The following is a 71,278-nucleotide window of genomic DNA, read 5'->3' on the forward strand; positions in this document are numbered from 1 at the left end:
GCTAATTTAATTGGCTTTTATGAGGAAGTCAGTAGACGGGCTGTTGATGTAATACTTCTTGATTTGCTAATGCTTTTGACACGGTGCCTCAAAAAAGGTTATTAATGAAACTAGGTCATTTAGGGTTAGGAGATTACATTTGTAATTTGATTAACTGGTTGCACAATTGGGGACAGAGAGTGGTGGAATGGCATACATTCCAGCTGGGGTAAGATCCAAAGTGAAGTCCCGCAAGGTTCAATATTGTGACCCACCTTGTTTAATATATTCATTAATGATATTAAAAGTGAAAGTGAGTAAAATTGCAATATTTGTGGATAACATGAAATTCAGGAGAGGATTTGAAAACAATAAAGTGACAAACTGGAAAGGTGGAAAATGCAGTTTAACATTGAAAATTTTTAAGTTATTAATTATGAAAAAAAAAAAAAAAAAAAAAAAAAATGAAGCTACTTATAGGCTAAATTGAGTTAGAATTCTGCTGTAGAGAAGGACTTGGGGGGGGGGGGGTCATCATAGAGGAAAAATTGGGTAATAGTGCTCACCGCTGAAGTGCAGCAGCAAGAGCAAACAGGACACTGGCATGCATTAGAAGGGTTATGGATTCAAGGGATGCCAATGTGATAGTGCCTCTTGACAAGGCATTGGTGAGACCACACTTGGAATATTGTGTTAAATTCTGGACACCGCACCTTAAAAAAGACAAATGAATTGGAACAGGTACAGAGAAGGGCGACTAAACTAGTAAAAAGGTGTTGAATCATTAGAATACAAAGATATGTTAACCAGCCTGAATATGTTGTCACTGGAGAAATGGGTGCCAGTTGGGATCCCGACAGGCATTTACCTGACGTCAGGATCCAGACTGTCAATACACAGACAGCCGGGTTCCCAACAGCCGTCGGCTATTTTCCCTCGTAGGGGTCCACGACCCCCATAGAGGGAGACTAGAATAGATGGCTCGTGTAGCGAGCCCGCAAGGGGCCTAGTTGCGCTCACCATGCTGTCTGGGTCCGGCCAGTCGGGTTTCCGACTGTCGGACCCCTGTACCACACGCGGAGAAAGAGAGGTTGAAAGGTGATATGATTAGTATGTTCAAATACAGGATTGAAAATCATATGAACTGGAAGATTTGTTCACTAACAGTCTTACACTTAGGACACATGAGGCTTGAGGAAAAGAAAATTCCGTACTGAATTAAGAGGATTCTTCACCATTCGAACAGTAACATTCTGGAACCAATTGCCGGTGGGGGTTGATTACAGCAACTACTGTTAATGAATTTAAATCAAAACTCTATACATTTTTGGCTACTAAGGGAATCCTATAGATAGGACTTACTCACGTCAGTAGTTACAAGTTAGATAGGTTGGACTCGACGGACGTCTTCTTTCAGCCTTAGTTACTATGACCCCAGCAGCAATTGGAGACATCTGCTGTGGTCATACTAAGTATTTGCAGTTACCCCCCTAAAAGCTGGGATTAAGACATAAATATGTAATGATAAATGGGCCCTAATGGCCAGGTTCACAGTAGCCTTATTCCTGGTGCAAATCATGGATTAGGTTCCAAGGAGAAAGAATAACTCTGGGCAAGTTTAAAAATAAAAATCTATATAGTTTATTTTAAAATACAAGGACGACAGAATTTAAAAGGCACACAATAAAGGCAAGTCAATATGGATTTCTTCAAATGAAGGCGTGAAGCTCTCAAAGGAATCTGGAAAAGGAAACAAGTACAATATTCTTGATTAAGCTGAAAAAACCCCACAGTCACCAGGTCAATGCAGCATATAATGTGGTAAAGCAGCTGTGTCATCATTGCGGATCACCAATTCAGCCATTTCAAGTCACAAGATTTGTCATTTGTCACACATTACCTCTTACACCTTTATATCTTATGTACGCATGTCATTTGGTAGCAATGCATTTTGGGTATATTTTGAGAAACTGCAATATTGGCATGGTCACGTTATAGGCCTTTGTTATACTGAACCCAACCCTTTTGTAAAGGAACTTTGTGTGCGCAAATGTTTTTGTTTCGCCACTGCTTCTATGGCCCAGTTCCCAATAAAAAGACAGTCATCAAGTCTTATGGAGCTCAATGGTGTCTTAAGCTGGCCATGCATCAGATTTATTGTCCAATTTGGCTGGTTGGAATCAAAAATCCTCGTAATGGATGAGTGGCAAATGACAGTTTACCATGTGCTTTGAAATTTGCCAAAAGCTGTCACTCAGATATTACCAGTGGCAGTTCCAACCAGATCTGACAATCAATCTGCAGATGTATGGCCAGCTTTACAGAGAAGGATTGTTGCAACAACATTATAGAGAACTAGTCTTTGCCATCTGTTAAGGTCAAATTCAGCCATACAGAATGCAAATTCAAATTGAGGACAACTGGAGCATCGCATTAGCATACTGGTTTCCAAGACATCTTAAACCACGACATCCTATAGTATCCATGCACTCCCAAAACACATACACCCTATGCCAGAAGTTTAGGACCTCCATAAAGAATTGGGCTTGTCCATCCCCAGTAGGTTCAGGTATGTGATGGACAGGCTCTCACTTCTATTTAAAGACATTTTACTAGTATGCCAGCGATACCTGGGAAGCTACGGGAACAGGTTGCGTTTTACAAGACATCGGTGAACACTGCAGACAACTCACCATAGGTGATGGGTTCATTTTCCATTGGTGCGAGAAGTGGATTTGTAAGTGCCTGAAACCTCTTTGCATAGTCCACTGAAACAAAGAGCGGCACACCAGCAAGGCAGCGGTCACTTAGCCTGTGTTCCTCAGGAACGTCAAACTTCTCATAGTCTGTTCCCCAAAAAAAATATAAAAAAAGATTAAAAAAAAAAAAAAAAAAAAAAAAAAAAAAAAAAAAAAATATAGGGCCAATTTATATGCAGGAACTGCTATTTCCCTTATACCAGGCAACAAGCCGGCCAGGATCTCCAGTACCCCATTTCAACAATTCAAAATACCAGGTTATTGCATGGGAGTGAGCGAAGCCTGGGATTATGCGCCGTGTAAGCCACCTCAGTCCTGGGTTCCCAACCCTGCTAATGACCAGGATCATGGAGCCAAGACCCAGGAATTGGCCCACTTGACAGAACCAATATATTCCTGGGTTGCTGTGAGATTAGTATTTGTTTTATCCTCATGACTGACCAGATATTGCATCAGTATCCATTACTAGGGCCCCGGGTCTCCACTATGCAGTGCAAGCAGCCTGTTGTCATATGACCAAGAAACTCAAAGTCCCTAATCCCCACTGAAGAGGGATTAGTGGTAGAAGACAAAGCAATTCGGAGCGGTGTTACAGAACCTTGTAAGAACTGGCATTAGACAAAGTAATGGTCGCCTAGATAGCGGGGTCCCAGTCAGTGTCATAACTAGATATTTGTATGCACCATGGCAAGAGTTTATAAATGCCTACTATGTGCCACCAGATTGCGAAAGATGTATATAGCATATGTTATATTGACAGATAAGTGGGGCCCTTTTAGCTCTGGGCCCCATAGCAGCCGCACCCCTGGTCCTAGTCACTTCCATTAGATAATAATAATGAGTTATACAGAAAGTTGTTCCTCTAAAGAAAAAAAAAAAAAGAGAACTTGCCATGAGTAATTGAAATACACATTAGGGGGATAGGTGGATATGCCAAATACACTTGTTATTGGGTTATTAAACTGAAGGGGGAACTATGAATCTATAGGTGTGTCTGCATACTCTACATGTTTGCTGCAGTTGTGCCAAATAGTCTCATGGGACCTAGTGTACCAAGAGGAGATGCTAGCGTGGGGCATAGTTCTGAAAACCCATCTAAGGCTGGGTACACTGCCATAGAGATCTCTGGATCGGGTGACATGTTACACTGCTCTGTGGGACTGGGCAGGCACATTTGCATGCACCCGCCCATTGAGCTGTCAGTCACCGTTACATAACAAGTCGCCTCCTGTTGGGTCCTAGTCATAGTGCAACCATTGCATTTCCACCAATGGAGATCCATGGAACCCATTAGCTCACTCACTGTCTTTACTGTTACGTGTAGGACACAACTATACATCGATAACATGCATTACCTAGAGGATTATATGGTACGAAGGTCTCAATGTCAGGATACGTCTCACGTTGCACCGGGTGGTCTGCTTTTTGCACTTGTACCTAGACAAGAACACACAAGGGTTATGACGAGGTCTTCCGTAAACAACCCCCCCCCCATTAATGGACATCAAGAAACTACAAACTCTGTTTTATTGATAGGTTCTCATTTCCACCCTGAACCAAATTCTGGAGCCTCGGGTAAATATTGCCTGTGATTGGCTGGCAGGGTGCCTGGACAGACAGCAAGCCATTGGAAGCAGACAATAATCAACCTCTCTAGGGCTATACAGAGGCTTTGTAGGACCATGTATATACATATAGAATCAGATCATTTACAGGAGCGCAGGTGCAGTAATGAAGACTGCCAGACGCCACCAGGGAATAGCCTGATACTTTTAGTCCATTTAAAATTTGTCACCAGAAATAGAACCTATATACAGTGACAGTGGTTAATCCTAATTCAGACCCGATCACAGTGTTCTCAAAGTGGGCATAAAAATGCTGCATTGCAGGTGGGGCAGATGTATCAGGTGCAGAGCAAGTTTAGATTTGGGAGAGTTATTTTGTTTCTGTGCAGGCTGCTTTATTCTTAAATTGCAATTTAGATTTCAGTTTCAACACACTTCACACAAAGCCAACTATCTCTGCACCTGTAACATCTGCCCCACCTGCAGTGCAGCATGTTTTTGCCCATTTTAAGAACAAATTTGCCCTGGAATCCGGCCCATAGTGTGGGGCCAGTGTTTTGGGATAAAGCAAGGTAACAAGCCAGATTTCCATTGGAAGCTTACCGTATGAGAGTATAGGCAACAGCCTAGTTCAGCGAGGGCTAAGCTTGACACTCCAGATGTTGTTGAACTACACATCCCAGCATGCCTTGCTACAGTTTTTGCCATTATGTCCACGCTAAAACTGATGCATGGCATGCTGGGATGTGTAGTCCAACAGCTGGAGTGTCAAGGTTAGCCAATTACTAGCCTAGTTGGTCAGCCTCACCTTTTCTGGAGCCGGCTTCCTGAAGGACACCGCTATATTCACATTTCCCAGCGCTTTTCTAAGTGCTTGTGGTTTGGGCACAGTGAAGCTTTTAGATTTTCTTGTGTGCTTTGATGCTTTGGTGAGCAGGGAAGCTGCAAAATAAAGAGATGTTAAGGGAAGAAGTCTACAGGACATAAAGCCAGGATTTCTACCCACATAATTAAATATTGTGCATTAAGGGGGATACAGTAATTGTAGAAACTGCAACATGTTGTATTCTGTGTGATGACAGCTGCATTTAGTGTCACATCACAGCCTACAGTGGACAGTTCTTTGAACAGAGCCTAATGCTGGGTACACACCAGGGCGACAAGAGTCCGATCCCATCAATCTAGATCCAATTCCGACCGATTGGATGTAGATTGTGTGGTGATTGGGTGCTTTTCTGTCCTGGTGTGGACCGATACGATGCGCGGTCCCGTCGTTGTTCAGATCCTACCTGCAGCAGGTAGGATCTGAAGAATGACCATACTCCCGGGTGCGGGTCATCCTGGTGTGTACACCGCATTAATTACAAGCTGGGTAATATTAAACTATTGCATACCAACGCCAACCATTCATGGTTACTCCCCAGTGAATGATTTTTCCTCTGTCCACAACTAGAAGTAACTGAAGCTGAACCATCTGTGTGCAGTCTGTACAATATTATACCATCGCTTCTGCAAAGCCAGCTCAGATATTCCAATGTGCAGCCAACTTTACTGTCGGAGCACCAACAAAACGATGTTTCTGATCTAAAACTTCTAAGACATTTTACAGGATCAATTTGTACTTACAGGTGCCAGGATTTGCCTTGGATTGGAGGAGTCCGAGACCACCGTTTTCCTTCTCCAAATGGAAGAAAGTTTCCATTGCTCCTTTTCACGCTAGTTCTGAAAAAGCCAAAAGAAAAAACAGGTCTGGTCCTCTCCAAGTGGTGACTAGAACAGGACACCTACTGAACTACACCACTTCAGCCAGTCACTCGCTACATTTATTATCAGTTATTTATACAGCGCACACATATTCTGCAGCACTCTACAGAGAACATTTACATCCGTCCCTACCCCACTGGAGGAGACTGGGGAACATGAGCCACAATCTGGTACCATACATTCCCATAACCCAAGCCATAACTTCAGTCCCAACCTTACCTATCCTTCCACTTGCTCAGCAGAACCAAAAACTCACTACAAGGAAGTAGCCACCTCTGACCTTTTTATGTTGAAATGTCAGCTGCTCGTTAACCTCTCTCATTAATTAAGACCATTGTAATCACAGATTGCTCAACTTAACCCCTTCATTAGTGATTGTAAATGATCATTTTATCAGACTACCTTTAAAACCCTTTCAGGTCCAACGTCTAGTCAGGCTCAACAGCCCTAGCGCTAGCAGCAGATCCAGTGGTGAGCCACTTTAAAATAAGAACATTACCATCGTTCAACCTTCAATGTAGACCATTCAGAATAATAATTAAAAAAAATGACAATTCATTGAAACATTTAAACCAGACTGTTTCAATTGCAAAAAAAAAAAATTTGGACTGCAAAGGGTTAAGTGGTAACCAACACATATGCCACCATATAACCATCACATAAGCCTAGGATCCCTGCAAAGTTCTGCATGAGACACATTTGGTCGCTCATATCGAGAATCATCAATGAAGGGGTTAAATTGAGCAATCTGTGGTTATAATGGTCTTAATTAATGAGAGATCTTAACGAGCAGCTGACATTTCAACATAAAAAGGTCAGAGGTGGCTACTTCCTTGTAGTGAGTATTTGGTTCTGCTGAGCAAGTGGAGGGATAAGGGTAAGTCTGGGGCTGAAGTGATGGAGTGGGTTATGGGAATGTATAGTATGAGATTGGGGGTCATGTTCCCCAGTCTCCACCCTACTCTTGTGATGTAAGTGGCGCATGTGGTTTTTCCATTATAATCCCTTTAAACCGGGATGCTGATAAATTATGCAGGTTCTGTGGCTGTCTGACTTGAGGCCTGTGTAATATCTGGTTCTAATCAGCCACAGAACCTGTAAAGTCTGAGTGTCCTGGTGTAAAGGGGTGGTAGGGCTTTGTATGGTGTGTATTCCTGTCTTCAAACCTTTCAGCTACCTCCTTGGCATGGCGATGTGTGCTGCCAGCTGCCTGGCACTAAATACTATCTTGGATGTGGCATTTGTGGGTAGAATTATAGGTGCACTAGTGGTGCTTCTGCACAGTCCCAAATTCAAATAGGAGGGCTGCACCAACTACCACTTCAAACGCAGCTGTATGGGTCTCACTGGCAGTTGGTGTGGCTCTCCTATTTGAATTGTGCTGCAAGCTACCCTAACAGTCAGTAGTGTTCATTCTAGCACCTGCCATCTGTGAAAACCCATGCAGTTCCTGTTCGCTGCCTGGGGTGTCGCTGTCTGCTGCGCTGTTTCTAGCACAGTGTGGTCTGTATATCAGTGCTGATATACAAACCACACTGTTCTAGAAGCACTACAGCAGACAGCGACACCCTAGGCAGGGAAAAGGAGATGATTGGGTTTTCAAAGATGGTGGGTGCTAGAATGAACACTGTCAGTCTTAAAGCCTATCTACTGCTTGCTTGAGCACATGTGATTTCATTAGTATCTTGGTAATTTTTATGTAGTAACTAAGATCAAGCATGGCTGCACTTTAACATGGGACTGTTGTGTTTTGAGGGCTAAGTGCGTGAAAGCCTAGTTCTAGGGGTGATCCCTGTAGATGGTGGGAGGCATGGACTTGCTTTTGAGAAGCAAGCGTTATAGTCCAGGTGTCTCTGTGGTTAAAGCATTTAGCACAGCACTGGGTTTTATTCCCTGTGATACGGTCACTGGGTCACCAGCAAGTTGTTAGACAGTCATTAGTCAACCCCCCCCCCCCTCGACCTAATGACTGTCTTGTTTGTGACAAACTTGTCCACACCCTATTATTCCTCCCCCATTCAAAAACCTAGATTAATTGGCTCCCAACAACAACCAATGAACCCTTGAATGCCGGTGTATATGTGGGGGGGGGGGGGGATATAGATTGTAAGCTCCCCTGGGGCAGGGATGGATGTAGATATACTCTGTAAAGTGTTGCGGAATATGTGTGCGCTGTATAAATAACTGGTAATAAATGTAGCGAGTTACTGGCTGAAGTGGTGTGGTTCAGTAGGTCTCCTGTTCTAGTCACCACTTGAAGAGGACCAGACCTGTGTTTTTGGCTTTTTCAGAACTAGTGTGAAAAGGAGCAATGGAAACTTTCTTTCATTTGGAGAAGGAAAACGGTGGTCTCGGACTCCTCCGATCCAAGGCAGATCCTGGCACCTGTAAGTACAAATTAATCCTATAAAGTGTCTTAGAAGTTTTAGATCAGAAATATATAATTTTGTTGGTGTTCCGACCAGGGCTGGATTTGTGCCTAGGCCCGTGAGGCACCTCAGGGCGGCACCAATTAAGGGCGGCAGACAGGCTGACATTCAGTTAAATAGCAGCATGGCACAGCGGGAGGGCAGCGGCGAGTGACGAGCGCCACCACCGCAGACATGAATTATCATATGTCGGCGGCAGCGCCTCTTGTCACTCACCACTGCCCACCCACTCTGCCATGCACATTACATCACCGCTTAGTGGCTGAGTCCGACGGTCCCCCTGCGCTTCCAGAAATGGCTCAGGCTCACTGCTGCCGGCTCCTACCCATTGGCTACTCTACACACACACACAGTCTATTGGCTGCTGTGTATCCAACAGCTGAGCTGAGTGGCACGCAGATCCCCCCTGCGCTCAGTTGTTAGTCACAGTGTGTGAGCCGGAGAGAGACTGACGGAGACACTGTACTAATAAGTGCCTCCCTCCCTCCGGGTCCTCCGTACAGTGAGCAGTCCAGAGTGCTTAAAAAAATATTAAGGTGGGCTACAGTTAAATTTTAATGAAATATATAAATAACAATGTATGATTACATCAAAATGGGGGGGGGGGGGGGGCACAAAAATGTTGTGCCTAGGGGCGGCCTGACCTCTAAATTCGCCCCTGGTTCCGACAGTAAAGTTGGATGCACACTAGAATACCTGTAAGCTGGTGTAACTAAGGCTCTGTACAAAGAACAGTCCACTGTAGGCAGTGATGTGCTATACATACTAAGGCCCTTATTCTGGTTCACTCACAAAGGCAAATTCCTTCTCAAATGGATGAAACCATGTGCACTTCAAGGGGGGGGGGGGGATTGGGCAGATGTAACATATGCAGAGAGTTAGATTTGGGTGGGGTGTGTACTTCAAAGTGAGATCTATATTGCAGTGTACAAATAAAGCACAGAAACAAAGTAACTCGTCCAAATCTAATTCTCTCTGCACATGGTTATGTCAGTGTTGCCGACCCTCCCGGAATTACCGGGAGGATCCCGAAAATCGGGTCCTCCTCCCGGTCCCCCGGAAAGGTGGGCAACCCTCCCGGATTCCGGGGGACCCCCACGCCACCCCCCGATTGCGTCATTTTCCCCATACTTTTGGATTGACATCCGTCAATCCGCAGGTCTCAGGAGGGGGCGGGGCTAAAATCGCGTCATTTTAGCCCCGCCCCCTCCACGAAGATCCGTGAATTAGGGGGTTTTACCATCCTGGGGGCGGGGCTTGATGTAAAGCTCAAGCCCCGCCCCCCGAACTGCAGCTGCAAGTCTCCTCTCCGGGCTTCTCCCGGAGAGGAGACAGAAAAAGTCGGCAACCCTGGGTTATGTCCATTTTGAGAATGACTTTGCCTGTGCCAGTGAACCAGAATAAGGGTCTAAATGCAGCTGTCGTCATACAGAACAAGACCTGTTGCAGTTTCTACCTTTACTGCAGGGATGGGGAACCTTCGACCCTCCAGCTGTTGCTGAACTACTCATCCCAGCATGCACTGCTACAGTGTTACTATTTTGCCATGCTAAAACTGTAGCAAAGCATTCTGGGATGTGAATCTGGAGGGCCAAAGCCCAAAGGTTCCCTATCCCTGCTTTACTGGATACCCCTTCCCCCTAAATGCACAATACTTATGTAGTTACAATCCTGGCTTGATGTTATGTAGACTTCTCCCTTTAACATAGAGCTTATTTATATGTTGCAGCTGCCCTGTTCTCTAAAGGTTCAAAGCACACAAGAAAAACTAAAAGCTTCACTGTGCCCAAACCGCAAGCACTTAGAAAAGTGCTGGGAAATGTGAATATAGCGGTGTCCTTCAGGAAGCCGGCTCCAGAAAAGGTGAGGCTGACCAATTGGCTGTTACCTACAGTATACACTCAAACTGTGAGCTTCCAATGGAAACACTGGCCCCACTCTATTGGCTGGATTTCAGGGCAAATTTGTTCTTAAAATGGGCAGAACAATGCTGCACTGCAGGTGGGGCAGATGTAACAGGTGCAGAGATAGTTGGCTTTGTGTGAAGTGTGTTGAAACTGAAATCTACACTGCAATTTAAGAATAAAGCAGCCATTATTTACCCTGCATAGAAACCACTCGGCCAAATCTAAACTTGCTCTGCACCGGTTACATCTGGAACACCTGCAGTGCAGCATGGTTTTGCCTGCTTTGAGAACAAATTTATCCTGTGATCGGGTCTGAATTAGTATTAACCACTGTCACTGTTTATAGGTCCTATTTCTGGTGCCACCTTTTTAAATGAATTTAACATGTATAGGGTTATTCCCTGGGGGGCCTCTGCCAGTCTTCATTACTGCCCCTGTAACTGATCTGATTCTATATGTACAGTATATGCATGGTGCTACAAAGCCACTGATGCCCCTTTCAGACCGCACTTTGTAAACGGTATATTGCCGTTTTTTTACCGTTTTAAAACGTTAATCTGTGCGGTCTGAAAGGTGCAGGACCACTTAACCGGTTAGAAAATACCGTTTTTTGTCTAACCGGTTAAAATGCAGGGTCCTACCCGTTTCAGAACCAGTATTTTAGACTCAAAATTGGGTTCTGAAACGGTATTTAGGACCCAGCCAATGAGCTGGGTCCTAAATTCAGCACAGTGAATATTTAATGAGCGCTCATTAAATATTCACAGCACTGGAGCCGCCCGGGGGGGGGGGGGGGGGGGGCGTCGACACGCGGGGGGGAGGGGGAAGCTGGAGGGGAGGGGAGGGCTGAAGGCTGCACTGGCTTTGACCCTGTATTTGGAAAGTTTCCAAAAAAACGGGTCTGCCAGTGTCAAAAAATCGGCACTTAAACGGTAATATACTGTTTAAGAGCTGCGGTGTGAAAGGGGTTTTATCTGGCAGACCCGTTTTTGGAAACGTTTTCAAATACAGGGTCAAAGCCAGTTATGCGGTCTGAAGGCAGCATGAGTAGCCATAGAGGTTGTTTGCTTCCAATGGCTTGCTGTCTGCCAATCACCGGGAATACTTACCTGAGGCTCCCAGATTTGGTTCTGGGTGGAAATGAAAACCTACTAATAAAACAGAGGTTGGAGCTTCTACGTGGATGGGTGTAAGTAGTGCACATAGCAATTAACTTTATGTTGTAATACAAAATGCCTAAATATCTCCCTTGTAACAGCTGTGACAAGTCTGTGCTTTGTCTTGAATTGTAACCCTGGCAGATGTAGAAGGTGGCTGCCGTGTCTGGAACTAAGTAAAATATACCTGCAGTGGTCATACTGTGTTAGTGACATCTTTACTTCTATACTGAATTTCCAGCATAAAGTCTGAGACCTGACACAGAATTGTTTACAGAAGATCTTGGCGTAACCCTTGTGTGTTCTTGTCTAGGTACAAGTGCGAAAACGAGACAACCCAGTGCCAACTGAGACGTATCCTGACATTGAGACCTTCGTACCATATAATCCTCTAGGTAATGCATGTACAGTTGTGTCCTACACGTAACAATGAGTGAGTGAGCTAATGGGTTCCATAGATCTCCATTGGTGGAAATGCATGACAGGGTATTGTCTAATCGCTGTGCCCAACTATCCCCCCACAAATGACATAACTCTCTTGTTGGATAAAATTGGCCACAGCAGCCATCTTTATTGAACAATACAATTTTCAACAATAATCCAAAAACATTCCCACGGAAGGTGGTCCCCGAGGCCCTCAATAAATATATATCCACACCTCTAAGCACTTCCAGGAGCTCTTACCCCCAGCCGATAGCGATTGGCTCGAGGGCACCAATTGTACACACCCAGTGCTCATTAATTAACCTCACCCAGGGGAGTCCAGCCCCCTCATGGGGCCCTCCCCGCCGCATAATTAAGCCTCAATGCCACCAACCTCGAGGACCCCCCTCCGCCACCAAGCACGAGGTTAAACCCTTAACCCCGTGCGCCCCCCCCCACATCCGGAACGCTGTTTCTATTCCCTCTTGTAGTCCCAAAGACCAAACATCTATCCCCACAGCATTCAGGTGCACACCGTCACCTCTCCAAAATGCCCCGGCACCAGACTCAAGTTCCCTGTGCCTCACCACAACAGCCCCGTTCCTGGCCATAAAACGCCCAATCGCCCTGTTAACTTTAATCCGTGCCTTATTGAGCCTGTCAGCCGACCTCGCATCCCTCCAATAATGGCGTGGCACGATGTCTGACCAAACCGTGATTAATTCCGGAAACATTGCCCATAACCGTAGGAGATCAAACTTGATATCCCGTATCAACTCCCTAAATGGTCTGCTCCCAAGGTCATTCCCGCCCACATGCAGAACTAATATGTCGGGAACCCTATCGAGCCGAACAAAACGGTGAAATTCCTGCAGCACTCCACTCCATACCATACCGCGTTTTCCCAGCCAGCGAACCACTGCCTCCTCTCTATCCAAACCCAGCTGGCGGCCGTTCGGTCTGACATCCGCCCGTAAAGCTCCCCAAAAGACATATGAATGTCCTAAAATCCAAATCAGGCACGGAGGCTGCCCTAAAACAGAAAAAACACGGTCAACCTCAACAATCCCCTAAACGAACATAAGACCGAAAGCGAGACGATTCCCACCGCCCAATACGCTTAATCAACTCATCCCCAAATCCCATTCTAGCAGCCTCAGTTGCGGCCCCAATGCGGAAAGAGTGACCCGCGTATTCCTCCCCCTTGAGGCCCAACGTCCGCAGTACTGCTCTAAACACACTTGTGAACTGAAACCGTGATAAAAAGGATCCATTCGCATGCATCAGCAAAGGATCCCTTTCCCTGCCCACTCTGACCTCCTTAAATATCCTCAGCCGTGCCACCGGGCACATATCCGACCCTGGTACAGAGAAGAGAACTACCTTCTTCCCCCTCCCTAACTGATCCGTCTTAGACCTCCTCACCACTAGCTCCACCCTATCCGAGTATAAATCCACATCCTCTCCTAACAAACCTCCCGGCCTGGACACGCTTGGACTCACGAGCTCCCCAATCCGCAGTGCCCCGAAGAAGGCAAGCGAAAAAGCAAGCGAAAAAGCTACCCCAAACAACCTTTCCTCGAAATTGGAACTACAGACCTCCCCTAACTTCATGCCCATATTCTGTAACAACTGGAAAGACACCGGCCTTCTCTGATCCTGTACGACATGACCTCTCCTCCAACCTTTTAAAGCCTGCGCAATCAGGAAATTCTTAGTGACGTCAGGCCTGCCGCCTGCACGAAACCCAAAAGCCAAGCCCGCCATGCAGCGCGTGATTTTTGCCACTGACCAACCAATCTCCTTACAATGGCCTATATATAGCAAGACAGCCAACTCGTCATCATCTTCCTTCAGACCTACTACCTCACGCCATTCTAACCAGCTCCGCCATTCCTGATTGTATGCCGACCATGTATTCGGGGCCAAGGATTCCCTGATGAGCTGATCGACTACCCGTCCAGCAGAGCCCAGAGCCGACTCGGGAACCCGGTCCCCTCCCTGTCCGCCTCTGGTGCCAACTCCCGAAAACGCTCCCACTGTGAACGAGATAAAGCATCCGCAATGCCGTTAGAGACACCGGGAACGTGCCTAGCCCCAACCCACAAATTCAAAGCCAGACATTCCAATACTAACTGCTGCAAAACAGTGACCACTGACGGTGAAGATGCCGACAATTGGTTAATAGCCATGACAACCCCCAAATTATCGCAGTGAAAACAAATCTTCCTATTGCGGAATAGCTCCCCCCAAACAACTACTGCTACCAAGATAGGAAACAACTCCAACAATGCCAAGTTTTTAACCATGCCTCTCTGCACCCAAGACTCCGGCCACCGGCCTACACACCAATGTCCCTGGCAATATGCCCCGAACCCACCACTCCCGGCCGCGTCTGTGAAAAGGTCTAGCTCAGTAGCGACGCATGTGTCTGACATCCACAAAGCTCTGCCGTTAAAAGCTTCCAAAAAAGTTGCCCACACCTGCAAGTCCCCTTTCAACTCACTACCTAATCTGACAAAATGATGAGGAAGAACCACCCCTGCTGTCGCTGCTGCCAGCCTCCTGCTGAAAATGCGGCCCATAGGCATAATGCGACACGCAAAATTCAATTTGCCCAGCAAGGATTGCAATTCCCGCAATCTAATCTTCTTCAACAGCAATGCCCTCCCTACCTCGGCCTTCAAACCCAGCAATTTCTCCTCGGGCAAGCGGCACTCCATATTCACGGTATCAATGACAATACCCAAAAAACTGATCAGTCGCAGGGCCCTCCGTCTTACCTGGAGCAAGCGGGACCCCAAAGTCTGCCGACACCCTTTCAACAGTCCTCAACAATAAGTCACATACTCCGGTCCCCCCAGGACCAATACATAAGAAGTCATCTAGGTAATGAATAACTGAACTACACCCAGAGACATCCTTAACCACCCACTCCAAAAAAGAACTAAAGGCCTCAAAATAAGCACATGACAAAGAACAACCCATCGGTAAACAACGATCAACAAAAAATTCCCCGTCCCAACAACAACCCAACAAACGCAAACTGGTTGGGTGAACCGGCAGCAAACGGAATGCTGATTCAATATCAGTCTTTGCCAATCTGGCCCCTTTCCCAAACCGCTTCACCCACTGAACAGCCGCGTCAAATGATGTATAAACCACCGAGCAGATGTCAGGGTCAATGCCATCATTGACCGACGCCCCTTTTGGAAAAGATAAATGGTGTATAAGACGAAACTTGTTCGCCTCCTTTCTTGGCACCACCCCCAATGGAGAGACTATCAAATCTGGCCATGGTGCCGACCCAAAAGGTCCAGCCATACGACCCAGCTGCACCTCCTTACACAGTTTATCCTGCACCACCTCTGGATGCTCCCTTGCAGACTTCAAATTCCTCCTCAAGCCCCCTGAAACCTGCACGTCGGAAGGTATCTTAAAACCTTCCCTAAACCCCTCCTCCAACAACACGGCTGTCTGCTGGTCAGGATACCTACGCAGATAGCCCAGCATCCTTTCCAGCCGAACCGGTGTCTCCCCCTTTTGAATTACCGTCCCGTGACTTCCCTCTGAAGCATTTATTTGCACCATGGGTCCCTCCACACGAGGAACATTCATGTTTAAATTTGCATTTTGCCCCAAAACGACATGACCCGTCATTAAAGGCAAAGCAGAGTCCCTTCTGCATGGCCGTCCCATTTGTGGCCTCCCTCGGCCCCCCCCCGTCCCCACGAAAGGGCTGCCCACTTTTTGTGGGAGCCGTCACCTTTAACCATAAAGCAATATCCTTATGGTCCCAACGTATGTTAGGGCGAACAGCCTTCCTCTGCCTAAACTGCTCATCGTACCTGAGCCAAGCCAAGCCCCCATACACACGGTATGCCTCTCCTATCGCATCCATGTAACAAAACAAGCCTGAACAATTGTCAGGTGCCTTCTCCCCAATCACACTAGCTAAAATAGCAAATGCTTGGAGCCAGTTCGTGAATGACCGCGGTATCAGCCGATGCCGCCGCCGTTCCTCCTCCTCCTTCTCCTCCTCCTTACGGGGCCTATCCAGATTAAAACGCTCTAAAGGGAGCAATGAAAATATATCAAGCCTTCCACTCTCCTCCTACGTCCCAACACTGCCCCCTTCTGCCCCTGCACTACTGCTACTTTGCTCACCGCCGGATACCGGCACCCCACTGCTCACCGGCACCCCACTGCTCACCGGCACTATTACTGACTGGCACACTAATGCTAGCTGGAGTGCCCGCATTCTGCGGCACCCATGCTGCCGCCGGGGACGGCCCCGCCCCCTGCCGCAAACCCACCAACCAATCTGCAAAACCACTCAATAATTCAGTAAAACCTCTACTCATTTCCCCTTGGAGGGCTAACCCTCCCCCCCCCCTGACTCTGCGCTAAAGCATTAACAGACATAGAGACAGACTCACCAGGCTGCCTGGGGGCTGTGAACCCAGCAGCCGCAGGTCCAGTGTCCTGACGAACTCCAGCCAATGAGGAAGGACCGGGTATTTCTCCATCATCTGCTGACGCTGCCATCTCTCTTCTCCTGTCATCCCGACCCTCAGGTACAGCACCAGCCGGCGTGACCTCGTTGGAGGCGGAGCCAGCTGTGCGCCTCTCGCTCCGTGTACCAGGCCTGCGGTCCTCAGCCTGTACTTCTGCCCCCCTGGCACGACTCACCCCGCGCTGGGCAGCAGCATGCCCCACCGCACCAGGTCCAGTACCACGCAACGCCGGATCTTCTTGCACGTGGGGGGGATCCCCCCCGCACGGAGGGTTCCGCCTGCTGGTTGGATTCCTCCCAGACCTGGTCCTGCGGGCGGAAGGTGCCCAGCCCGCAGCCTGGCCTGGAGGGTCCCTAACGGGGCTCCGTGAACGGCGCTGAACCCTGGGGGACACAGATGGGCTAAAGCGCTCCGGAGGCCTGGACCTCCGAGGCCGTGCACCCGCTGGAGCAGCCTCCTGCGTTGCTGCTCCCAGTCCCCCCAGCAGACCTGACATCTGCTGCTGCAGCCACTCAGTCCCTCTGGTGCCAGCTGCCTCCCTGAGGGCAGCAAGCGCAGCGGATACCTCCGCATCAGCGTTGCCTGGGGAAGCCATGGGAGATGTCACGCTGCTTAGCTGTTGAGAAAATCTCCCAGTGACCCCTATTTCCTGCCTGAACCCTGCTTATAAACCCCTCCAACACCCTGTTAAGCCCCTCCCCCTATGACCCTCTCCTTAAGCACTCCTCCTATGACTAACTGCTAGTCAGCTCCCTACAAACCCTGTCAGGGGAGCCTACCCCCAGGCTTTGCCTCCAGTCCGGCTCCTACAATGGTTGCACTATGACTAGGACCCAACAGGAGACTGACTTGTTATGTAACGGTGACTGACAGGTCAATGGGCGGGTGCATGCAAATGTGCCTGCCCAGTTGTGACCTCAGTCCCACAGAGCAGTGTAACTGCCATAGCAATCTCTAGATCTGGTGGCATGTGTACCCAGCCTTAGATGGGTTTTCAGACCTATGCCCCACGCTAGCATCTTCTTGGTACACTAGATCCCATGAGACTATTTTGCACGACTGCAGCAAAGATGTACAGTATGCAGACACACCTCTATAGATTCATAATTCCCCCTCCCAGTTTAATAACCCAATAATAAGTGTATTTGTCCTACCCTGTCAGCATTTGGCATATCCACCTATCCCCCTAATGTGTATTTAAATTATTCATGGCAAGTTCTCATATTTTCAGAAAAACCACTTTCTGTATAACTCATGTTTATCTGTAACGGGAGTGACTAGGACCAGGGGTGCAGCTGCTATGGGGCCCAGAGCTGAAAGGGGCCCCACTTATCTGTCAATATAACATATGCTAAATACATCTTTCGCAATCTGGTGGCACATAGTAGGCATTTACAAACTCTTCCCATGGGGCATACAAATATCTAGTTATGACACGGACTGGGACTCCGCTATCTAGGCGACCATTACTTTGGTAGGAGGAAAGTTTGTCTAATGCCAGTTCTTACAAGGTTCTGTAACACCGCTCTGGATTGCTTTCTCTTCTACCACTAATCCCTATTCAGTGGGGATTAGGGACTTTGAGTTTCTTGGTCATATGACAACAGGCTGCTTGCACTGCACAGTGGTGACCCGGGGCCCTAATAATGGATACTGATGACCTATCTGGTCAGTCATGAGGATAAAACAAATGTGAATCTCACAGCAACCCAGGAATATATTGGTTCTGTTAACTGGGCCAATTGCTGGGTCTTGGCTCCATGATCCTGGTCATTAGCAGGGTTGGGAACCCAGGACTGAGGTGCCTTACACTGAGCATAATCCCAGGCTTCACTCACTCCCATGCAATAACCTGGTATTAAGTGTAGAAATGGGGTACTGGAGATCCTGGCCGGCTTGTTGCCTGTGCATGCACCAGTTGCCTTGTATGGGGGAAATGGCAGTTCCTGCCTATAGATTTGTCCCTAATCCATTTGTTTTTTTGAACAGATTATGAGAAGTTCGACGTTCCTGAGGAACACAAGCTAAGTGACCGCTGCCTTGCTGGTGTGCCGCTCTTTGTTTCAGTGGACTATGCAAAGAGGTTTCAGGCACTTACAAATCCACTTCTCGCACCAATGGAAAATGAACCCATCACCTATGGTGAGTTGTCTGCAGCTTTCACCGATGTCTTGTAAGACTCAACCTGTTCCTGTAGCTTCCCAGGTATCGCGCGCCCCCCCCCCCCAATCCCTCCTCATGGCCACGATGTGTGCACCCCTGCGTCCACTTCCAATAACACAACAACACCCCTTAACCACGCCACAGTGGCCTCTCCCCTATAAACATGCACAAACCCCACCCCTCAAACACCGCTGCCACCCCGCACCCAATTTAAGCACCCCTGCAGCCGCCCCTTCCCCAAATGCGCAACCCCCACACCTACAACTCCACCACCCATAGCGCACCAGCAAACACCCTCTCCCACGTGTGGCAACCCTGCACCTACCACTCCCTCTCAATGTACTAATGCACGCACGCCACCACCCCTGCTCCTGCAACAGAACTACCTCTATGTAATGGTAACCATATGTCACACAAAGGTGTTCATAGATTAAAAGTGCGAAGCCCCTTACAACAGTGGGAATAGGGCGCGATGAATCACCTAGTTTTTATATATTCTGGTTGGAAAGTTCCTCACTGAAAGGGCATGGTAAAGGCGTATAACGTGACCATGCCGATATTGCAGTTTCTCAAAATATACCCAAAATGCATTGCTACAAAATGACACGTGTACATAAGATATAAAGGTGTAAGAGGTAATGTGACGAATGACTAATCTTGTGACTTGAAGGCTTAATTGGTGATCAGCAATGATGACGCAGCTGCTATACCACAGGGTTGCCGACTTGCACAAGATCCTCTCCGAGAGAAGCCCGGAGAGGAATCTCTCATTACGAGTTCAGGGGAGGGGCTTAATGGTGACATCATTAAGCCCCGCCCCCATTACGGCAAATAGCCGAAATATCTGATCCCCATGGAGGGGGCGGGGCTAAAAGACACGATTGTGCCATTTTAGCTCCGCCCCCTCCTCTGAGACCCGTGGATTGCGGCATTTAAATGCTGCGATCGGGGGGGGGGGGGGGGGGGCTCAGTGGGGGTCCCTTGATTCCGGGAGGGCTGCCCACCCTCCGGGAGGGGGCACCTGAGTCCTGACTTTCGGGAGACTCCCGCCCGCAAAGAGGGTCGGCAACCCTGCTATACCACATGTGCTGCATTTGACCTGATGACTGTGGGGTTTTTTCAGCTTAATCAAGAATATTGTACTTGTTTCCTTTTCCAGATTCCTTTGAGAGCTTCACGCCTTCATTTGAAGAAATCCATATTGACTTGCCTTTATTGTGTGCCTTTTAAATTCTGTCATTTGAGTCTTTTTGTATTTTAAAATAAACTATTTTTATTTTCTTAAACTTGCCCAGAGTTATTCTTCCCCCCTGGAACGTAATCCAGGATTTGCACCCGGAATAAGGCTACTGTGAACCTGGCCCCATACATTAGGGCCTGTTTATCATTAAATATTTATGTCTTCATCCAAGAAAATGCCATCTTCTAGGGGGGTAACTGCAAATACTTGGTATGACCACAGCAGATGTCTTCAATACCAGCTGTGGTCCTCCAATTTAAAATGGCCGCCCTTATCGCTTTCGGTACTTGTTTCCTAGCACGGCGTGCATCGCATACCATAAGCCATGCGATGGCAGCCGATGTTATAGACTTTTAAATCGTATACCTTTGCAATGTACGCCATATACAATTTAAAATTTGTATAAGCACCCTAATGGGTGTTTTCAATGTTAAATGTGCCCCCCTATAAGATTATTAATTGTAAGCACCCATTACGGTGCTTAGACAATCAGGGTCGACTCAGCGCTACCCACTCAGCAGCTCCTGCAAAGCAGGGATTCGCCATGAAGGCGCTGTCTCCCTCCCCTGCTCTGCTAAAGCTGCCTCAGCCCTCACTGTCACTGCCTCCTGCATGCCGCCCGCAGCGCCTGTCTGACAGCAGGCGGTAGTATAAAGAGCAGCACCGTGCACACACTGTCCTCCTCCTGAGACCTGCCCCCTCTTCCTCACGGACACTTGCGCTATGGCATGTAGCGCTGTCTGTGAATGCCTGGATGACATGTCATGTCCGGATCCGCCCCCTACCCATTGCTCCCTGCGCCTGTCAGCTGTTAATCAAATGACAAACAGGCAGCAGCACCGCCCTTCCTTCCCTCTTCTCAGTGTGCTGTGCCACTGCCAGTCCTCAACACTCCACCTCCTCTATCTCCTACCCTCTTCTTCCATCTCCTCCTTTCCCCATCAGTTATGAGAAGGGTGTAATGGCGTCCTGCCTACGCAGATAGAGGAGGGACTGCACAAGAGTTAAACAGCAAATGAACAGTGAGTCTTTTATTATACATGTTAACACACTTTTTTAAAAATAAATGTAGAATTTTTTTTTTTTATATTAATTTAGACACTTTTTAAATAATGGGCTGGGTTATGTGCCTAAAGGTGGCCATACACGCTGCAATAGCAGCATGCGATGTGCGCTCCTGCGGGCATCTCTCAGTATAAAATATGTGCTGCACATACTTTTTGTTCTGCTTTCGCATCGCACACACATTGCATGCATGCCATGCGATCTAGCCCATAATGTATGCGATTCTTGCAGCGTGTATGGGCACCTTTAGTGCCTGCAACATTTTGCGGACACAGTACTGAGATGGTGTATGCATAAATGTACATGTACCCGAGATCCTCCATAGGATTGCATGTTGCATACACTCCCACAATCGGGCTGCAGCTTGGCAATGTGAAAGGGCTCAAAATGTATGGTTTGCAGGAGGGTGCCGCATACCCTAGCACCGGCCCTGTATACAATGTTAAAAGCACCCCACTATCAATGCCAACCCGAAGCGTGGCGAGTGCAGCGGTACGCGTCCCCCGACCTTTTTCATACCCCCACTATCCACGTTGGAGTGGAGTTGATTTTAGATAGTGTGGCGAGTCCTGCTACAGTTACTATTTGGTCATGCGGGGATGTATAGTGCAACAGCTGGAGTGCCAAGATTGGCCATCACTGTAAGACTATGGGCTGCAGATCACACATTTTAGCAAGCAAAGGGGTAATTGGGAGTTCTCCCAGCAGTACTAGTCATGTGCAGTATCCCTGTGTCTACAATGAATGCTATCACTGGGACCCATAGGGGCCCATGTATTAAGGACCACATAGACAATGCGAGCTGGGTGCTGCCTGATTGACACCTTGGGTAGCTTCACATTCCTTTTTTACCCAGATTTATTATGTGCCCCCTCTTCTCCAATTTTTAAATCAGGGTTGCCGACTTTAAAAAAATCCTCTCCGGGAGAAGCCCGGAGAGGAATCTTGCATTACCAGTTTTGGGGGTGGGGCTTAACTGTGACGTCATTAAGCCACGCCCCCATTACATCAAATAGCAGAAATAACTGCTATCCATGGAGGGGGCGGGGCTAAAACATCACAATTGTGCCGTTTTAGCTCCGCCCCCTCCCACCCGCGGATTGCGGCATATAAATGCCGCGATCGGGGGGCTCAGTGGGGGTCCCCCTGATTCCGGGAGGGTTGCCCACCCTTCCGGGGGCCGGGAGGAAGGACCCGATTTTCGGGAGACTCCCGCAAATTCCGGGAGGGTCGGCAACCCTGTTTTAAATGTATTAATTGTGTCTGCCTTCACCAACTTCCGTAAGTGTTCTGTAGTATTAATGCACTAAAGGTGAAAATACTTTTTTTTGGGGGGGTATGGCATCTTCTCTCCTCTGATTGCATGACCGTGCGTCCTAGTCTTTGACCTTAAGGCAAAGAGGTTGTGTATTGCCCTCTATATACTAGAAAAGATATGCTTCAACATGTACAAATATATCAAAATCCCAAATTTGGCTAAACTATCCTCATAGCTTAAATACTTAACTTCTACTTGGTTGCCCTTCTTGGAAATTATTTCCAGTTCTACCCTGTCCTATTTGTAATGTGAGGTCTACAATTGCACTCCAAATTCCCATTTATGATTTCCCTAATTCTACCCCATTAAGGCTATAATTTTCCCCCCAGGTTATGACACCCAAATGCATAACATTAATCTATATTGAGCCTCATTTTACCTTTTGTCTGCCAACTTCTCTAATTCAAATCAGTCTGCAGCATGGAGACATCCTAGTCTATGCTAATTGCCCTACATGGTTTTGTCTTACTCTTAAAGCTGAATACACTGCTCAGTATTCCATCCTCTGTGTGTGTGTGTGTGTGAGTGAGTGAGTGAGTGAGAGATTTGTGTAACTCAATGCAGACCTATGACCAACATTACCTTCTGTGGGCAGACTCATGTTGTGGTCTCATTGCCACCCCTGCAAAATCCTGGTTTTTTGTTGGGGCATAGAGTATCTCAGCTCTACAGACTCCATTCATACTGCACCATAGACCCGGGAAATTCCTGTGTCTGCCCTGTTCACACTGCTTCTCCTGGTATGCCTGCCATCAAGTGTGTGTGTGTGTTATCTAAGAGCTGCTTTGATTGGATGTTTAAAAAATATCTTTGGCTGTTTAAAAGGGTGCTGGACGGGATCCTGACTGTCAAAACACTGACAGCCAGGTACCGGACGGCCACCCGCTATTTTCCCTCGTGGGGGTCCACGACCCCCATCAAGGGGGAATAGAATAGGTGGCGAGCGTAGCGAGCTACTGTGCCCGCAGCAAGCCCGCAAGGGGCTTAGTTGCGCTCACCATGCTGTCTGGGTCCGGCCAGTTGGGATAACGACTGTCAGGATCCCGACAGCCAGACCCCTATACCACACCCGTTTAAAAAGCAGCTTTGAGCAATGCAATGAACTTGCTTTTTTGTATTTTGTGAGAAAAACCCAGGTCTAGCCTGTTCACAAACCGTGTATTACACAGAAAAAACCCTGCAAAAATACAGTGTGTAATTCCCAGGGCAAAGCCCCTTTCACACTGAGACAGGACATGGGAATTTACTGCTTGCTCTGGCAAAAACCTGGGTTTTTGCGTCAGTGAGAACGGGGTATCTTAACTGGTACAGTTGGTACCCAGTGAGAAGCGGGCAACAGAAACTGGATATAGGTGATTCTACGTACACAAACAGCTATAGGAGCGCATTTATCAACATAGTGCAATGCCGTCGCAGGGACATTGCAAGAGTTACACCGCCTGGATGTATCATTAGAAGGGCGCAGGGACCGGGCTCCGAAAGGAGCCCATCCCTGCGAAGCCCTGACCCAGGTTATGCATATGCGCGGTTATGCGCTGACCCCTCTGCCCCGCTCGGCAGTGCGATCCCGCAGCCATAGGCTACAATGGGCTATCACCATCCCAGAATGGCGATAGCCCAGGGATGCGAAGCTGGGCTGCCTGATGTTAATACATTGGGCAGCTTCGCATCCCCCATAGAAACCTATGGGGGATGCGGCCGGCGGTGGTGCAGGGGGGATCGCAGCAGGTATCAGAGATTCCTGCTGCGGTCCCCCTTTGATACATTTAGGAGATACTTAATATTTGCGGCTAAACACCCGTTTTCGGGGATTTAGCCGCAAATATGGTTTGATAAATGGGCCCCTTTGTCTTTATGGCAAATCTATTATAAAATGGGTAGCTAGGAGGGTGTGTACAGGCCAGTAAGTCACTGACCAACATTAGATTAAAACTGCTGATCTTGTACCAGCTATATCTGACGTTATCTAATATAAAGGTCGATACTTGCAACCGGCAACTGCAAATGGCTAGTCTGCTCTAACAGAGGGTGTATATTGGTGTGTACGATGGTGTAATCACAACTGATTAGCTGCACAGTGACTGTACATAGGTATTACATATGCACTTTTTTTATGTGTATGTATAATAAATGGTTTCAAAAGTTACTACACCATCAAATCCTTCCCATTTGGGACTAATCTGCTTGTTTTTAATGTTGAAAGCAGCCCATACACGCTGCGATGCCGGGCTGTGCTTTGAGGTACACGCTCCCGCGGCACCTCATCGCACAGTACAAAAAGTATGTGCTTGCACATACTTTTGTACTTAGTTCTCATCACATTGCATGCACATGTGATGTGATCCATGATATTTAAGCCCACAACGCACGCCCGTATCGGGGGGTGTATGGGCAGCTTAAGTCCTGAAAATTCATGAGGAATCCTTTATACAAATATGGATCCTTAAATAGTGTTAGTTAAATGCCATATTTTCGTTGCACTTATTATACTTAACCACATGGTGGCAGCAGAGCACTAAAAATGTCAGCACCTTAAGCCTTTTCTACACTGTGGTGTTGAAATTCTATATTTTATTGATACGTTTCTTTTACACCTACCTCCATCAAAACTGTGATACTTATCTCCTGAGAGATGTGGAAAAGTGCCAAACCAATATAATTCTTCTTTATCAGGAGTTTATCACCCATATATATAATATTTTGCTGTGCATGACTCTTACATACAAATATAAATGTTCCCTACCATAGGCATATGCACATTGAGGGTTAGGGGTGCACAGGCACCCCCTAATTCTATAGAACTGTATGCCACTAAAAGAAGGGCCCATTAATCAATAGGTGGTGCTAGGCTAGACCCCTTTGTCACACTCTATTAAAATGTGCTACGCACCCCTATGTTCCCTACAACATCCTGATCACATATTACCATACCTCCCACCTGTCCCGCGGTGTGTGTATAGAGAGGGGAGGTGCACACAGAACAGCGGAGAAGTAGTAGGTGAATATCTGCATGCACACGGGGGATGATTCTAACGGACTTGGTAACCTGCAAAGCTCACAGCTTACCTAGTCCTTGTGATGTAGCCCCGTGGAATACATGTCCCTGCACAGCCTTTCCCGCCTCGCGACCACGGGAGGGCATGTATTATGAAGACATCCCCTCGCATGCGCCCACAGCAGTAGTAATCTTTCAATGGTCACTGACCAAATGATATCTCCGGCTTCGCAAATATGTCAGTGGAGACTTGCGGGGCACTGGGATGTAGACAGGGTGGATGTCTGACTGTCATGTGACACTCCCCCACAACACACTTTCTCCCACCGCATTCCCATTGCCCAGCTTCACCACCCCCATCCCTCCCTGCTGTAAATAGCACATGCTCAAACCGGATCATTGGGGCAAGAGCCAAATTCAGTGCACTAAGTGAGCCAGAATCAGCCCCATAGTCAGTGCAGGGAGACCATCCATCCTCCGGGTTTGCCCTGATCTCACACCTTGCCCTATCTACATCAGCCTCATGAACACCATCTTACTTTCCATTACCACCTCTGCGCTCACTTGCCCCTCCAGCCTCCTCACCTTTAGGAGCATTTAGTAATAGAATTACTACCAGGGTTTCATCAGAATCCCTCAGATACTAATTAAGTCACCTGTGCTCAAGCCTGGATATCTACAAAACCTGCACTGTTGGTGTGCCTTGAGGACCGTGGTTGGGAATGCCTGCTCCAGGCATTAGGAGACATTGCTGAGCTTGCCCAGACTACCGACCCACTAACCTGGTATCACCCTGTAGCAGTGGCTTAACTATCGCGGGGCTATTGTTACCCACTGCGTCTGCCCAGGACCTGCTGCCATAAAAAAATAAAAATAAACAGAAAATGGCTGCCCCCATACTGCAGACCGTTTTTGAAGATGCTAGAGGGGGACCCAATTTCTGGGAGGGTAGGCAATCCTGTACTATACATTCCTTTAAACCATGACTAACATAAGTAATATGGCTTATAAAACCAGGTGAAAAGCAGAATTCAATTATGCCAGCCACAGAACCTGTGTATTTCATGTGTCCCACTTTAAAGTGATAGGAATTACATACTACAGTATGCATGTGCTAGAAAGAAAGGAGTGACATTGTTGATAGGAGTGCAGTCCTGAGCAGTTTCCTTCTCAGTGTAGAAACAGGGACACCCAGGGTGGCACATGACACCCCAGTACATGCTCAATCCTGTGCAGACCACTGTGACATCAGCACTTACATCCCCAGGAGCTAAGACCACCCACATCCCCAGGAGCTAAGACCACCCATATCACCAATATAGCAGAGACTGGATAAATTAAAAGCAGCAATTTTATTATAAAAAACATTTTCACAACATCGTTTAAAAGTCACACATAGGAGGGAAATCAATGGCGATATCTTCATATATGATATTGAAGGCATCATAGGAATCTTGGGAAAAAAAAAAAAAAAAACATTTTAGATTCATCATGGTAGTTTTAATAAAAGTTAAAAAGGCTCTAATGGACAGACTTAGTGCGTACACACTGAGCTATTTTCCCCAAAAAGTGAGAGATTTTCAGGAGATGAGAGTTTGCTGAAAATCTTTCATATAAAAGGCTATTTACATACTGGGCGGGGTTTGAATACCAAGCATGGGAGCAGCGGCCATTTTATTCAGCGCATTTCTGTTCTTGGGGCCCGATTCAGAACTGGGCGGAGCCAAGCGATCAGCTAAACTCCACCCTGCGCAGCCCCGACCGGGCAAAATCCTGCCCATGTGCATGTCTATGATTTCATTCGCATCATAGGGAGAAGTCATTCTACCTGTGCTAGTAATGTATATGTTACCGCCATACCAAAATATACATTGGGGCAATGGCGACGCATGCCTTGCTTGGGTGTCCAGCTCCCCCCCAGCAAGCTTTACATTTATGGCCTATGTCACACACCCATATAGAGAATGCAGGACACATAATACCACCCTTAATGCAAATTATGCTCCACAGTGCAAAACAACCCAACAGCAAAAGTGTAGGGCACGGCTTTGTTGGACATGGGATTATGCCCATTACATATAATGCCACACAAGTGACAAGGATAACATGCTCAGTGCCAGCGGATGGATCTGCTCCGAGACAGCTGGGTACCCCACCGCTCTGCTTTAGTGATGCAGACAGAAAATAGTCTACTGTGTATGGGCCTTTAAATTTACTTAATTTGTTTTTAGATAAATGCAACCTCTAGTAACAAATGCCTAAAATAACCAGTAACAGACATCTCACTAAAGCTGGACAAGTGCTACAAGGTAAATGCTCAATGAAGGTATTGAACAGTATATAATAGAACTCAGAGATTGGTTACATAGATTTGTTCAGATGTATGATAAGCCCCCAAGCCATCATCAAGGCCTCTCTGTATATTGGGGAACCCTAGTGCAGCACCTCAAGACCAGCATAAGCCAGAAACTTGGAGAGTAAGCTGTATGGGCCATATTCAATGTGGCTGGTGAGGGGGTTAAACAGGGGGGGGGAGGGGGCGACCCTTGCCGTTTAACCCCTGCTCTCCCTATGTAATGTCCCAGAATCCTTGCTGTCAGTTGACGGTGAGGATTCCCCAAACAGTGAGGCTTGTGGCTAATGTAGGGTGCCCGCTGCATTTAGCCACAAGCCTCACATACTGTTTCCACGGCGCTGCAAAACTCGCAGCGATGTGGAATCTGCGTGTTCCAGGGGTCAGTTAAATACAGACCATGCAAGCAGTCATCACTGCTGGCAAAAAAACTTGAATATAGTATACAGATGTAGCACCAGAGAGTATAGGCACCAATACCCTGCAGAAAGCAGCGGTTACAGGAAGATTTCTAATCAATGGGTCACGCACATGTTTGCATTAGCCACATACAGTACCGTAAGTGATGGAGGAGTTTTCCATGGGCGATAGTGGTCGGTTTATAAGTGCATCAAATCTCTTCACATTATCCAGCGAGACATAGAGTGCGACACCAGCCAGGCAGCGGTCACTGAGCTTGTGATCCTCCGGAACGTCAAACCGTTCATACTCACGGAGTACCAGACCATGCAAGCAGTCATCACTGCTGGCAAAAAAACTTGAATATAGTATACAGATGTAGCACCAGAGAGTATAGGCACCAATACCCTGCAGAAAGCAGCGGTTACAGGAAGATTTCTAATCAATGGGTCACGCACATGTTTGCATTAGCCACATACAGTACCGTAAGTGATGGAGGAGTTTTCCATGGGCGATAGTGGTCGGTTTATAAGTGCATCAAATCTCTTCACATTATCCAGCGAGACATAGAGTGCGACACCAGCCAGGCAGCGGTCACTGAGCTTGTGATCCTCCGGAACGTCAAACCGTTCATACTCTGGAAAGGGAAGCAGAGCTGAGACTGAGTCTTTCACAGTGAAGAGATGTATGACGCAGTGATAAGGGAGGAGAAGCGAGGCATAGCAACCAATCAGCTGCTCTGTATAATTTTATATTATAAATGTTGTTTCAGTGATGATTGGTTGCCATGGGCAACTTCTCCATACATCTACCTTTCACACTCAGGAGCAGATGTATTAAGCCTGGTGACCTGATAACTCATCATGTCACAAGCTGAAGAAAAAAAAAAAAAAAAAAAAAAAAAAAACAGAAAGGAGCCGATTGGCTGCTGACTTAAGGGGTATACACACGTAGAGATCTGTGCTGGTGTCAAGAGCTCCAATGTGGAGGCCATACATGCAGAGATTTGTGCCAAGCAATTTTGCTTGAGCAAAAAAGTCAGGGTAATGGTTTGTGATCAGTATCTCTCATTCTGTACACAGAGATTTGCAGTCGTTTGCTAAGCAATTTGACTAGATTTTGACTGCATGCACTGACTTAGCAAGAGATTAAATCTCTCGGAGCATACACAGAGAGATCTGTGCTTACTTTCTAAGCAATCTAGTCAGATTGCTTAGAAAATAGTACAAATTTGCTCCGTGTGTACACCCCTTAACATCTGCTTTGAAGTACCAACAGATCAGCTTCTGCCATGTTACAAGCCAATTGGTTGGCACAATAACTCTCCAAGATATGAAACAGATCCCCTTAGATTCTAGGAATCATTTATTCTGTGCAGTCTAGATACAAGTAGCTAGACTATGGTTCTATAGGCCACACCTACACTTGGATTTAGGCTTGACATATCTTTCTCCCCCCCCCCCCATATACAGGATCTTTTCTACTGCCAAGATAACAGTGGAATGAACTCTGATGGAACGTGCATAGATTACCTAAGGGATTGTATGGTGTGAAGGTCTCGATCTCTGGATAGCTCCTCTCATGTCTGGGACGCACCTGACTGTCCTGTTTCTTTGCCTATACGTAAAAAAGTTTTATCAAAGAGTCATAAGGGTGGTGGCGTGGGTCCGGCACATTATTATTACAGTGTCCTCGCTAGTTCCATGCAGACTGCTCACCTTGGTTAAAGCAGGTTTGGTGAAATAATTTTGATTGACGTTTCCCAGAACTCTCCTCTGCAAGTTTATTTTTGGCACAATAACACTTTTCATAGGTTTCAGTTGTGACAGTCTTGCAGCTGTATTGGAAGAAAAAAAAAAAACACAACTCGTCATGAATGATACACACTGAAGAGACGACATGCAAATTTGCCATTAGGGGATGGCAGATCATGTACATCACTCTGTAAGGGGGTGGGGGGATGGATTTGAGAACACAACTGTACAAATAACCAGCCCTACAGTTGTCCAAGAAGATTAGATTAGCGGATGACAGGTTGGTATTGGGCGAAGTTGGCCAAGAATCTTCTAACCTCGTTTATCAGCATTTACGTCCTGACATTACAAGTCTTTGTTTAAAAAACATATTGCATTATCAGGCTGTTGCTGCGGATTAACCAATATTCTAGGGAAGGGATATGCCTGGTCATATACAGGAGGCTGTAATAAAGATCTGAAGACCCTTTTGTGGACTACACGGTTCAATGGGGCCAAACCCAATAGATCAGTTACTAACATACTGTATATAGGAGCATAGGTGCAGATTCTGTGGGTGCTCAAGGGCCCAAGCACCCATGGAAATTGTTGAGCACCCACGGGCCCGAGTCCCGCTGCTGGGACGCCATATTAACTTGCAGTTGCAGCACCTACATTGCTGGACCCACCACCTTGGAAGAGTGTATTCTATCCGCGGAGTACCTGCACTGTGGGGGCATTTATGTATGCGGAACTCTGTTGCCGTAATTTGAACATTGGAGACAACTGTGCTCCGTAATATAAATTGGTATTGTTTTGTGGCCACACCCCTTCCCCATTAAGCCACTCCTCTCTATTTTTGGCTAGAGCACCCACCAGCAAAAACATAAATTGGCACCTATGTATAGGAGTTTGTGTTAGTCTGTTCATTGACATTTCCCATTACATTACTTACAGGAGCCTTGATTAGCCTTGGAGGGGAAGAAGGTGCCATTCTCTTTCCCAGGTTGCTGGAAGACTTCCATGACTCTTATAGACAGACTTAAAATCCTGGAAATACAGAACCCATGTAAAAATAAAAAAATCTAGGTTTACCAATATCAATGCCAAGAAAAAAAAAAAAAAAAAAAAAAAAGTGTAAAATGAGTAGGAAAATTACATTCAACGGGACATGTTTGGGTTTTGACTCGTGTGCAGCCATTCAATGGTTTATGACCAATGGAAAGTGTTTTTCCCTTCCATCGAACAGGGGTGCCGGATGACTGACATCAGAATCCTGACTTACTCCCTCATGAAGTCCACAAACCCTGTAGAGGGAGAATAGAACCTGTGGCGAGTGCAGCAAGCCACCAAGGGGCTTCTCGGCACTCACCCCCTCCTGTCGGAGTACCAGCAGTTGGGATCCTGATTTCAGTATAATGATGGAGCAGCCTACCACTTGCACAATACCAGTGCTACAACATTGATGACGGCATCTAATAGAACAAGCAATGGTCTGACAGTCAGAAGCACTGACAGCTGTGCTGGGCCCAGGCAATGGGAGGCAGTTGGACAATCACCCTTCGTAAGGGAAAAATAAAATGAAGATAAAGTATCTGCATCCAACACAGGAGGCACTGACAGGGGTCGACTTGAGCCATTAGCAGGAATAATCAACTATACCTGTCCCTGCAGGGAGAGAGTAGTGACTGCAGCTGTCACTACAACAGGGCAGGGGGAACCCTATTGCTGACAGTTGGGGTCTGCACATCACTCAGCCATTGATAACTAATCTGATGGCTTAAAACCATCAGCCATAGATGGTAACTGTCATCACTAGGGATGGCCATCAACCATCGATGATTTGAAATCATTGATGGTTCATGGCCGATGTCAGATACTTGTTCCATCGATTGGAGGGAACCCATCTGGTTTCCCTCCATCAATGGAACAGCAAAAACGATGTTTTGCTTTTTATTTTTCAAACACAATGGATGACCATCAATATGTAAAAATATCGATGGTCATCCATTGCATAGTTTAGCACTATCGATGCTTGATAGTTGCAGAATTGCCATCACCACTTCAATAAATACCTTCTGGCATAACTAAGGAGGCCGCCAAAACTGCTTAAGTACAGACTATTTTTTTAGCGGCATAACTTTTTGGGATCATCAAGTTAATGTATACTACATAGTCTTTATCCCACTTCAATCTGGAAGGTGGAAAGTTGGGCCAATTAGTTCTTGGGGTCCCAACACCTATACAGGGACTCTCAGGGATCGCTAACCATGCAGACTAGCCAGTACAACATTATCACACCACTAAAAGACAGCCTGAAGGTACTAGTAGACCCAGCATTCAACCCATGCCAGTATTTACCAGGAAAGTAAGTCCAACTCTTACATCCCAAACCCCAATGCTTACCTTGTACTGGTAAAAGGTTCCTTTCCCAAACAGCTCATGTGAGTAAATGCCCCCTCTCAGGCCCTTTTATACCATGTCATCTCATTGCCTCTGATTACAAAGACTTCCACCTGTGCTGCCTCTATCAGGAGTCATTAATGAGCACCTGCGTGAGCCTCACAGACCTTCCAGTCACTCAGTAATGACCATGTAACAGCCAATGTACCAAAGCCGTTGTGATAGCTCAGACACTGGTCAGATCGCACAGAAATGGGGCTCATATCACCCTGTGTGTATGCCCCATAACACTTGTCACTGATACTCCTTTCAGATTGCAAATACTGGGTCGCACCTGGGATTTGGACATGTGTCCGTCTCAGGTGCGACCCGGCATTTGCGTCACTAGCCCCCCTAGCAATAAGTTGATGTCAGAAAGGGGGTGTGGCGTAGCGGCAGCGCATCATCAGGGTGGGGGAGGAGGCAGCGTTTGGAGATGACGCTGCCTCCTCTCTATAGTGTGAACGGGACCCTGGTCTGGTTATGGTATTTTAGATCTACATTGTCTACAATCAAAAGGTCGACAACTAATATGGTATCCATGTCGACATTATGACAGTTACCATCGCATCGAAAGATTTGATGGCGGAAGCCCAGCCATCATTCCATTTTGGGCTTCTGATATCCATTCCTACTCCCAGACTGCAGCCAGACATTGAATGACATTCACGGGCTCCTATAGGAAAAAATAAATCTGCACAACGTATGAACACTTATTCCATGCTGTAGTCATGTGTAGGCACATGCACATCTATACATTATTTCCGTGCCTGAAGGAGGCATAGGAAATAACAAACAATACACACACAAGTGTGTATCTATAACAGGCATGTCCAAACTGTGGCCCTCCAGCTGTTGTGAAACTACACATCCCAGCATGCCTTGCCATAGTTTTAGCATTCCCTATTCGCAAAACTGTGGCAAGGCATGATGGGACTTGTAGTTTCACAACAGCTGGAGGGCCATCGTTTGGACATGACTGATCTATAAGATTAAACCACATGTAATCATTTTACTTCTGGGTCCGGTCGAGTTGCTGCGCGGCTTTCCCACTGTGTACGCGCAATGCGATGACGACGCAACAGGTTCTCCTTCGAATTGTCCTCCGGCAGGGCAGAAGCCCCACTAAAAGCTAACTGAAGATGACAGCACAGCAGTCGACGCAAGCAAGAGCCTGGCTTTGCGGATAAAGGAGGCGATGCCTCAAACCAACCAATCAGCTTTACGCTGTCATTTTTCAAATGACAAAAGATAGACACATGCAATAGGTCGGCACGGCAATGGTCAACACATCAAAAAGGTCGACATGAGTTTAATAAAAAAAATCAATCACATAACTTGTTCATACTTTGCGATCCACGTGTACTACATTTGGGAACAGAAAAGTGAGCCATGTGATCGTAAGCGATACACTAATTGTGGGACCACGTCGACAGATGTCGACATAGGCAACAAACCGCAACTAGCTCACACCAACCTTTTTCATGTTCCGACCATCTCCAGGTCGACACCTTGCGTGTGTCGACTTTGTTAAAATGTCGACATAGTGCATGTCGACCTTTTGCTGTGTCGACCTAGTTACCATCGACCTAATTCACACCCATGCTCAGCTATGTCAGCATTAACCCGACAGCCACTGCTTGTATTATACATAGGCACATCACAAGTGTGTGACATACACACAGTGAATCACACGCACACACACACTGTGAGTGTGCAATAATAATAATATTATTACTGTTATTATTATACAACCCAGGAATCTCGCCCATAATGCAGCCGTTGATGGAGTTGGCCTCTAACCAATAGGAACTTGCCGCCGCTGCAGAGACTGACCAATCAGAGCTGAGCGGCGCAGAGAAGCAGCCAATGAAGGCGCACGGTTTGATTTAAAGGCGGGTGCTGAGCGGCGTTGTTGGTATCCGTGTGCAGAGACGAACTGTAACCGGCTAACGTGAACGGGTGAGTGCAGTGGCCGGTGCCTCGGGGTGGGAGGTCCTGCTGTGATGATCGCTTCTGGGCAGCTCTTGTGTTGTGTGTGTGTAGTAGGGTATGATATGTAGCCGCTAATGTCTGGGCAGGGGCACTACAACTCCCAGCATGCTGTTGCATGGTGATGGGTTGGGGCTGTTCATACACCTGGCAGCTGGGGCGTTACATATATATACTGTCACTGTGTAACACCTGAGCTCCCTGCTGCTGCGGTGTAACTGCTGCTATCCCTCTGGTCAGCAGCAGGGGGCGGTGTGTGGTTGGGTACACATCCCAATGAGCTGTGGTTGGCCTGCAGGGGTATGTTGACCTTTACATGAGGTTGACACGTGACAAGGCTGAGGGGTTTTTATTTTTTCTATATTTACTTTTTTGATACCTGAGCATGGCTACATCAATGCAGGGGAAAACATATGATTCTCCCCCTATTGAAGGCAAACCTTCTAAATCAGCCATCAATTATGAATCAACCCTACATGGTGTTAGACTCATGCATATGATTGGTCTTGCTGCAGAGTCCCTTTGGGTTGGTGAGTCTCCTGGGAACTAAAGGGTCTTTATCCCAAATTATTTTTTTTTCCATGCTGTATCTTGTAGGCTGGTGAGCTGACCATCTCATCTACATTATCTTTCAGGTGTGACTAAAAAAAAAAAAAAAATGGCAACCTTAATCTACGTTGACCAAGAGAACAGCGGCGTTGCTCCTACACTGTCCTCCAAGGATCGTGTAAAATCCTCACACCGTAAGTACGCTGCCATGTGGGTAATCCATGTGCCTACATGGAAGCATCAAAACAAACATGTACTGTCCCCGAAATCCTCCTACTATGACCCCCAGGCTGCTTGTCTAGTCGAAGTGCTGGCTACACATAGCAGCTGAGTGGGACATGTTTGACTGCAAGGCAGGGGAGGGATTCACACAGTGATGTGGCTGGATACTGATGGATGGTATACTACCACTGTTGACACTGTGTTCACCTAGAAATCCAGCAGTCCCGCCATCCGGTCCTACTGCAGTCCTGCCGCTAGTGTGGGCTGCCACATAGGACCCTGCTCCTTGCAGGGCCCACTGCACTGCTGTATGTGGGCTGGCCCTCAGGTGTGCACAATTACTATGTCTTTAACATAAGGGCTCATTGGATGTCTGGTGCTTGGTTCATGGTCTGCTGAATACCCCTTGGAGCTTCTACCACAGATCTAGGGGAGAGGATGTATTGGCCAATTAGCTTTTAAAGCTGTGTACACGCACGGTGCAATATATTGCTCAGTGTCTCCTTTTCATCAGCGACCAGCAATGGTCGCAGATGAACAGTAGACTCTCCCGGGGAAGCAGAGGGAAACTGCTCAATGCAGGAGCAAGCTCCTGCGGCCAACGACCATTAGGAGGGTGAACACGGGAGCATGCCCACATCGCTTTATCGCTGCAGCACAAACAAATCACTGGCAATATGGTCGCTTAGCGACCATACTGCACCATGTGTACTCAGCTTTACTGTCATTTTACAGGCTGTGACTGAAATGTTAGTCACGAGCTAACTGGTAACCGCTCTCCATGCCTCGGTACATCTGCCCCTCAGTGTGCTGCAAGAGCAGATTATCAGGTATTGATCTTGGTTAGGTGAGAGCTTGGTGGCCTTCCCTAGTAATTACTGAATAAGCAGTAAGGCTTCTGTCAGAATGAAATAAATGCATACCGGGTATCTTGGCTCATGACCTCTAACGTCACCTTGTGTCAAGACCCTAACAGCAGTGTTTAGGCTGTCATTCTTGTGCATAAACCTTCCCTTCCGTTGTGCTTCTCCTGTAGCTAAGCCTGTGCTCAGGGGCCAGCAAGGCAAAGTGTTTGAAAGTGTTGGGCTTGTGCCAAAGACCTCCAGAAAAGCTCTGGGAAATATCAGCAAGCAAGTTGTGAACCAGAATGCCGTTCCATCCCAGAAAGGAGACATGAAGGCCAAGAAATCCGTGCCGGTTGCTAAGAAGGTATGTGACACTTCATGTATAAGTGCAGGTAGGGGGAGTTCTCTGACGGAACATGCAACTTGCCAAACCATATTCTAAGGGGAATATCCTGTAAGCATCTGTTATTAGCGAATAGGAAGGCCTTCAGGAAACCTCAGCTGTCTGTGCTTACTGGGGATAATGCCTTGGGCACTGGAAGCATAATTCCCCAATAAGCAGCCTCTGGATCATAAGAACACAGTTGTAGTAACTTATCCCGGATCCCATGTGATCACCTGGAACAGCACACTATTCGCTCGGGGAGGGGGCAGTAATTGGTCAGCCAGTTAGCACGATTAATCCTTCTCAGCCGCCTTTGGGGGTCCAAGAGCATCAGGGCTAACAAGACACCCCTAAATCTGTTCCTGAGTACGGTATGCTGGTCACCATCTGCTTACCTGTGTGACTTCTGTTTTAGGCTTCTCAGGGACATTTCAAGCAGAACTACCCTGAAATTGAGAAGTTTGTTCCCTATGATCCAAAAGGTAAGTGCTCTATATGTCACTGCAGAAAGTTCCAGTGGTCTGTGTGCAGTACAGGGGGGGCTGTGGGTGATTCCTACAGCAGAGGTTCCTAAGCATTGTCCACAAGGCACCTTTACGATACAGGTTTTACATATATCCCTGCGTGGTCACTTGTGATTTAAGGGTAGATATATGAAGAAGCAATAAAGTGCCTGGTACTCTATCGCTGCGTCATAGTTACCCCTGTAGTCAGTCAATCTGTCCTAACCATCTGTATCTCTAAAACTGGCACATCACAACTAATGGCCCACTGTCCAAAGTGCTGTGGGGACAAATGGGCCCTCAACTCCTTGTGACTTGACCATAAATATATATTTGTAAAGATGCCCTTTATTTGCCATTGTAAAATAGCAATCCACTTTAGATTTTCTCTAGGATCCCGACAGTCATTTAACTGACGTCGGGATCACGATTGTCAAAACGTTGACAGGTGCCCAACGGCCACCCGCTATTTTCCCTCATGGGGGTTCACGACCCCCAGAGGGAGAATAGAATCGGTGGTGGGCCACCGTGCCCGCAGCGTGACAAGCGCAACGAGCCCGCAAGGGGCTTTGTTGCGCTCACCATGCTGTCTGAGTCCGGGCAGTCGGGATCCCGACTGTCGGAAAACTACCACACCCCCTTGTTACATCTGCCCTCTTAAATCCACTCTTGTTAGGTTTCAATGTCTACCCCATGGTGTCGGAGCCACTGGACTTGTAGGAGTGTGGTATCATAGGAATCCTGACTGCCGGGACTTGCTGCTGCACTCGCCACAGGTTCTAGTCTCAATCTATGGGGATTGTGGACCCCCCACACAGGAGAACCCCAGAATCTCAACTGTCAGGCATTTAACAGTTTGGATTCTGATATCTGTATCTGCTGTCGGAAGGTCACCCGGCATCCACCTGCAGAACATCTGATCACTCTACAGTAGAACATGGTGCTCCACAAATGGCCCTCCCATCTGCTGTAGTACTGCAGATCCACAGCCTTCCCTGCCACCATTCTGCAATTGGGGCATACTTGGCAGCTGTAGTGCCACACTACCCAGTGAGCCATATTTAATAACACTGGGTAATCTGGATAAAAGAAACTCTAATATGTTGGCGTACCCTAATTGCATGGGTATAACTAGGGGTGCACAGCAGCCTGCAATGGCACCACCTGTAGCTCCCTCCTGCACACTATATACAGGCACCATGTCGTACTGACCGCGGCCCGGGTGTCTTCCGGCTCCAGTTGACATCGACAAAAGGCTAACAAGTTGGATTGTGCACAGGGGTGGTGTCTGCGCAGGCTTTCCTGGTAACGCACATGCAGTGTTGGATCCTCCTACACTTCGTCTCTTGTACACAAAGGAGAACTACAGGGAAGTATTACTGGTGCATTGTCTCCAATACCCTAAATAGGTCTGATTATTGGCCTATAGTCCTGAGATCGATGTGCTTTCTAGAATGTATTCTCTTACTGAGCACATAAGCTGCAGGCTTGTGCTCTGATTTCCAGCCTTGATGGGTATGACTTTGCATAACCTTTTTGTTTTGCAGACTTTGAAAGCTTTGCAGTCCCAGAAGAACACAGGCTGAGCCACATCTGCCTAGCCGGGGTCTCCCTCCTGGTGGACGAGAATGAAGCTGCAAGGTTTGATGTGTTACTGAGTCAGGAGCCATCTCCCATGGATGTGCCGTCCTTCAGCTGGGAACTGGGTTAGTTGCTATGGCTTACACTCGGCGCTCTGGCCTGCTGCTTCATATCAAACTCTGGTGCATTGACAATGAATTTTTCTTCCAGATCCCGCTGATGGTCTGTCCTCTCTTCTTGCTAGCCTGGATGAGATCACCCTGGATATTCCCCCAATGCTGCACTGTTAGGGTCTTGTGTTAAACTATTTTTGCCTTTTTTAATTTCTGTAAATCAATAAAATTGTTCTGTTTTTTTTATATAAGCTTTGTTGCATTCTATTTTGGCTTCTCTATGATGGAGGCATAGCCTTCACGGTGGCTAGAATGGGTTAGAGCAGCGGTTCTCGAACTGTGGGTCCCGACCTTCTTAGCATGGGGTTGCGACTCCATTTTGCTGATGACTCTTATAATCTCAGTCAGTGATTCAAGGAGTCTGAAACATCTGTTGAATTGTCTGTTATGTTAGACTCCTCCCATCATTTTGTGCCTCCACAATGCTGCCATGACTACACGTGTGATGTGATGGGTTATGGTATATCAGACTCCTCCCATCACTCTGTGCCTCCACAATGCTGCCATGTTTGTGCTGTCTGACCACACATATGATGACCTTCTGCAGTAACTTGCTGGGGGCCTGTAATTATATTTATTGTCTAATGGGGTCCCAGAGCGATATAGTTTGAGGACCTCTGGGTTAGAGGGACAGCATTTGGCTAGAAGTGACCTCACGGACGTTATCTAATGTATCTTTATTAGCTTTGTATACAAGTTGACAATCTGCATGGTTTTTGTATGAAATACAAATTTCACCTAAAACTTTATTAGTGAACTCTTTATATAATGTTGCTTAAATCCTTAAGTAAGGGAGGATTTTAGGTTTGCACAACCAGCAGTGCAATATGGTATTACAAGCATTCACAATGGCACCAACCGTTTCTAAAATGTAAAACTCAGTCTTCCCACGCTTTGGGCCTAATTCAAGTTAGTTCAGACAGGGCCACCATATTCCGCCCAGTTTCCAATCGTGGGGGTCTGTGCATGACCCCCTGTGTGTACAATACTCTTTGCTGGTGGAAAGATATTTGAATCCCTGTGTATGACACTAATATCTTAAGGAATGGAAGACCAGAATCCGGCTGCCATCTGAGTTATTACTGACACGCTGACCTATTCTCTCGGCCTCTGTAATCGCGTCTGTGTGTTTAAATCTATAAATATTAAATCTGTTTCTGGAAACCGCAATCTTTCCATCTTAGTCACCCAGTGTTTGATGCCTTGTCATAAGGAAGGAATTAATAGTCACTTAACTGACACCTCCAGATAGCACCTAGGTATCTTTCCATGGGTTCATCGGAACACAACTGCGTTGTAAGCGGAAACCTCCAGTGGGCTTATCTTGGTTATTGTGTGGCTATCAAGGGAATGATGTATGGACCACTGCAGGGGTGTAGGGTGTCTGGCCGTCCTCCTGGATGCCACTAAAACATCCCCAAAAATGTAGCGGGTTCACTTTTTTTTTTTTTTTTTTTTTTTTACCGACTTTACAAAAGTAAAGCATTTTCCTCAGTGCAGGTACGTAGTCTACAAGTCGTCCCCCCAATCCCACACTGATCTCCATGAAGTAAGAGGAGACACCCCCTCCTGGCTTCCTCACCACCATACCTTGGCTAGTAGGCTTCTTGGGTCATTATAGTGCCTCACCCAGGGTCTGTGCTAAAGAGAGGACATGCTCCTATCTGTAGCTGGACTGGGTGATTGGAGAGTATTATGGATACATGACCTATTGTACACTGACAGAAAAAAGTTTATGCTGATAAAATTATGAATTTACCACCTAACATGTTCTAGGACCAAACATCCATCACATGGTGACACCAGATACCCTATAGGCTGTGATCTAAAATGCTTACATGGTCTGAATGTTACGTCGACTTGGGCATAATGTCCACATTGTGAATGCCGACAATCAGCATGTTGACAGTGCTTTTAAAATATTTGAACACTAAATGTAACTGCAGCCTAACCTTAACTGTAGTATGGCCTTACCACTAACCATAGCCTAACCCTCACCGTAGTATGGCCTTACCACAGCCTAAACCTCCCTGTAGCATGGCCTTACCACTAACCACAGCCTAACCCTCCCTGTAGCATGGCCTTACCACTAACCACAGCCTAACCCTCCCTGTAGCATGACCTTACCACTAACCACAGCCTAACCCTCACCGTAGTATGACCTTACCACTAACCACAGCCTAACCCTCACTGTAGCATGACCTTACCACTAACTAGAGCCTAACCCTCACTGTAGCATGACCCTAACCACATTATAACCCTAAATACAGACTAAACCTAATGCAGCATGACCCTAACACCCTACCACAGCCTAAATGTAAGCATGTCCTTAACACTAACTTCAGTCTAACACTAACTGCAGCATGACCCTAACACTAAATGCAGCCTGACCCTAACACTAAATGCAGCATGACCCTAACACCCTACCACAGCCTAAATGTAAGCATGTCCTTAACACTAACTTCAGTCTAACACTAACTGCAGCATGACCCTAACACTAAATGCAGCCTGACCCTAACACTAACCACAGCATGACCCTAAATGCAGCATGACCCTAACACTAAATGCAGCATGACCCTAACACCCTACCCCAGCCTAAATGTAAGCCTGTCCTTAACACTAACTTCAGTCTAACACTAACTGCAGCATGACCCTAACACTAAATGCAGCCTGACCCTAACACTAACCACAGCATGACCCTAACACTAACCACAGCATGACCCTAACACTAAATGCAGCATGACCCTAATACCCTACCCCAGCCTAAATGTAAGCCTGTCCTTAACACTAACTTCAGTCTAACACTAAATGCAGCATGACGCTAACACTAAATGCAGCATGACGCTAACACTAAATGCAGCATGACGCTAACACTAAATGCAGCATGACGCTAACACTAAATGCAGCATGACGCTAACACTAAATGCAGCATGACGCTAACACTAAATGCAGCATGACGCTAACACTAAATGCAGCATGACGCTAACACTAAATGCAGCATAAACCTATCCACATCCTAAACAAAGCTGCAGACTAACCCTAACTGTAGGCTAGCCCTAAATCTAACTGCAAGCCTATCCCTAACCACAGCCTAACTGCAATCTAACACTAACCACAGATTAACCCTAACCGCAGCCCAACCCTTACCCGTAGCCTAACCCTAGCTGCAAACACTAACTGCAGATTAATCCTATACCGCAGCCTAACCCTATAAGCAGCCTATATGCGCCACTGGAATAAACACCCATCTTACGGCATTATTGCAATCAACGTTTTGAAATTTTACCTAATTTCGTCATCAGTTCTCTCATCTAATCTTTCTAATGGTAAGCAAAAATTTTTTTTTTTGGGGGGGGGGGCACATATTTCCGCGGAGAAAATTTGTAGATTTGATAATAATAAAAATCCATATTTTTGTCTACGATAGAAATCACAAAGTAGTTTGTTGAGCTCAGGCCAGGCTAACATTATTTCTATACACATTTAAGTGGAACACCATAACTGCAAATCAGCAGATCCTGTTATTAGCTGCTAAATGTCAGCATTGCTAATGAGCTGATAATAGTTTCACCGAAACCAGTGCTAGGTAGTTTGGTGGCTTATGGGCAGCTGATGCTGCTGTCAGAATTTCCCCGAGTCAGTCTGGAGTGTACAGAGAGGAAGCTGCAGTAACCAGCGCCTGACCAGCGTTTCCTTTTACAGTAGCGTGCAGGGGGATGCATGGTGGAAATGAATACGAATATTTGCTTTCATACATTTTATTTTCTGTTGCAATTTAAAATATTGTCAGACTGAACTCTATGCTTGTGTGACCTACTCGTTACCGGTGCACTTTACCCTGAGGCCATTGTCTGGAACGTGTTTTTTTTTTTTTTTAACAATTAAATTTTCATAATTTCCGTTCTCTTTAATAGGCAATAGGGAGACTTTTCATATATTGAACGACAGCATTGAAGGCTGTCAGATCCATCTTTTACTGTCAGATCAGAAGAAAACGGCCTGGGATTCTACCTGTTGGGACCCCCCCCCCCCGAGTCTCTTAAACTGGGCACAAACTATGCAATATTTCCATTGATGTGAACGATAACGATATCTGAACATGAAAATCTCCCTATATCGCTAATAACTGCATGTTCAGCAGGCAGGGCTGGCAACAGAAATCTGATATTTCTGGGGGCCCCCCACCCCCTGCAGTCAGCCACCCGGCACTCGATTGCTGTGGGTGGCTGACACATAACACCTCCCCCCCCAACAAGAACGTGGGCTTGTTCACCTGTAGTGTAACAAGAATAAGGGGCACTACTGATGTAACGTGAATAAGAGACACTATTGTGTGCCATAAAGTGAATAAGGGGAATTACTATGTGGTGTAATATGAATAAGGAGCACTACATGCGTGTAATGTGAATATGATTGAGCTATTGTATTGTGTGTCATAACTTGAATTATGGGTACTATTATGTTACCGCACCCCTTTGTTGTGAAACCACTGTCCCTTTGTAAAGTATAGGTGGTCGGGCACAAATTTAGAGTTTGCAGGGTAAGGGTGGCAAAGACGCTATCACCGGCTCCCGGACTAGGTGGCAGGGGAAGTGAGTTCCACACCTCTTCAGGACAACTGATTTCCTGGCTAGAATTCATGAAAAAAGCCATGTACACTGAAACACTTGGAGATTGATGTTATTCTATGTGCATTTACTGATAGCAGTGTTCACACATGTGCAGTGTATTACATTACAAGCAACTTGTTTATCTACCCTACTTCATGGTTTTGCATTATTTCTACTGTAGGGTTGTTGCACAGTAAAATTGTGATGTCTTTAGGTGACACTGGTTATAATTAGAACTATTGAAAATATTTGAGGAGAGTCCTACAGCTGGAGCAGCTCTCATTAGAGGGCAATTCTATCACCAATCGCCACTGCTCGCCATCTGCCAGAAGGGGTGGCGCACATGAGATGCTCGGGCACCCTGTTCTAACAGATTCGGATGCTGCCCTCTGCCACATCCCATCTCTCCCTAGCTGCCCGCAACCCGCACTAACCCTGCCTATCTCCCTGAAGCGGAGATGGGCAGGGCAGGGCCTCTCCGCCAGCCACAATCTTGCGATTCCCTGAGCTTACTGAGAGGCACTACATCTGTATGAACAGGCATGTTCCCTCACTCTTTTAAACCCCCCCCCCCATTACTCTCACCCATGCTACTCTCATTTCTCGTACTCCCTCCCTTTACTTCCCTTGTTTTTTTTTTTTTTATGTTATGTGCTACATTTTTATACAGACATGTTTGGTAAGAAAACATACAAATTATTGCTATGTTACCTTTGGAAGAATTACAGGAATTTCCATTTATACATACCCAGGAAACGTGGACTAATGTTCTAACTGCACTATTTTTGATTTGTATCATTATATACCCCTTTCACACTGCAGCTCTTAACCGGTATATTGCCGATTATTTAGCCTTTTAAAACGGTTAGAGCTCAGTGGCGCATGCGGGGGGGGGGGGGGGGGGGGGGGGGGGGTTCTGAGTACCGAGAAACCCCCAGGAGTCTAAGGGACCTAGGCTGAAAGCTGAGGGTCTCCTATTTCCATGGGTATAAGAATTTAAAAAATTGGCCCTTGGGAACCGGAGATATCTGACTTCAAAGCAGTGGTCCCCATCCAAGCCTGTTAATTGCTTTTCCCAGTCAGATATTTCAGGTTCTGTCTGACTTAGATTTTTTATGAGGGTATATTTCAAAAGCTGGGACTCTCCCCATTTGATGGACACTATAATCTTGTCTTTACTGTGCCCAGAACCAGAGATATCAGCCTTCCAGCAGCTGGTTACTGCTCCAGCTCCACACACCTGGAATGTAGTTTTATATACTCGTTGGCAGATTGTTCTGCCTCCTGAACCCTGATCCCCTAGTCCCCAATACCATTTGGTAGGTGGGATTCTCTAGCTTTTAATTCCATTTTCTAACTCTCTTTGCACATGTTACATCTGCCCCACCTGCAATGCACATGGTTTGACCTGTGTGCGAATAGATTATCCTTTTTTAACAACTCACATGTCTGTCTTAAATGTTTGTCATTTTGTGTCAATATTTCGCAATTATTGTAAAAATGAACCCAATAAAAGTTACATTTTATTACATTTTGTCCTCAGTGCACCACACAGAGACATATGTGGGGTACACACCAGGACGATATGGCCCAAAACGAGCCAATTTTGATACAATCTCGAACAATTGTATGTAAATCGGCCGTGTTTTGGGCCATTTCGCTGCCCTTTTGATGTGTTCCCGATCCGATGCACGGCCCCCTGGGTCGGTCTTTTCTGAGATCATACCTGCTGCAGGTAGGATCTCAGAAACGACCATTGTAGCGGGTGGGGGTCGCGATCGGATCGCGATCACATTAGGGGCATTTTCGCGGCGAGTCGTCGGCACCGTCAGCTCGTGAGCAGGTCGTACGTTCCTGTGACGACCCGCTCACGAGCACCATAGTCCTGGTGTGTACCGGGCAATACTTTTCTTTCCCTTGTAACAATATAGTCAATGACCTGCATGAAGTGTGGCTACAGGTGATGTCACTGAACAATATCGGTAATGAAAACGTACAGTGCGTATGCAATATATCGGTCACCCGCGACCACTGCCAATACCATTAATGATACCAGCGGCTGTAACCAGGACAGAGTGGAGTTAGGGGTTGGGCAGGGATCGGCGGTATAGAGCCGGGGAGGGAAAGGGTAAAAGATGTATGGGGGAGGATGTTACAGTTCAAACTCAGATTCAATAAAACTAGTAAAGTACTGATGGGCCTTGGGCTTGGATAGCGTTTTGTAATAATTACCACGGTTTGTAAAGATAACGATCACATATTTCCCGCAATTGGTGTTAAAACTATTTATTTAACATTTCCAGGGAACACTAAGCCCATCTGCACTGGCAGATAGGTATTGTGCAAACGACACATAGCACTGTCACTGAACCAATCACAGAGAAGGAATCTGCAAGAGGGGACTTTCCAGGGCAGTGGAATAACGTATGCATGCAAATGAGCAAGGTTATGTCTCCGCCTACGTAGTTTAAATATCTCTGACACTACTCTATAACACATACAATGCTGCACATTGACAATTCTTCATTATAATGAGATGTAGACTTTACTGGGCGCAAAGCAGAGCGAAGTATTGGAAGATATATCAGTAAATATATGAAAATAATTGGTAAGTATTTGTAGGTATTTCGTATCATCAGCCTTTCTGGTATAAGAAAAGTTAATTATAGCATTCATTCTCTATATTCCATTGCTGAACTTGTAGCAAAGTTATATTTAAATATTTATTTTTTTGGCAGTTTTTCTGTATTTTACCTTTTATGTTGGCATGCGAACAGCATTCATTGTATTTTCCTATCTTTTACATATATTTCAGTTTAGCCTTTTATCAGCCGTTATCATTAACCAAGCATTAAATAGCTGCCAAGCAAATTTGTCAAAATAGGTGTCAAAAATTGCCGAGCAAACAATTGTATTCATCGTAATGACCCGTAATGTTTCCCTGATATAGGAAATATAATCTGTTTTTACGCAACATTTTTTATTTGAATTTATATAATAAATGTGAGCGATGCTGGGATTGTTATGCTGGGTACACACAGAACGATTTGGGCTCAATTCCCCCTGTTTCAATGCATTTTTTTTCGACCAATTGTTTGTAAAAAAAAAAAGCAGAATTGGGTCATTTTCCAATGGGATTCTGATCTGATGGTCGTTTGGTCGCTTTGGAGATTTTACCTGCTGCAGCAAGGATTTGTCGTTCTCCCTTCAACTGGGTGTAGATCTTGAACAGATTCTGTGCGGTTTTTGTGGTTCCAACAGATCGTGCGACCATCGTACGATTTTAAGGAATTGGCCGCACGATCATGGTCGTTCTGGTGTGTACCCAGCATTAGCGGATATTTGGCACATCACTAACAGAGAGTTAATTCAATGGTACAATGCTTCACGGTATTTACTTACTGATTTGTGCAAGTTATTTAATATTTAAATGTTTATGTAGATTAGATTAAATTAATTGCTTATAAATGTGTATAGTGCATCACTGCATAATGTGGGCAATAGAGGTCTCCCCCTACATATTCCCACCCATCAGGGATAATTGTGAGTTGGGAGCAAGCTCAGTAAAGCAAGTAAACTGAGCACCTGTGTAACTTTATGCTGCACTGCAGGGGGGCAGATGTAACATGTGCAGAGAGATTAATAGTACGGTGGGATGCGTTCGAGCTGAAACCTAAATTTCTGTGTAAAAATAAAGCTGTCCAGCAGTTGTGGGCTACACGCAGAAGCAGCCAGTATTTGCCCTGCATGCAAAAACAATAAATGTATTTGCGGCCCTTGTATTGCAGCATGTTTGCTCAAGTGTATGGGTACTTGCTCTAGTCTTGCTTTTCTCCCAAATCAGAATACGCTGCTACATGTTCCCTTGAATCCCCGTTGCCCTTGATATTGCTGTTGAACTGTGTTTGATTAAACCATACTAAGTTTTGTAAAATTAACCTGTACGGCTGATAATAAGCGGTTGGCACCACCTTGCTGCAAGCTGTCTAAATACCCCGTACACTAGAGTGACTTCTCGGAGGGTAGAATTCGCAGTCACATTCCCTTTATCTCCCCTGCAGCTTCACAGGCAGCAGGATCGCATACGATACACCATATACGATGCATGTATACAATGTATCCTGTGCAATCCCAGGCATGGCTGCGGGATCCGAAGAAACCTTGTGGCAGCCTCTCCGGCTCTGTCGCGCACAAAACTGCGCATCAGACGAAAACAGAGGTTCTCCCAATTTATTATTCCGATAAGTTAAAAGGGTCCAAATTGCACTATTGTATGGCCACCAGGGCAGCCATCAAGGGGGGGGGGGGGGACTGGGGGAAATCCAGTCCAGGGCCCAGACAGAAAGGGGGCCTAGGACTGGAGTAGCATAATTTGCCATAACCGAAGTTCACATTTCCTTGAATCAATGTAGAGCAGGCATAGCCATGTGGCAAAGCGTGATGGGATTTGTAGTTTCACAACAGCTGGAGGGCCATAGTTTGCTCATGCCTGATGTAGAGGTTGAGATGTGCAGTCACCGCTGTGGACACCGGGGGTCTCACCAGGCATACTTGGGGTACGAGAAAGGCCTAGTTGCCAATTTCGGATGGCAGCCCTGAAGGGCTTCTTTAGACCTTTGGTCCTGGTTATATGGGTGACTGATAAAATGTTCAGTTGGGCTTTTCCCGTCACGCAGAACAAGGGCGGCACTGTGTGGGTGTGAATGCTGCCAAGAAGTGAAACTTTACCACCAACAGCTTTGCCAATTGTCCCCGCACCCCATAGATTGGGCAGGAGGACTGGCATTGTTGTATCTTTTTCTACAGCAATGTGCGCAGCAGAACATCCATACGCACACATGGCTGAGAACGGAACACGATTATGTGTTATGTGGCCTATAGCCGCCTCTCCGTTCAGGCGATGGCCTTTTACAAATCTACAAGTTATACGGTAGAAATGTGTCATTGGCGGCAAAAAAAACACCTTTCACAGTAGTTTAATGAATATTTTTCTAAAGTTTAAATAAATAAAAACATTTATCTATACAAAGTACGTTTGCATTTTATTAACGATTCTCATGTTTAAAGAAAAATAAATAGAATAAAAAAATAAACTAAAAAAGATTTACTGCAGGTGATAATTCCGGGACCTGCGGCTGTACAGTATTTGTCCTGATAATGCTCTGTTTCCGCGATCACGGCCGCAAAAGCACATAGGTAAAAGCAACAATTTGTCAACGTATGGAGGTCCTACGAATGTCAGGGATTTAGGGGGCAGTTTTTCAGATGCGGATGTGATGTGATAATATTGCGCCAATTCACAATTAAAAATATGTAGGGTCAGATTTACTCGGTTCTTATCGGCAAATTATCCCAATGTTTGGATTCTTCAGATTGGCTGTCATGTGTTTAGGATAGCCAATAAGATCCGATGTGGGGAGGCAGTTGGGATTCCCCCCTTCTACTTAGCAGAGGAGCTGGGAATAGATGGCAAGCAAGGGGACATGGGGCATAGTTAACACCTCACACAGAGCTTTGGCCATGCCCCCAAGGCAGCAAAGTGGAGGCGTGGCATCGCAGGAGCATCATCCTTGCGACGCCGCAACCCCTTTCAAATAGGACATGCCCCCTTACCAGGAGCGTGACACTTAGCAGCATCAAGAGTCCAGCTTAGGATACCTTCAAAGTTAAGAGCTATGGACATCCAAGAATGGTGTATGGTACCTTCTAACAGTGCCTTGGTGGCCATCTTGGTGCAGGGAATGAAGCATCCCTGGAGGAGCAATGTGTATAATTCCAGGCTAGGGAATTCAGTTAGATCAGTGTTTCTCAACCGCGGTCCTCAAGTACCCCAACAGCGCACATTTTCCAGGTCTCCACACAGAATCACAGGTGAAATAATCAGCTCCACCTGTGATCTTTTAAAATGTGTCAGTGAATAATGAGTGCACCTGTGCGCCTGCCGGGTGACCTGGAAAACGTGCACTGTTGGGGGGTCTGGAGGACCGAGGTTGAGAACCACTGAGTTCGATAACGTGGAGCATCCTTCAAATGTACATGATCCCAGGCTGGTAACTAGCGCACATTTGCTCAGCGTGATTTAGCAATAAAAATACGAAATAATTGGTTGTGGCCTTTTGAGCGTAAAACATTTTTTATTTAGGGGTTTGAAGGTCACCAATTATTGAACAAGTTCTAATAAGGTGATTTAGAAATTTTATTTCTTTAGTAAACTTTCACAGTAATTAAAACCCGTTTTATGAATCCTTTAGAAACCTTTTTTTTTTTATTTAAAAAAAAACGCTTCCTAAAATATGAAAGGGAGTTAATGCGCCAAGATAATTACTGTTCCCAAATTGAATCATTTTATTACTGAGTGCATCTGAGAGGTCGCAGGAAAAATCGTCAGGAGAACAATTAAAGCTAAGCTTATTTAAATATTAATAGCTCATTTTCAATATATACTGATAACATTTTTTTAACAGAACATTCACCTCAAACAGCTTCTACTGGGATACAATTCAAACACCTCACAGTGAAGGGCGGTAAAAGAGAGATACCTCATATTAATTCATTGCGGTATCGTTCCATTAGCAACAGTCGTTAGGAAATAAATGATAGAAATAACATGTTAGAGCCTAATATCTCACCCCGAGACGTGCGGATTTCCTTTGGTTCTACAGTATTTGTAGAATTAATTGTAGCATTGGTCCAACCAATGTATCTTTGATCGGGATACGGTCGTTAGGTCGACAAGCAGCAAGGTCGACATGGGTCTAGGTTGACATGGGTCTAGGTTGACATGTCATTAGGTCGCCATAGGCAAGATCAACAGTCAAAAGGTCGACATGGGGTTTTTTCACAGTTTTTTGAGCCGACATGCCGTGTATCATACCCTACCCTCCACTAGGGCATGGTGGGAGAATAAAATAGTGTGGCGAGTGCAGCGAGGCATCGTGCCCGAAGCATGGCGAGTGCAGTGAGCGATGCGAGGGGACACGGTGCTACATAGAAACATAGAATGTGACGGCAGATAAGAACCACTTGGCCCATCTAGTCTGCCCCTTTTTTAAACATGTTACCTCAAACCATATTTGATCCTTTTTGCTTTGTAAGGATATCAATATGCCTATCCCAAGCATGTTTAAATTGTTCTACTGTGTTGGCCTCTACCACCTCTGATGGGAGGATATACCACTTATCTACTACTCTTTCTGAGAAGTAATTCTTCCTCACGTTTCCCCTGAATCTTCCTCCCTCTAGTGTCAGTGCCTGTCCTCGTGTTCTGCTGCTCCTCTTCCTGTGAAGAATGTCTCCCACCTGTACCTTAGTGGTGGGCAACGATTACAATTTTGAATCACGATTAATTGCATGAAATTTTTGCAAATAACTGCGATTAATCGCATTGGTAGCCACATCAGTGCCGCTTACCCGAAATCTCGTTGCCAGGGGTTCCATGCTCGTTGCCAGGTGGAATTACATGTTTGTTGCCAAGGGAGATTGCATGCTTGTTGCCATAGTGGGTTTCATGCTTGTTGCCAGTGGGGGTTATGTGCTCCATGCCAGGGGGGGTTGGTTACTTGCTCCATGCCAGGGGGTGGGTTACTTGCTCCATGCCAGGGGGGTGGGTTACTTGCTCCATGCCAGAGGGGGGGGGGGGGAGTTTACTTGCTCCATGCCAGGGGGGTGGTGGTGGTGGGGGTTACAGAGGGCGTGGCTACTACATACGCGCAAAGACATTAAGTACCGCTAAAGCTGTCAATCAAATGAGCAGCCGTGCTGGGATCATCCCCGTTGTTAAGTTAGAGAGAAAGATTTTTATAAAAAATACCATAGAAGCAACATGTAATTTTGCTTACATTCACTTAAATACATATATAAAACAGCATATGTATGCACACAAGATTTCAGATCTAGTTGAATAAGAGTAAAAGAGTAAAAATCAACTCCCTGCGTAGTTGGATAGTGGGGGTATGAAATCACCCATGGGTGACTATACAATTAAAAATTGGGTCTTTACAATGAAAAATCGCATCGCATGCCTTAAGTAGTGGCATGCAATGATAAAATCGGGCGCCCAGATAATACACAAGTACCAAATCAGCCCTTATCGATAGAAAAATAAAAAAGAATAAAACAATAACTCTAAACATATACCGACGCTCACAATATATAATATATATACCTTATAGAACTAGATCATAAGCAATAAGCTCAGCATAAAGTCACATATCATGGCTATACTGATTTACGGCATATCTTCGACATAAGGACATGTTTATTTTTAAGTTATAGTTTATATAATATGGGGGTCTATATAATATAGGGATCTATACAGGACCACTAACATATCATAAACAGCCCATTTATTCAGTTAATAAATGGGGTTATCTCGTAACCCTCGTTAAGGCCATTGGGAACAAGCATGTTCAATTTTAGAATTCAGGTTGTTTCCAGTTTTAATAGAAATTTATCATGGTCCCCTCCCCTTTTGTTAGTCTTGACATGTTCAATCCCTTTAAACAGGGCCGCCGACAGGGGGGTGCCGTGGGTACAGCTGTCCTGGGCCCCGGCCTCTGGAGGGGCCCGGGCAGCTCATTTTGCCCACGCCCGCCTCTCGCCAGCCAGGCAAGTACTCACAGCACACAGGGCAGCCCGCAGAGTGCCGAGCCCAGAACACAGAGGGGGAGCACCAATCAGCATCATCCGGGCGCTACCCTCTGTGTCCCAGGCTCGGCGCTCTGCAGGACTATGCACGACCGAGGAGACGCCGAGGGGATAAAGGAGGGTGATGCCGCGCCGCTGCCACCGGGTGAGTAATTGAGGAGGGGGCGGGTGCGGGTGCGGGTCCCGGACTGAAAATCAGTCCCGGGCCCCAAAATTGCTGGCGGCGGCCCTGCCTTGAAATGTCAAACTCCTAGGGTCACAACCATGAACTTCTTTCAAATGTCTAGATCCGCTGTGGTTCATAACACCATGCTTTATATTACGTAGGTGCTCCAAAATTCTTATCTTCAAACACTGTTTGGTTTTGCCTATATGTATTTAGGCCACACCCACATGTTAACATATATATACAACCGACACTGTATTGCAAACAATAAAGCTGGAGACCTTGAAGGCTGTATCCCCAATACTAGATCCTTTACCCATATGTGGGCAGACTTTACACCTTTACACCTGGAAAACTACCCTTTACACTAAGAAAGGTGTCACCAGTGCCGTGGCTTTCATGTGGAGTGGTCCGGGATCCTGGCACTTGTGAGCAGTTCTGCGTTTGGTCGTGATTAAACCGTGTGGTATCCAGCCCACAGCATTCTTTTATGTGGTACTCTGTTCTTTTTGCATATATATATATATATATATATATATATATATATATATATATATATATACTGTGAAAAACCCCATGTTGACCTTTTGACTGTCGACCTTGCCCATGTTGACCTAATGCTTGTGTCGACCTAATGAAATGTCGACCTAGACCCACGTCGACCTTGCTGCATGTTGACCTAACTGGTGGAGACCTAATTTATTATTTATTAACAGTTTCTTATGTAGAGCAGCAGATTCCGTTGCACTTTTCAATAGTAGACAGAGATAAGACAAACTGGGTAACAACAGACAGACTTGGAGGTAGGAGGGCCCTGCTGCAAGCTTACAATTTATAGGGACATAGAAGGGAAACACAAGGACAGGCATCAGTAATAGAATAGCAGTCCCACCAAGTTACAAGTCCAGAAGGGAAGCTATATAATACATAAGTGCCTCAGAGGGTTATGCGTGTGGTACTATAATCTGATAGGCTAGCCTGAAGAGGTGAGTTTTCAGGGAACACTTGAAAGTTTGGAGGCTAGCGGATCCATACCCCTGTTATACTAGGTTCAAACAGATACATTTAACCCTTTGAGGGCCAAGTTAATTTGTCAAAATAGGTGTGAAAATTACCAAGCAAACATTTGTATTCATCGTAATCACCTGTAATGTTACCTTCTATAGGAATATAGGGTGACATTTAATGGGATGCGATTTTTAGTAAGGTTCCCAAATCGCACCTTATAGCATTTTTCAAAATCAATTTTTTTTGGAAGAATACGACTATTTAATGAGATGCGAATTCCCAGCAAAAAAATGCGATATGGTGCGATATAGTGAGATTTTTAGTTATGAAAATATGCGACTTTGAGGACATGTGCGATTTGGGAGACATGGGGCGAGATGTATCAAATGGAAAATGCGGTAAAACCCCGGTTTTACCGCATTTTCCTATGTATCAAAAATGATACCGCAGTGAAGGGTATCGCCACCTTTGGGTGGCGATACCCTATAGAAGCCTATGGGCTTCTTTTCGCCGCCCGCCGACGCAAACCCGCCGCCTCGCCGACCCCCCCTCTGGCTTACCTTCCTGAAGGGTCCTCCTGGACCCCGGAAGGTAAGCCCTGCCTCCCCCTAGTGAAGCAGCCGGACATCCTTCCGGCTGCAGGGGGGAGGAGGAAGCGCCGGGGACAGCATGCATAGCTGTCCCCGGCGTGAGGGGAGAGCGTGGCGGCAGGGAGGTGACGGAGACCCCCCCGCACACCAGTGTACAGGTATCGCAGGGGGCTTCGTCACCGCACCGCGATGCCAGCCGCATATGTTAGTACATATACGGCAGCATCGCGGCGGGGGGGGGGGGGCGAAGGGCGGTGATGTATTTTTATACATCCCACCCATGGTCTGTGTAAAAAAAACAACAACGTGTAGGGTCCCCCCTCCTGAGCATAACCAGCACCGGGCTTAGCTGGACCTGGTTCTAAAAATACAGGGGACAAAAAGCATAGGGGTCCCCCATATTTCTGAAACCAGATCCAGACTCTTGGACTGGTCTTGGTTCCAAAAATATGGGGGACAAAAAAAACCCCTATTTTGGAACCAGCACCAGGCTCCAGCCACCCACGGTGTCATGCCACAGGCGGGGGACACTTTTTTTCCATAAGGTTCCCCGGCTGTACCATACCATACTTGCCGACTTTTCATCTTCACTTTGCAGGAGACCAGGGAGAGGGCAGCTAATTAGGGGGCGTGGGAGCTCTCAAATGTAATTTGGATAGCTCCGCCCATGGCCACCCCCATTTACGGCATTAAAAATGGGCATGGCCATGGGCGGAGCTATGGAAATTACATTTTTATCTAGTTCCGTAGCACTTTTTAAAGTAACTCTGTTAAAGAAAAAATAGTGGGGAGCAGAGGGAGAGAAGCAGGAGGGAAGCACGAAGCAGCTAGCCGCTATCTTACCATCTCACCTGCGGCGCTGCCTTCTGCTGCTTGTGCCACTCCCTCTGCTGCTCCTGCTCCCATGTCTGCCCCCTGCTGCGCTGCCGCTGTAGCCACTGCCGACAGATCCCCACCTGGACAGCCGCGACATCTGCCCGGGACTTCGTGACTTGCGCATACGCAGTCATTTTTTTTTTTTGGCCAGGCGGGCTAAAAAATTGGGAGGATCCCACACATTCCCGGGAGACCGGGAGGAAAGAACAAAAAACGGGATACTCACGCTAAATGCGGGAGAGTCGGCAACCCTGTACCATACGCACTGTGGATGGTCAGCCCTGAAGGGGTACCTGGGGGAGTGGGGACCCCCTCCCCCAATAAAGGGGTACTCCCCAGGCTTCACCCATCCAATGCTGCAGTCCAGGGCTGTCCCCGGTGTCCCTGGTTGGTGAACACCGGACTGATATGTGTAAAATTTAAAAAAATAACTTTTTACAGGTGAACTACAAGTCCCAGCAGGCCTCCCCCACATGCTGGGACTTGATGGACCACAAGTCCCAGCATGCAGGGCATTATGGGCCCCCTTGGACTTCTAGTTCACCTGTAAAAAGAATGTTAAAAGAAAAACAGACACAGAGAACAGTAAAACTTTATTACACATACACTAATTTTACACCAATATACTTACCAATCCAGGCTCCAGCGATGTCTCTGTGCTGCAGCTCACCCGCACTGACAGCAGGGGGTGAGTCAGCGCACTGACAGCAGGGGGTGAGTCAGCGCACTGACTGCGGGGTGAGCCAGGTCCCGTCCCTCTGACTGCGGGATGAGCCAGCTTCCTCCTTGCTAATGACAGCTTGTATATCGCTGTCACAACGCTATACAAGCACTCAGCTGTGATTGGCTGTATGCGTCACCATAGAGCAGCCACATTCTGTGAAATACAGTGAGGAGTGTTCAGAGGGGATTTGCAGGGACAGAACTTTCTTGCCAGCTCTCTCCCCGGTGAGTGATTTTTTATATAAGTGATATTTCATACATTTACAGTGCAGCAAAAATATCACATCACAATCACAATCGAAATACAGATTTTGTCATAAATATCCCCCCTGGGCATAACCACAGTTATTTGAGTACCCCTAGTGGACGACTGCAAACCAGAAGGGTAAATCTATGGAATTTATATTATACAGTGAGCTCTGCTCATTCCCAAAGTTACTGTTGTGTTCTTTCTATACTAATCCAGGAGGGACATCACAATTTAATACCCACTGAGATGTAGGCAATGCCGATATGTACAATTATCATCTACAACATGCTACAGCATGGGCATCACAGATGGTGTAATGGTTAGCATTACTGCCTCACAGCGCTGAGGTCATTGGTTCGATCCCCACCATGGCTCTAACTGTGCGGAGTTTGTATATTCTCCCCGTTCTTGCGTGGGTTTCCTCCGGGTACTCCGGTTTCCTCCCACAATCCAAAAATATACTGGTAGGCTAATTGGCTCCCAACAAAATTAACCCTAGAATGTCTGTGTGTGCGTGTACATGTGGTAGGGAATATAGATTGTAAGCTCCACTGGGGCAGGGACTGTAAAGCGCTGCGGAATATGTGTGCGCTATATAAGAAACTGTTAATAAAAAATAAATAAGTAAACATCTCAGGAAACATGGCGTCAGTGTCTCAGTTACCCATGGCCATTCTAAAGCTATGTTGCCGTTATAAACTCGTACCTTCAATGAGTTTTTTTGTTGGTGGTTTTATCAATAGAAACCTTTAAAGTCCATATCTAGAACCACTTAAAAAAAGGAGAACTGGTTATGCCCTCATTTCCACACAGGGATAACTTGGAATCAGGAGGACCAATATCGCTGTATTCTTGTCTATGGTGTTTGCCTTGTAGCATTGCCGAAGGTCATACGCGGTGTTAACGCTGTCTGTTTATTTCAGGCGCTGCCCTGGACGGAGCGAATCCTTAGTTCCCAGCTTTGAGAACTGAATTCCATATGTTGTTACATGTATCATAGAGAGACCTGTGGAACTCAGTTCTGCAGCTTGGATCACACTGGCATCACCGAGGCCCAGCCGTCAGATCACACTGGCATCACCAAGTCCCAGCCGTCAGATCACACTGGTGTCACTGAGTCCCAGCCGTCACAGTAATATCAGATCCCACTACAAACCACATTTTGAAAGGAATACTTTATTTTTAAATACTTTATTTAATATAAAAATATCTCATCCTTGGCTACTTTTGAAAACTAGTTTCACTGAGATTATAGTTGGTAGTGATATTTGAGGGGGGGGGGGTGTCAGGCTCCACCAAAAAGGAGTGTCTAATTCCATATATGGGCGTGTCTATGCTTAAATGCTTGTTGTAAGATATTTCTGTATAACATTAGTAACTCTATAGATTGTAAGCTTGCGAGCAGGGCCCTCCTACCTCCATGTCGGTTTGTTTCTACCCAGTTTGTTTAATCACTGTTGTTTCCTATTGTAAAGCGCAACAGAATATGCTGCGCTATATAAGAAACTGTAAATAAATAAATTAATAAATAAACTCTATATTTTGGGGAATTTAGTAGGTATTGATAATAACATTGCTGCCTGCAATATTGTATTTATTGGTTTACAACCATTTGCTGTGATAGTTATTGTCTTCTCACTCAGCATGATATACAGTACATGATAATAACTGGGATGTATATGCAAAATTTGGTACTTATGAGTTATCCGGGCGCCCGATTTCTAAATCGGGTCGGATCGGGCACATCGCATCGCATCGCATGCGACCATCGGATGCGATGCGATGCGATGACCCGATTTTTCCATAGGAATCAATGTTAAAATGGACTGAGTCCATTTTAACATGGAATTCAATGGGAAAAAGGGGTCCTTTTCATACCCCTACTATCCAAGTGGGCATGGAGTTGGATATAAACCTGTGGCGAGCGTAGCGAGCCACCGAGCCCGAAGCGTGGCGAGCGAAGCGAGCCCCGCGAGGGGACGGTATTCTATGTCCCCTCGCGGGGCTCGCTACGCTCGCCACGCTTCGGGCTCGGTGGCTCGCTACGCTCGCCACAGGTTTATATCCAACTCCATGCCCACTTGGATAGTAGGGGTATGAAAAGGACCCCTTTTCCCATTGAATTCCATGTTAAAATGGACTCAGTCCATTTTAACATTGATTCCTATGGAAAAATCGGGTCATCGCATCGGATGGTCGCATGCGATGCGATGCGATGCGATGCGATATCGTATCGCATCGCATCTGATTGTATGCCTTAACTTAAGGCATACAATCAAAAAATCGGGCGCCCGGATAACTCATAAGTACCCAAAATTTTTCAAGTGCAACTTAACCCAATGTAAATTCTCACTTCTAACGTCATCTCTTGGTAAAAAGCAAAACCTATTTTACAACTTTGTATTGTCCTTTATGTGTGTTAAGCTAACGACTAGGATGTTCTCTGCTGCAAGGCGGCTAAGAGGGGATTGCTGAGATTCGGCATTAGGGACTGCTGTGCATAGATATCAGTCCTAGCCCTATGTCACATATGGGAATAGACATTAGGGGCCAATTGAAATAGAGTGTGTGAATTATGTGTAAAGTTTTTCTTAAAGATTGTTACTAATCGCGCTTAATTACCGGGTTCTTGACGGTTTCTTAACTGTTTGACCCGGTAAATGGTGAGATATGAAAAGGGATACCGGGCCCAGCAAACCGGTAGCAACATGGCATAGAACTGGAAAAAAAGAAGGGTTCTTACCAGTTCGCTGCCGTGTTGCTTTGTGGTGTGAACGGGCGACCCAATTCCCATTCACACTATGGAGGAGGCAGTGCTTGGAGCAGCGCCAGCTGTAAGCGCTGCCTCCTCCCCCGCCCCTTATGATGCTGTGCCCCGCCCCCTGCATGACATCAGCGAACCAACAATATTGCCGGTTCGCTGAAGTGATCTGTACAGTGCAAAATGTATTTCCCCCACCTTGTCTCTCTTCCCCCACCTGGGGCGAAATGTAATAGGGTGTGATTTTTGGACGAGTTCCAAACTCGCCAGAAATCGCACCTTTAAAAATCGCGTTTTTTGCCGCGAATTCGCATATGTAATGAGATGCGAATTAGCGGCAAAAAATGCGATTTGCCGCGATTTCGGGCGATTTTTAGTCATGAAAATGTGCGCATTTTCAGTCATGAAAATGTGCGCATTTTCATAAATGCGATTTTGTGCAAAAAAAAAAGTTTAAAAAAAAACGGCGTGGGGTCCCCCCTCCTAAGCATAACCAGCCCCGGGCTCATTGAGCCGGACCTGGTTCCAAAAATACGGGGGACAAAAAGCATAGGGGTCCCCCGTATTTCTGAAACCAGCCCCGGACTCTTGGACCGGTCCTGGTTCCAAAAATACGGGGGACAAAAAATCTGGGGTCCCCCGTATTTTGAAACCAGCACCAGGCTCCAACAGCCCGCGGTGTCATGCCACAGCCGGGGGACACTTTTTATACAAGGTCCCCCGGCCAAAACATGAGCACCGTGGCTGGTCAGCCTTGGACGGGGTACCTGGAGGAGTGGGGACCCCCCCAATAAAGGGGTCCCCCCCCCAGGCTTCACCCGTCCAGGGCTGAAGCCCGGGGCTGTCACCGGCGTCCGTGGCCAGTGGACGCCGGCCTGATAGGGTTAAATCGATCATAAGTTACATTGCTTTATACCGGAGAACTACAAGTGCCAGCAGACCTCCCCCGCATGCTGGGACTTGGAGAACCACAAGTCCCAGCATGCGGGGCATTAATGGGCCCGCTGGGACTTGTAGTCCACCTGTAAAAAGAATGTTTATAAAAAACACACACACAGAGAAGTAAAAGTTTATTACACACACACACCTCACTTTTACACCAGCGTTACTTACCATTCCTGGATCCAGCGCTGGTCTGGCTGCTTCACAGCCGGCTCCCCCCGAACTGACAGGCAGCGGGGAGAACCGGCTTTCTGTTCCAGCGCTACAGAGGCTGAGAGCGCGATTGGCCGATACGTCTCCATGGAGACGCATAGCTCAGCCAATCAGGACTGAGCTATGCGTCTCCATGGAGACGTATCGGCCAATCGCGCTCTCAGCCTCTGTAGCACTGGAACAGCGCTACAGAAGCTGTTAGAGGCAACGGAGAAAGCCGGTTCTCCCCGCTGCCTGTCAGTTCGGGGGGAGCCGGCTGTGAAGCAGCCAGACCAGCGCTGGATCCAGGAATGGTAAGTAACGCTGGTGTAAAAGTGAGGTGTGTGTGTGTAATAAACTTTTACTTCTCTGTGTGTGTGTTTTTTATAAACATTCTTTTTACAGGTGGACTACTAGTCCCAGCGGGCCCATTAATGCCCCGCATGCTGGGACTTGTGGTTCTCCAAGTCCCAGCATGCGGGGGAGGTCTGCTGGCACTTGTAGTTCTCCGGTATAAAGCAATGTAACTTATGATCGATTTAACCCTATCAGGCCGGCGTCCACTGGCCACGGACGCCGGTGACAGCCCCGGGCTTCAGCCCTGGACAGGTGAAGCCTGGGGGGGGGGGACCCCTTTATTGGGGGGGTCCCCACTCCTCCAGGTACCCCGTCCAAGGCTGACCAGCCACGGTGCTCATGTTTTGGACGGGGGACCTTGTATAAAAAGTGTCCCCCGGCTGTGGCATGACACCGCGGGCTGTTGGAGCCCGGTGCTGGTTTCAAAATACGGGGGACCCCCAGATTTTTTGTTCTCCGTATTTTTGGAACCAGGACCGGTCCAAGAGTCCGGGGCTGGATTCAGAAATACGGGGGACCCCTATGCTTTTTGTCCCACCTATTTTTGGAACCAGGTCCGGCTCAATGAGCCCGGGGCTGGTTATGCTTAGGAGGGGGGACCCTACGCCGTTTTTTTTTTAATAAAAACACTTTTACACATTTTTATTAACAGGACCATGCACAGATCTCAATGATCTGTGCATGGTTCTGTCAAATTCGCCTGTCAGAACCTGGTCTATTTTTTTTTGCGATTTTTGGTAACATTTACCAAAAATCACACCCTATTACATTTGCGAGTTGTATACTTTATAATGGGAAAACATCTGGATGCGAATTGAAATGTGACTAAAAATCGCACTTCTAAAAGTGCGATTTCGCGGTAAAAAGTGCGATTTTTTACCGGGATTTTCAACCTATTAAATGTGCGATTTTCGGAAAAAGTGCGATTTCGGCCGTTTTTGACCAAAAATCGCACATGTCTAAAAAATCCCACCCTATTACATTTCGCCCCTTGTCTCTCTTCCCCCACCTTTTCTCCCTCCCCTACCCTCATCCCCTCTCTCACCCCTACCTTGTCTCTCTCACCCTACCGTGTCTCACTCTCCCCTACCTTGTCTCTCTCCACCAGCCTTGTCTCTCTCCCCCACCTTGTGTTTCTCTCTCCCTACCTTGTCTCTCTCCACCTACCTTGTCTCTCTCCACCTAACATGTCTCTCTCCCCTATGTTGTGTCTCTCCACCCACATTGTGTCTCTCCCCCTACCTTGTGTCTCTCCCTCCACCTAGTCTCTCCTCCACGTTAGGTCTCTGACCCCCACCCTCTTCCCCTCTCTCCCCCTACCTTGTCTCTCTCCCCCTACCTTGTCTCTGTTCCCCTACCTTGTCTCTGTTCCCCTACCTTGTCTCTTTCCCCTACCTTGCCTCTCTCTCCATTACTGACTTCCTTCCTATATCCATATATCTATCTCCCTACTCTACCCTCTCTCACTCTCATTATTTTGTCTCTCTCTCTCTGGACATACGTGTTCCCATCGGGTGCCATCAGGTGCATTCTTTAATGTCCTGGGAAAAAGGTCAAAATACAGCTTTGTGGTGACAGAAGGGGTTACTGGTGATACCAGGTTAGCGGGTGGTTGGTTTGGGCAAACTCTGCAAAGTCTCTTAATGCCTAGAGGGACGGGCAGTCCTTCAGCCATGGGTCCCCAGAGGTTTCCCCCACAGGGGGTTTTTCCTCTCCTGAGTGCTGATGGATGACTCTTCATGAGTCATGAGGCTTCCGCCATCTTGTTCCTCTTATAGGACAAGTATGTAAAGGCCCCCATACATTAGGCCGACTTGTCCTAGGGACAAGTCGGACCCAATTTACCTGCGAGCCGCCCGGCAGCTCCCCGGGAGGCTCACATACAATTTGGCACTTGATGTGCCATTTTTTACATGGGATAAATCGCATGCGATTTATCCCATGTAAAAAAAACCCCCGGGGAGCTGCAGGGCGGTGAGGAGTAGTGGGGGCGGGCAGCGGCGGCGGTGGTGGTGGGGGCGGGCGGCGGGTGCGGTGAGCGCTGCTGACCTGGCCGGGCAGTGTACTTACACATAGCAGCAGCGGGGACGGGCAGCGCAGTGGCGGCTATTATATTTTTAAAATACTTGTCAAATGACCGGCCGCTCTCTGATTGGCTGAGAGCTCTCCGGCCAATCAGAGAGCGGCCGGTCATTTGACAAGTATTTTAAAAATATAATAGCCGCTACTGCGCTGCTCGTCCCCGCTGCTGCTATGTGTAAGTACACTGTCCGGCCAGGTCAGCAGCGCTCACCGCACCCGCCGCCCGCCCCCGCCCGGCCAGGTCAGTCAGCAGCACTCGCCGGTGCTCAGGGACCCGCTGCCCCGGTGTCTGCATGCATATGCCTGTCAGGTGGCAGGCATATGCATACAGGGAGGTCGGACGTGATCGTATGTACAGACCGTCCGACCTCCCTGATCCGGTCCGATGCGCACGGGACCGCGCATCGGATCGGATCAGATATCACACACCTACGATTTTGGGCCGATTTCACCCGATTATCGGCACAAAGTGCCGAAATCGGATGAAATCGTCCCAAAATCGCATAGTGTATGGGGGCCTTAAGAGTTCTGGAACAATCTTGTCCCATAATTGCCTATTTTATAATGCAGAGTAAACATAATATATACATTTTACTTAAAATAAAAGTTTTTATTTATTTTTTAAATATATTTTGTGTGAATTTGTCTTTATTTGTAATAATAAATGCTCCCCATGGTGATTCGGGTGCCGGACGACTCACCGACATTACCCCGTCAGAATCCCGACTGCTCCTTCGTGGGGGTCCACGACCCCCATAGAGGGAGAATAAAACAGGTGGCGAGCGCAGCGAGCCCACAAGGGGCTTTGATGCGCTCCCCCTGCTGTGCAGTCGGGATGCCGACGTTGGGCTAATGACTGTCGGGGTGTTATACAACACCCGGTGATTCGGCCGCGGTGAAGGCTGGTGGGTAAATGAGTGCAGAGGTGGTAATGGAAACCAAGATGGTGTTCAGGAGGCTTAGCGGATGAAGGTTCCCCTTAGATAGAGTAAAGGGACAGATGTGAGATCTGCAGGCTTACACCCTGAGGATGGAGGTGACCATACAAATGCGAGGGGTTTGTGGAGTAATGATGGGAATGAATTAATGCCTTTGAGTAATATGCATATCTCCCAGCAGGGGGGGGTTTGAAGTCACCACCGTCATCACCACTGTGGGGTGCATCCCCTCGCATGGTTCTGAGGGGAAAAGGTTGCGGGGGGGGGGGGGGGGTAGGGAACATTATATTTGTATCTAAGAGAGTCATGCGTGGCAATAATATCGGGTATGGATTATTAGGTCTACAAGGAGTTGGTCGACAAGCATTGGGTCGACACCATTAGGTTGACATGCAGAAAGGTCGACATGGGTCTAGGTCAACAGGTCATTAGGTCGACACAATCATTAGGATGACATGGGCAAGGTCGACAGTAAAAAGGTCGACATGGGTTTTTTCATGGGTTTTTGACCCACATGTCGACACAGTTGACATGGACACTGAAACGTAGCACCGTGTCCAGAGGCGTAGCTAGGGTGGAGCCAGCGGAGCACCAGCTCCAGGCGCCAACATGTCACCTGGCGCCGAAACTCTGCCGCCGGCTCCCCCGCCCTGCTCGCCCGTGCCCGGCATCAGTCTGCGCGGCGAGTTAGCTCCGTGCTCTGTCTTCCTTCTCCCTGCTGCTGCGGCTGCCTAAGGTAGAGATACAGCCGCTGGCAGGCAGGGGGAGCACCTCTCAGGCTGATGTCGAAAGTGAAACTACAGCCTGAGAGGGGAGAGAGACCGAGGAGCACAACAGCAGCGCCGTGGACGGGCTTTCTGAAGTGAGTGGGGGCTGGGGCAGCCAGCACTGCAGTGGCGTAACTACAGTAGGTGCAGGGAGTGCACTTGCTATGGGGCCCGGCCGCTCCGGGGGCCCGCGGGCCCAGCAAGCAACGACCTGCACTAAGTTTTCCTTCAAGATGAGGCAGAAGCCGGGCACGGGCGGCAGTGACAGGGTCCTCGCCCGGCAGCAACGCGGTGCAAACGCAGCCTGTGACAGGAGGAGTGGAGACACACACAACCCGCCGCCGCGCCCGCCCATCAACAGCGCGCTTCCGCTGCCTGCTAGGAGCACCACGGCAGTGACAAGGCCCCTGCCCGGCAGCAGCGCGGTGCAGAAGGAGCTCTGTGACAGCAGAGTGGAGACACAACCCCCCCGCACCAGCCCAGCAGCAGCGCCTAGGAGCACCACAGTACCGGCTGCAGTGACAGGGCCCCCGCAGCATTGTGAGCCTAGAGCTGGCCGTAGCAGCGGTAAGCTGACCTGTATGTCATAGTATTCGCTGGCACAAAGGGGTGGCGGTGGGGGAAATTTGGGGTATACAGTATATTGATGTAGTCAGTACTGTATATTGATATATATGGATTGATGGATATGGGAATCAGGGTATGTATGGATGTATATGCAGTATGTATGTACCGTTTGTATGTATGTGGGAGGCACTGTATGGATGTTTGTGGAAGGCTATGTATGTATGTATGTATGTATGTATGTATGTATGGGGAAGGCTATGTATGTATGTATGTATGTATGTATGTATGAGGAAGGCTATGTATGTATGTAGGTATGAGGAAGGCTATGTATGTAGGTATGAGGTAGGCAGTGTATGTATGTGGAAGGCAGTGCATGTATGTATGTATGTATGTGTGTATGTATTTCAAAGGCAGTGTATGTATGTATGTATGTATGTGGAAGGCAATGTATGGACGGGATACCTATTCTGTATGTATGAGGAAGACTATGTATGGATGGGATACCTATTCTGTATGTATGAGGAAGACTATGTATGGATGGGATACCTATTCTGTATGTATGAGGAAGACTATGTATGGATGGGATACCTATTCTGTATGTATGAGGAAGACTATGTATGGATGGGATACCTATTCTGTATGTATGAGGAAGACTATGTATGGACGGGATACCTATTCTGTATGTATGAGGAAGACTATGTATGGACGGGATACCTATGCTGTATGTATGAGGAAGGCTATGTATGTATGTATGTATGTATTAAGGTAGGCCATATATGTATGTGGAAGGCAGTGTTTGTATGTGTGTATGTATGTGGAAGGCAATGTATGGACGGGATACCTATGCTGTATGTATGAGGAAGGCTATGTATGTATGTATGTATGTATGTATGTATGTATGTATGAGGTAGGCCATGCATGTATGTGGAAGGCAGTGTATGTATGAGTGTATGTATGTGTGTGTGTATGTATGTGGAAGGCAGTGTATGTATGTGTGTATGTGGAAGGCAGTGTATGTATGTATGTATGTATGTATGTATGTATGTATGTGGAAGGCAGTGTATGTATGTATGTATGTATGTAAAGGGGGAGAAATAAAGATAGAAATGCCAATGTGAGAGATTAGATAAATACATAGTCCTAACCCCTCTGCAAGTGGACTGTATTGGTATACAGTCCTGGTGACCCCACCACCCACACTGCCCCGCCAGCCAGCACTCGGGACACACAGAGTTTTACTAGAGGATAGCTATTGAAAAAAAACCTTCACAAAGGAGTGTGTTGCTTGCTGTACCAACATTAAGATGCTGGCAACACTTACCACACCTCTTCTGCGGCAATAGACATGCTGACTTTATTGGAGACCTGAGTTGGGGGGCCCCTTTAAAAAATTTGCTATGGGGCCCACAAAGTTCTAGTTACGCCTCTGCAGCACTGGTCTGGCACTCTGTGTACCTGGGCATAATTATTGATCCATACACTGGCAGGTGTGGGGGAGTAAATTTCACTGCATGTCTGCCTAGGCTATGCTGGAGGGGATCTGTGAATATGTGACACATGCCTGCTTATGGGGGTGTGTGTGTGTGTGTGTGTGTGTGTGTGTGTGGGGGGGTCTGTGACTGTTACTGCTACTGCATGTCTGCATTAGACTCACAGACTCACTGTTATAAGTTAAATCCCCTTCCAGCTCAACCCCCCCATAAGCAGATATGTCACATATTCAGATCCCCCAACCCCCCTCAGATTCTGAATATGTCTAATATGTCTGCCTAGGGGGGGGGGGGGTCCCACCTACTACAAATTGAGGGGGGGGGGGGGTCCCACCTACTACAAATTGGGGGGGGGGGTCCCACCTACTACAAATTGGGGGGGCGCGAAACATTCTCTTGCTCCGGGCACCGTGGAACCTAGCTACACCACTGACCGTGTCTCCTCGTATGGCTCGCATGCTTCGGGCACACTATTTTACTCTCTCACCACACCCTAGTGGATGTAGGGCGTAAAATACCACCTGTCGGCACATGTCGGCTCATAAAAACAGTGAAATAGCCCACGTCGACCTTTTGACTGGCAACCTTGCCCATGTCAACCTAATTCTTGTGTCAACCTAATGACCTGTTGGCCTAGACCCATGTTGACCTAGACCCATGTCGACCTTTCTGAATGTTGACCTAATGGTGTCGACCCAATGCTTGTTGACCTAATGGCCGTATCCCATAATATCATATATGGGTGATAAACACCTGATAAAGAAGAAGTAGAAGAAGAAAAAGAGGAAGAAGAATTACATTTATTTTTCACTTTTCTACAATAGGACTGAATGTGCTCTTCAGATACAAACTTTATATAGAGGGTTAGTTTTGCATAAAGTACAGAAACAATGAATATAATGTAAGGATGTAACAGCCATTTTGTGTCATCAAAACCAAGGATTATTCTTCCTACACACAATGAGAGTAAGAGAGATCCTTATACATCATCAGAATCAGCCACTGCTCATTCTACACAGGAGAGTCCCAGGCGGCCATCTTGGACGCGCCACATAGGTTACAATGTGCAATTAGCAATACATGATAATAAGACATAAAAGGGTAAATTAATAATCATAATAATAATAATAATAATAATAATAGTTATTTGTATAGCACTTTTTTCCTAATAAGTGCTTGCCTTTTAGAGCACAAAAACAAACTTAACGAGGGACGTTAGTGAAATGCTTGGGTGAACAGGAAAGTCTTGAGTCTATTTCTGAATGTATCCAGAGTGGAAGCTTTTCGACCTGAGTGGGAAAGTGAGTTCATAGAGTTAGAGCCACAGCGCTGAAAGCTTGACCCCCAGATGAATTCTGGGAAATTCTGGGTACTGTTAGTAGTCCTCCATCAACCGATCGCATTAATTAAGTGGGACAATAAGGGATCAGCAGCTGCTGTCATGTAGAGCTTTGAAAGTCAGTAAGCCAATCTTGAAAATGATTCGCCATTTTATAGGCAGCCAGCGAAGGCAGTAGAGAATGGTTGTTATGTGGCTGGACCGGGGCTGGTCAGTTAATAGCCTGGCAGCTGCATTTTGTACCATCTGCAAGCGGTGCAATTCTTTTACGGGATGTCACCTAAGGTACGCAGCCACCGCCGCCCACTACTAATGAGTGCCAGCAAACTGTGTATTTGTACAGGACAGCAGGTAATGTTCTGTGGGCCCCAAGATCGCTGGCTCCCCCAAGCCACAGCTGGGACTGCAACACCATAGTTAAGCCACTGGTCACAGGTAATAACTTCTAAATTCCATACAATATCTGTATGACGTCCACATGGATTGCTGGCACCTCAGGGATTATGTGATAACTGTGGGCTGTGATAAGAATAGAATAGAATCAACTTTATTGGCCGTGTGTGCTTGCGCACACTAGGAATTGTTTGTGGATTAGCAGATACAGTACAGTTATCACATACCCGCTGAGCTGCACAGTGCCTAGGCAGCCATCAGCAGCACCACTGGTCGTTGCAGCAGCCAGGTGGGTAACAATATAAGCAGGAACAGTACAGTTATCATACAGGGAACACATACCCGCCGAGCTGCACAGCGCCTAGGCAGCCATCTGCGGGGCGTCTCTGGTCGTTGCAGCAGCCAGGTGGGTAACAATATAAGCAGATACAGTACAGTTATCACACAGAGAACAGAGAATAGATAATCACTGAGGCCTGGGCAGAGACATTGAGGCCTGGGGCTGGAGTTGGTAAGGGTCCCAGTGACACAGACTTTGGGGCTATATAGACAAATGTAACGTTAGAATCATGGAGAGTGGAAATCATAGGCGTGCGCAAGGGGGGTGCCAGGGGTGCACCTCCTAATGACAGGCACCCCCCGCACGATTTCAGACACCTCCAAGCAGCAGCAGTGAGTATGCGGCTCGGCCGGGCTGGCTGCTGACCACTGGTGGAACTACCGCAATTTACAGTTTGTACGCAGGGGAATGACAGGCGTGCGGGTTGTTCCTCCCCTCATTCGGCATAGCAACCAGCAGCCACTTGCGAGGCTGCTTGTTGCTGAATGGGGGGCCAGAAGTGTACAAGAATTTTAAAAATTGGCCCTTGGGATCCGGAGATATCTGACTTCAAAGCAGTGGTCCCCATCCAAGCCTATTAATTGCTATTCCCAGTCAGATATTTCAGGTTCTGTTTGACATGGAGTTTTTCTGAGGGTATATTCCAAAAGCTGGGACTCTCCTCCTTTGATGGACACTAGCAGCTTGTCTCTACTGTGCCCAGAACCAGAGATATCAGCCTTCTAGCAGCTGGTTACTGCTCCAGCTCCACACACCTGGTATGTGGTTTTATATTCTCGTTGGTAGATTTCTCTGCCTCCTGAACTCTGATCCCCTAGTCCCCAATACCATTTGGTAGGTGGGATTCGCTAGTTTTTAATTTTATTAACCCCTTCCCGACATTTGACGTATATATACGTCATGGCCGGGAAGTACTTCCCGACACATGACGTATATATACGTCATGACTTCAAACTGTCACTGCGTCTAGAGACGCAGTGACAGAGGGACGATGTCTGCTGTCCCTGACAGCAGACATGTCCCTGCATGCCCAGGGGGGGCTGCGATGCCGCCCCCCCGTCGGCGATCGCTGTGATTGGCTGTTCAGTGTGAACAGCCATTCACAGCGTTTTCCTGTGTCACCGGCGAATAACGTTCGCCGGTGACACGGGATCGGAGGTGATTGGTGCTGTAAAGTACAGCACCAATCACCGCGGGGTGTAAGGGTGACACTGGTGTCACCCCACCTCACCCCACCCGCCCCCAAAGGCCGTGATTGGTTCGTCGGACCGACGGACCAATCACAGCCATGGAGGGGGGTTTAAACTGTGCCCAGCTGTCGCCATTTACTGACCAGAACCTTGCTAAATACTTACCTGATCACTGCCTGGATCTTGCTTCCTCTTGTGACATCCTGTGCTGTGTTGTGCTGTGTTGTGCTGCTGCGAGTTATTAGATAGAGAGATAGAGAGAGAGAGAGATAGAGAGAGAGAGGCCTAGTGACAGAGAGTGCTATATTTTGTGCTGCTGCAGTGTAATAGAGAGATAGAGAGAGAGATAGAGAGATAGTGACAGATTGTGCTATATATTTTTTATATAACTGACTGCTGCCCCCCCCTTTGTGCTGATCAGTATAAATTAACTGATCAGCAACTTTTTGGGGGCGCAGGTTTTTTTTTATATATATATATACCTGTCAGTGCTGCTGCTGCAGTGTCATAGAGTGATAGATAGTGAGAGATAGAGAGATAGAGAGAGAGAGTGACAGAGAGTGATAGAGACTGCTATATTTTGTGTCTGCTGCCCCCCTTTTGTGCACCCCCAGCAACTTTTTGGGGGTGCAGGGGTTATTTTTCATATATATAACTGTCAGTGCTGCTGCTGCAGTGTCATAGAGTGATAGATAGTGAGAGATAGAGAGATAGAGAGAGATAGTGACAGAGAGTGATAGAGAGTGCTAAATTTTGTGTCTGCTGCCCCCGCCTTTTGTGCTGATCACTATATCTGAGGTGATCAGCAACTTTTTGGGGGTGCAGAGGTTTTTTTTTTTTATATATACCTGCCAGTTGCACTGTCAGTTGCACCAAAGGTTGTGCACCTGCTGCCCCTCACTGGTAATCAGTGTCGCATCACTGATCACCTTTTTTTTTTTGTGGGTGCTGTGGGGTCTTTTTTTTATTTTTTTTTTACACACACTGTGATTTTGTGGGTGTCCTGTGGCCACTGTGCGCTGATCAGTGACGTACATCACTGATCATCTTTTTCGGCACAGGGTTGATCTATTTTTTTTTTTTTTTGATCAAATTCCTGTTGCCTTTGAGCGCTGTTCAGTGACGGACGTTACTGACCAACATCTGTGCTAAATTTTTGGCGCAGGACCTTTTTTTTTTTTTTTTTTTAACCCCTTCAATTTTTTTTTTTTTTTACCCCTTCAATTTTTTTTTTTTTTAACCCCTTCAATTTTTTTTTTTTTGTATAAAGTATTTTTTTTTTCTGCACTACATACACACTACACACTACATACCCCCCGGATTGAAATAAAGTTTGTACCCCCCCCTACACTATACACGTGTTGAAACATTTCACTACCAGTAACACAAAAATAAAAATGGCATCCCAAATGTCATCCCAAATGTCATCCCAGTCATCCAGAAGAATGTATTCAGCGGAGGAGGCATATGCCATGCTTGCCTCTGACTCTGACACAGCCAGTGATGCAAGCGGGGAATTTGAAGGATTCGTCTTAAGCTCCTCTTCCTCCTCTGGTGATGAGGGACCCCCTCAAAGACGCCCCCGTAGAGCAGCTGAGACCCACCCCCCAATAATTGATCTCGTATGGACCCCACCACCAGACAATTTTGAGCCCCAGGTTCCTGAGTTTTTGGCCATGCCAGGAATCCAATTTGATTCCACAGGTCTCAGAGAAATTGACTTTTTCAAATTATTTTTCTCTGATGATTTTATAAATTTAATGGTGGACCAAAGTAATTTATATGCCCAGCAGTTTATTGCTCAAAACCCCACGTCATCATTTGCTAGGTGGACCCCTGTAGATGCAGTAGAGATGATGACGTTTTGGGGTCTGGTGTTTCATATGGGCATAGTAAAAAAGCCAGAAATTAGGCAATATTGGAGTACAGATGTTCTGTACAGCACCCCATTTTACCGTATGGCCATGCCCCGGGCTCGATTTGAGACGATCCTTAAATTTTTGCATTACAACGATAATGCACAGTGCCCACCCAGAGATGATCCCACCTTTGACCGGCTATTCAAAGTCAGGCCGGTCATTGATCATTTCAGTGCCAAATTTGAAGAGATGTACATCCCAGATAAATTCATTTGCATAGACGAGTCCCTTATACATTTTAAAGGAAGGGTTAAATTCCGCCAGTATCTTCCCAGTAAGAGGGCAAGGTATGGCATAAAAATGTATAAGCTGTGTGAAAGCACCTCAGGGTACACTCACAGGTTTAGGGTATATGAAGGGAAGGATTCAAGAATTGAACCGCCAGAATGCCCCCCCTCCCTCGTAGGTGTTAGTGGAAAAATTGTCTGGGATTTAGTGCACCCCTTCCTGGATAAAGGTTATCACCTCTATGTGGATAACTTTTACACTAGCATCCCCCTGTTTAAGGCCCTTGGTTCAAGAGGTACAGCAGCTTGCGGTACTGTGCGCAAGAACCAAAGAGGCCTCCCAAAAACGCACATTGCCCAAGTAATTAGAAGGGGTGAAAGCAGGGGAATATGCACCGAAAATATGTTGTTGGTCAAATATAAGGACAAGAGGGATGTCCTTATACT

The 71,278-nt window shown here is 46.8% G+C and overlaps 4 protein-coding genes across 5 annotated transcripts; 2 read left to right on the forward strand and 2 right to left on the reverse strand.

The window, feature by feature from the left end:
* Positions 1-1,596: 1,596 nt before the first annotated feature.
* On the reverse strand, positions 1,597-6,346 carry LOC146072249 (securin-like). Its single transcript, XM_083179575.1, has 6 exons — positions 6,287-6,346; positions 5,930-6,025; positions 5,112-5,245; positions 4,094-4,175; positions 2,673-2,825; positions 1,597-1,719 (listed from the first exon to the last, which is right to left on the reverse strand). Exons 2-6 carry the CDS (start codon positions 6,003-6,005, stop codon positions 1,649-1,651), a joined length of 516 nt encoding a protein of 171 aa, XP_083035701.1. The 5' UTR covers positions 6,006-6,025; positions 6,287-6,346; the 3' UTR covers positions 1,597-1,648.
* A 524-nt stretch (positions 6,347-6,870) lies between these two features.
* LOC146073862 (securin-like) lies at positions 6,871-19,949 on the forward strand. Its single transcript, XM_083181399.1, has 6 exons — positions 6,871-6,944; positions 8,359-8,454; positions 10,226-10,359; positions 11,874-11,955; positions 18,490-18,642; positions 19,823-19,949. Exons 2-6 carry the CDS (start codon positions 8,379-8,381, stop codon positions 19,891-19,893), a joined length of 516 nt encoding a protein of 171 aa, XP_083037525.1. The 5' UTR covers positions 6,871-6,944; positions 8,359-8,378; the 3' UTR covers positions 19,894-19,949.
* A 6,665-nt stretch (positions 19,950-26,614) lies between these two features.
* LOC146073863 (securin-like) lies at positions 26,615-32,283 on the reverse strand. The gene is made up of 6 exons (XM_083181400.1): positions 32,173-32,283; positions 30,722-30,816; positions 29,752-29,870; positions 29,566-29,650; positions 28,192-28,670; positions 26,615-26,734 (listed from the first exon to the last, which is right to left on the reverse strand). The coding sequence occupies exons 1-5, from the start codon at positions 32,208-32,210 to the stop codon at positions 28,501-28,503; spliced, it is 507 nt and encodes a 168-aa protein (XP_083037526.1). The 5' UTR covers positions 32,211-32,283; the 3' UTR covers positions 26,615-26,734; positions 28,192-28,500.
* Positions 32,284-34,117: 1,834 nt separating this feature from the next.
* LOC146072250 (securin-like) lies at positions 34,118-38,643 on the forward strand. Of its 2 annotated transcripts, none has more exons than XM_083179577.1 (6): positions 34,118-34,170; positions 34,836-34,943; positions 36,008-36,180; positions 36,617-36,683; positions 38,252-38,410; positions 38,496-38,643. In XM_083179577.1, exons 2-6 carry the CDS (start codon positions 34,859-34,861, stop codon positions 38,573-38,575), a joined length of 564 nt encoding a protein of 187 aa, XP_083035703.1. In that variant the 5' UTR covers positions 34,118-34,170; positions 34,836-34,858; the 3' UTR covers positions 38,576-38,643. The 2 variants fall into 2 exon arrangements, with proteins under 2 accessions (XP_083035703.1, XP_083035702.1); XM_083179576.1 differs by lacking the exon at positions 34,118-34,170 and adding an exon at positions 34,571-34,730.
* Positions 38,644-71,278: the final 32,635 nt, after the last annotated feature.

This window comes from Crinia signifera, chromosome 4 (assembly GCF_055691185.1).
Source record: "Crinia signifera chromosome 4, ASM5569118v1, whole genome shotgun sequence".
Lineage (NCBI taxonomy): Eukaryota > Metazoa > Chordata > Amphibia > Anura > Myobatrachidae > Crinia > Crinia signifera.

What these genes read in the sequence shown, in the direction of transcription:
- LOC146073862 (XM_083181399.1), top strand. Translation starts at nt 8,379, where the DNA reads ATGGAAACTTTCTTTCATTTGGAGAAGGAAAACGGTGGTCTCGGACTC. An exon ending in CGTACCATATAATCCTCTAG is followed by an intron (nt 11,956 to 18,489) that starts GTAATGCATGTA and finishes TTTTTTGAACAG; the next exon opens with ATTATGAGAAGTTCGACGTT. An exon ending in AAATGAACCCATCACCTATG is followed by an intron (nt 18,643 to 19,822) that starts GTGAGTTGTCTG and finishes TTCCTTTTCCAG; the next exon opens with ATTCCTTTGAGAGCTTCACG.
- LOC146073863 (XM_083181400.1), bottom strand. Translation starts at nt 32,210, where the DNA reads ATGAGCTGTTTGGGAAAGGAACCTTTTACCAGTACAAG. An exon ending in GAACCTTTTACCAGTACAAG is followed by an intron (nt 30,817 to 32,172) that starts GTAAGCATTGGG and finishes CTGTATTTCCAG; the next exon opens with GATTTTAAGTCTGTCTATAA. An exon ending in CCAAACCTGCTTTAACCAAG is followed by an intron (nt 29,651 to 29,751) that starts GTGAGCAGTCTG and finishes TTTTACGTATAG; the next exon opens with GCAAAGAAACAGGACAGTCA.
- LOC146072250 (XM_083179576.1), top strand. Translation starts at nt 34,586, where the DNA reads ATGGCTACATCAATGCAGGGGAAAACATATGATTCTCCCCCTATTGAA. An exon ending in CCGTGCCGGTTGCTAAGAAG is followed by an intron (nt 36,181 to 36,616) that starts GTATGTGACACT and finishes CTTCTGTTTTAG; the next exon opens with GCTTCTCAGGGACATTTCAA. An exon ending in GTCCTTCAGCTGGGAACTGG is followed by an intron (nt 38,411 to 38,495) that starts GTTAGTTGCTAT and finishes TTTTTCTTCCAG; the next exon opens with ATCCCGCTGATGGTCTGTCC.
- LOC146072249 (XM_083179575.1), bottom strand. Translation starts at nt 6,005, where the DNA reads ATGGAAACTTTCTTCCATTTGGAGAAGGAAAACGGTGGTCTCGGACTC. An exon ending in GGAAGCCGGCTCCAGAAAAG is followed by an intron (nt 4,176 to 5,111) that starts GTGAGGCTGACC and finishes GTTCTTGTCTAG; the next exon opens with GTACAAGTGCAAAAAGCAGA. An exon ending in CGTACCATATAATCCTCTAG is followed by an intron (nt 2,826 to 4,093) that starts GTAATGCATGTT and finishes TTTGGGGAACAG; the next exon opens with ACTATGAGAAGTTTGACGTT.